This window comes from Acipenser ruthenus, chromosome 2, assembly GCF_902713425.1.
Source record: "Acipenser ruthenus chromosome 2, fAciRut3.2 maternal haplotype, whole genome shotgun sequence".
Lineage (NCBI taxonomy): Eukaryota > Metazoa > Chordata > Actinopteri > Acipenseriformes > Acipenseridae > Acipenser > Acipenser ruthenus.
Genome location: NC_081190.1, coordinates 5,703,965 through 5,775,784, shown reverse-complemented (window position 1 = coordinate 5,775,784; position 71,820 = coordinate 5,703,965). Strand labels below are relative to the sequence as shown.

General features: G+C 37.9%; 5 protein-coding genes and 1 long non-coding RNA gene across 12 annotated transcripts in view; 3 read left to right on the top strand and 3 right to left on the bottom strand.

Moving 5' to 3' along the window:
• The window catches only part of LOC117403690 (adhesion G-protein coupled receptor V1-like), a 184,882-nt gene extending 161,116 nt beyond the window's left edge, over window positions 1-23,766 (bottom strand). For 2 of the 3 annotated variants that reach the window (XM_058987310.1, XM_058987321.1), the window contains exons 1-5: window positions 23,223-23,690; window positions 4,753-4,937; window positions 3,457-3,606; window positions 680-775; window positions 48-152 (exon numbers count right to left, since the gene is read on the bottom strand). In XM_058987310.1, coding sequence (XP_058843293.1) covers window positions 48-152; window positions 680-775; window positions 3,457-3,606; window positions 4,753-4,935 — 534 coding nt within the window. In that variant the 5' untranslated portion in view covers window positions 4,936-4,937; window positions 23,223-23,690. Of the gene's footprint in view, window positions 1-47; window positions 153-679; window positions 776-3,456; window positions 3,607-4,752; window positions 4,938-23,222 lie in introns of all 3 variants that reach the window. The other variant, XM_058987341.1, reaches the window with a different exon arrangement.
• Window positions 23,767-26,028: 2,262 nt separating this feature from the next.
• On the top strand, window positions 26,029-31,548 carry LOC117403937 (lysM and putative peptidoglycan-binding domain-containing protein 3-like). 3 transcript variants are annotated; one of them, XM_058987295.1, is made up of 3 exons: window positions 26,029-26,146; window positions 27,999-28,273; window positions 29,553-31,548. In XM_058987295.1, exons 2-3 carry the CDS (start codon window positions 28,004-28,006, stop codon window positions 30,195-30,197), a joined length of 915 nt encoding a protein of 304 aa, XP_058843278.1. In that variant the 5' UTR covers window positions 26,029-26,146; window positions 27,999-28,003; the 3' UTR covers window positions 30,198-31,548. The 3 variants fall into 3 exon arrangements, with proteins under 3 accessions (XP_058843278.1, XP_058843282.1, XP_058843285.1); XM_058987299.1 differs by lacking the exon at window positions 26,029-26,146 and adding an exon at window positions 26,174-26,358; XM_058987302.1 differs by lacking the exon at window positions 26,029-26,146 and adding an exon at window positions 27,278-27,301.
• Window positions 31,549-32,558: 1,010 nt separating this feature from the next.
• Window positions 32,559-36,362, bottom strand: LOC117403789 (DNA-directed RNA polymerase III subunit RPC7-like). The gene is made up of 5 exons (XM_034911920.2): window positions 36,251-36,362; window positions 35,520-35,576; window positions 35,011-35,075; window positions 34,622-34,747; window positions 32,559-33,800 (listed from the first exon to the last, which is right to left on the bottom strand). The coding sequence occupies exons 1-5, from the start codon at window positions 36,270-36,272 to the stop codon at window positions 33,714-33,716; spliced, it is 357 nt and encodes a 118-aa protein (XP_034767811.2). The 5' UTR covers window positions 36,273-36,362; the 3' UTR covers window positions 32,559-33,713.
• A 575-nt stretch (window positions 36,363-36,937) lies between these two features.
• LOC131697555 (uncharacterized) lies at window positions 36,938-39,700 on the bottom strand. 2 transcript variants are annotated; one of them, XR_009307374.1, is made up of 3 exons: window positions 39,592-39,700; window positions 38,074-38,227; window positions 36,938-37,195 (listed from the first exon to the last, which is right to left on the bottom strand). It is a non-coding gene; the product is annotated as an uncharacterized LOC131697555 (long non-coding RNA). The 2 variants fall into 2 exon arrangements; XR_009307376.1 differs by lacking the exon at window positions 39,592-39,700 and adding an exon at window positions 39,294-39,585.
• Window positions 39,701-42,680: 2,980 nt separating this feature from the next.
• Window positions 42,681-47,315, top strand: LOC117974060 (acyl-coenzyme A thioesterase MBLAC2-like). 2 transcript variants are annotated; one of them, XR_004664220.2, is made up of 3 exons: window positions 42,681-43,399; window positions 43,976-46,729; window positions 46,761-47,315. XR_004664220.2 is itself a non-coding variant. In XM_034005922.3 (2 exons), the coding sequence occupies exons 1-2, from the start codon at window positions 42,952-42,954 to the stop codon at window positions 44,359-44,361; spliced, it is 834 nt and encodes a 277-aa protein (XP_033861813.1). In that variant the 5' UTR covers window positions 42,681-42,951; the 3' UTR covers window positions 44,362-47,315. The 2 variants fall into 2 exon arrangements, 1 of the variants encoding a protein (XP_033861813.1); XM_034005922.3 differs by having other exon boundaries at window positions 43,976-47,315.
• A 7,499-nt stretch (window positions 47,316-54,814) lies between these two features.
• LOC117403610 (centrin-3) lies at window positions 54,815-60,520 on the top strand. Its single transcript, XM_034005841.3, has 5 exons — window positions 54,815-54,963; window positions 55,915-56,050; window positions 57,191-57,305; window positions 57,734-57,925; window positions 59,870-60,520. Exons 1-5 carry the CDS (start codon window positions 54,947-54,949, stop codon window positions 59,911-59,913), a joined length of 504 nt encoding a protein of 167 aa, XP_033861732.1. The 5' UTR covers window positions 54,815-54,946; the 3' UTR covers window positions 59,914-60,520.
• Window positions 60,521-71,820: the final 11,300 nt, after the last annotated feature.

The window sequence follows — 71,820 nt, the reverse complement described above, 5'->3', positions numbered from 1 at the left end:
AACACAAACCGTGTGATTAAGGGGTGAGATAACGCTGTGATACATACCTCAAAGTTCACGGTCACGGTGCCATAAGTCCCTTTCTCTCTGATTAGACTGAGAGGCACAAATTGGCTACTACCCCTGGGTTCATTCACCGTGATTAAGGAAGACTGCAAGAAAGGAGAAACCAAATACCAGCAACCAAGCAGCTCAGCATGGATATGGATTTGGGGTGTATGGTGTGTGGGGGGGGGGGGGGGGGGGATAGTGAAAACTGTTTCTGTGGAAACGCCCGACTCCCACAGACAAGTTAATCCAATCTGTAAACTGGTCCCATGATAGTATTACAGTTCCTGGCAACCAAGAAGTTGTTCTGCACTAAAACCTTTGAGTGGGCTCCTCAAGAGCATTTTACCTGCAAAGTCAAAGTTTAATTAAAATTCCTTCACTATTATTATTATTACTTTAATGAGACAATGTAATTCCAGAAGTCGCCCGTGGAAAAACAGAAAACAAAGGCTCAGTCATTAGCCATCTTTCCTACTGACTAAACCTGATTAAAATCGCTTTCAATATATTTTTAGCTTATAATGAACTGAACGTGGGGACATAACTGAGCTAATAAGTGGAATTATTTATGACATTTACAGTAGGCTGCTGGAAGTTTGCTGTAAGACAACTTCAAAAGTAAACTTACCATGTTGAATGAAATAATCCCAAAGGCATTGTCATTGGACAGTATTGTCACAGTGGCAGTATTGGGGGATCCTAATCTCACACCAGGTAAGGCACTCTGAAAAGATAAGATCAGGGAATGAAATGAGTGCAGGTGAATTAACCCCATCGTCAAGGGAACTTTACTGACCTCGTCTCCTCTTGAATCAGTGGCGTTTTAGCTGTGCTCAAATTGACACTTACCAATTGCAAAAATAAATACAATATATGTCAGCTTGTGCTGCTTGTTACTATTTGAGAACTTGTACTGTGAGAGGGCTTTTCAGGAATGTTTTTTTCCAATACCAGACTGGAATCAATCTAAGCTGTTTTAAAAAAATATGTAATTAGGGGGTCCTAAGTGGCGTATCCGGTAAGGATGCGTCCTATAGCCTAGAGGTCACTAGTTCGAGTCCAGGCTATTCCACTGCCGACCGTGGACAAGAGCTCCCAAGGGCGGGTGAACAATTGGCTGAGTGTCGCCCGGATGGGGAGGGTTTAGGTCAGCCAGGGTGTCCTCGGCTCACCGTGCACCAGCAACCCCTATAGACTGGCCAGGCGCCTGCGGGCTTGCCTGTAAGCTGCCAAGAGCTGCGTTGTCCTCCGACGCTGTAGCTCTGAGGTGGCTGCATGACGGGCCTGCAGAGTGAAAAAAAGCGGTCGGCTGACGGCACACGTTTCGGGGAACAGTGTGTGTTCATCTTCGCCGCTCCCGAGTCAGCACAGGGGTGGCAGCAGTGAGCTGAGTCTAAAATAATACAATTGGCTATTTCAAATTGGGAGAAAAATGGGGTAAAAATATTTTTAAACCACAATGTTGTTGTCAATTACTTGGTGCTTTTTTTCTTGTCTTTGTTATTTTCTTTCTCAAATTGGCTGTGCTAAAATTGCTTATTGCTGTCACATAAGACCATTATTATACAGTGCATATTAAAGAAAGAAATGAAAATGAAAAAAGGTAATGAAAAAGCAGTTCACCAGTCACAAAAGAAACCAAATTAAAGCCCATGTTTTTTCTCCTTCTGACACCTCAGTCTGGTATAGGAAAAAGACATCCCTGAAAAGCCCTTGCTTATCCATTAATCATGGTTTGACAACCTGTTAATGACACCATAGCAATCAGGAATTAGATATAAAGCATGCGGTCCTGTTGCAAAATTAAGTTCCCTTTCATTTCATTGTACAGAGAATTTAATTTTGAAAATCTGAATACAGTTTTGAGCCTTGGTATGTCAAAGGTTGCTGCCAAATGATGTCTTCGCATGTGGGAAGCTTTCTTCCTGTGATGCATATTTCTCTTTAAAAGAGTGCAAGGGAGTTCCTGCAAGGCAAACTCGTCTGTGAAACAGCTTTGTTGTATTGTATTTTACTCCTCTGTCAGCCTTTTGTTACTGGTGTGGTGTATTTTATGCACACTAAGTTGTCCTTTAACAACATTGCTTCCAGTAGCAGTGGCGTAGCCGCACAGTGAAATGATTTATGGGAGATGAAAGCACCATACATCAAGAGACCAGAAATGAAAGCAGAACAAGTCTCCGTCCATTCAGTCTGTGTTCTGCAGGCTTTCCATTTACTACTATTAACTTTAACAATGCCTGTATTCTCAGTGATACTTTATTGTTGGTCTGCTCCATGGTTGCCCTTGTCTAATGTTAGAAGCAGCAGACTTGGAGTGGAACTTTAACTCACAATGGGAATTATTATTATTATTTATTTATTAGCTATCACATTATTTTTACATACAATTACCCATTTATACAGTTGGGTTTTTACTGGAGCAATCTAGGTAAAGTACCTTGCTCAAGGGTACAGCAGCAGTGTCCCCACCGGGGATTGAACCCACGACCCTCTGGTCAAGAGTCCAGAGCCCTAACCACTACTTCACACTGCTGCCCATGTTGAGAATGTTGAGAATATCTCAGTCCTACACCTACCCAGCAGAATTGATAGGTGAGCTGCCTTTCTGGGGTTCTGGAGGAGCCCAAAAACGATATATCACTATTATTAAATACATCTGGCATTGTTTCTTTTGTGCTATTGTCTATAATCAGTTATAACAGATATAATCTGTCTGCCTGTCTTTTCAGGTCTGTTAGTCTTTATATGCCAGTCTGTCTGTCTGTCTGTCTTTACAGGTCTATCTCAACAATTGCATGAGGCTGCTTTGCTTTTGCAATGTAGTTATTATACAATGTTATACAAATTTGTTTTTAACAACATATAATGAATACATAAACTAAAGTGTTACTGATATTATTATGCTATTAACACTTTTAAAATATATATCTTTGTTTTTGAGAATGCTATAATAAACTAAATACCTAAAGTGTTACCATGATTACCTAAATGGTCTTCAATGCCAATGCAGTGAAAATAGAATGAAAACAGTAAAATGGTAATAACATTTCCATATTTCGACATACTAATGCTATCACTATACATAGCTAGTAATCTATTGCAACATTTATCTGTACAGGACTATACTGTACACTGTGGCACTGTATCAGGATCAATGTGCAATATCTGTTCCAAATAAACTGTACTGCCCTTGGCTGAAATGTCGTGGCCTGCTAATACACAGAAACCAATTAAACAGACTACGCTGTTATGTAATCATTGTTAATTTGCTATATCTTTTTGTATTTTTGTCCTGTTGTATTACTTTGTCAGTGGGGCCCCAATGGAAATGACAAATTCAGGTGGTAAGTACCCTAATATGTTGATAAAACCAGTGAAAATGCAAAAGAAATGGTAACTTGCCTGTAGTTTTAGCTGAAATACGAAAGTCTCATCCGCCTCGGGGAGCTCATCATCCTTGACTGCTATGTAAATGGTCCTGTTTGTTTCTGAAGCCAGCAGGAAAGCAGCAGCTGACGTGGCCTCAAAGTCGCTGGTCTCATCTCCCTGAAGCTGAAATAGAAGGTACAAGCTGACACATCTGTATTCATGATGTTTTACTTTATTTATCTGTATTATTTTACCTGCAGAACCCATAAAGTCTGAAGCCTTTTTCACAGTTAGATAATAAACTGCAGTTTAATAATGATTGACAACTAGTTAATAGAGCTGGCGCTGAAAAGGTTCAAAGAAATAAGCAACAACATTATTAAACAATTTTCGAGTTCAGCATAAGATATTTTTGTTTGTGACTTTTAAAAAAAATTGAATCTTCCACTTCCTGGTGTTTGGTCATTTCCTGTGCTGGCTGTAGGTGAGACTAACCTCCACAGTTATTGATAACAATAGATAACATACTGCATGTGCCCATATTTTTTTTTTAAAGCACCAAATGATGGAGTGGCAGGAAGCAATACACATGACAATAAGTAGTTTAGCTTTCATGCCACCCACACTATCCCACAAGGAATATAAAGGTTCATTTTATTTTCCCACCAACATGTGCATGCGTGGAATGATCCTGCCACTTGTGAAGATGGAATGGCAGCAGGACATCAGGACCGGAGCTTCTCTTTTGATCTCGGGAACGCTCCAGAGCAGGAATGGTGTGCAGATGGCTGCTTTAGTAAAACTATGAACAACAATCGATGAGCAGATGTGTGTTTGCTACGGTCAGATCTGGAAAGAGGTACTCCATTTCCAGAACACGTGTGGAAACAGAAGCAGTGCTTTGGATATCTTTCATATACATAAACAGCGGCTTGGGATGTCCATTTTCTGGCAGCTGTACTGTTTTGTCTTGTATTACATTGCTGGTGACAGTGGCCTCTCTGCAGGGCTGATCTTTAACGCAGAACAAAGAAGCTGGACACTCTGCAAGTCATTTCCCACACCTGTGTGGATCAATGCAACCGACTGTAACTCTGACCATGTGTGGAAACCATGAAAATTCCCCTGCTAACAGATGGGAAAGCCCATCCATCCTTTACAGTGCTTTGGTCAGATAGACAATATAAATGAACCAGACATCTCAAAAGCTGTACTTATTTAATGAGAATGGTGCTGACGTAATTTTGATTTAATCCCGACCCCTTTACCTTTTTCTGTTGAATTACAGATGGCAGTCAGTTGCATGAATTAGAATTAAAATGCACCTACCAGTATAAGTGCAGTGATGTTGACAGGATCTCCAGTTCTTTCAATGATGAGGCGGACCACCGTTGTGCTACTTTCATTCACCACAAACTCTGTCTGCCCCAAGAACCTCAATTCGGTATCTCCAAAGGCTTGCGAGATGCAAAGTGCTATTAGAAGCTCTGCTAGGATAAGGGCAGGGGGCATTCCTGGAACAGGGAGAGAAATACAAATTATTAGAAATCTATTGCAGCTTCTCATGGCGTGTTTGTGTACAATGGGGGGGTCTCATTGCCTTTTCTATTCATGTGCATCATAATTAAAAAATGGGAGTTTCTCCATTTTCCCCAGAAGGCAGGAGAAGAGTTGGATTCTCAAAGTTATTTATTCTTCACTGTTATTAGCGCAATTTGTATCTGACATGATAAAAAAAAAAATTAGAGTTACAATTCTTTAATGAGTAATAAACAGATCAGAACTACTTAAATCCCTAAATTAAATGTTGAAAAAATTGCATTAATGCCGATTTGGATTAAATGGCCCTGAGAATTTAGCCCAATGTGTTCACTGTCCTTTACATTTAGCCATTCCGGAAGAATTGTCACATTGTGTGAGCCAATCACTTGGTTGAATGTAAAGGTCCTTTAAAACTGGGTGAAACTAATTGACTGAACACAGACTTTCCAGGTGGTTAATGTATACTTGTGACAGAGGGAGCCCTGCTTGTGTAAGTAGTGTGGAGGTTGGCAGGGATGGTGTCAAATATGTCCCTGGCAACAAACAAGTCTGGCCATTCCCCAGTTAGGTAATTGAGTACTAATTGGGGAATGGCCACCTGTATAAAAGGAGAGAATTTATTTCTTTGTGAAGGAGTTTGGAGTGGTGTTGGTGTGTTGGTGTGTTGGTGTGTTGGTGTGTGTTGGTGTGTGTTGGTGTTGGTGTGGGTGTTGGGGTGTTGGTGTGTTGGTGTTGGTGTGTTGGTGTTGGTGTTGGTGTGGGTGTTGGTGTGGGTGTTGGTGTGGGTGTTGGTGTGTTGGTGTTGGTGTGGGTGTTGGTGTGTTGGTGTGGGTGTGTTGGTGTGGGTGTGTTGGTGTGGGTGTGTTGGTGTTGGTGTGTTGGTGTTGGTGTGTTGGTGTTGGTGTTGGTGTGGGTGTGTTGGTGTGTTGGTGTGGGTGTTGGTGTGTTGGTGTTGGTGTGTTGGTGTGGGTGTTGGTGTGGGTGTTGGTGTGTTGGTGTTGGTGTGGGTGTGTTGGTGTGCTGGTGTTGGTGTGTTGGTGTTGGTGTGTTGGTGTGTTGGTGTTGGTGTTGGTGTTGGTGTGTTGGTGTTGGTGTGGGTGTGTTGGTGTGTTGGTGTTGGTGTTGGTGTGTTGGTGTTGGTGTGTTGGTGTTGGTGTGTGTTGGTGTTGGTGTGTTGGTGTTGGTGTGTTGGTGTTGGTGTGTGTTGGTGTGTTGGTGTTGGTGTGGGTGTTGGTATGTTGGTGTTGGTGTGTTGGTGTGTTGGTGTTGGTGTGGGTGTTGGTGTGTTGGTGTTGGTGTGCTGGTGTTGGTGTGTTGGTGTTGGTGTGTTGGTGTGTGTTGGTGTTGGTGTGTTGGTGTTGGTGTTGGTGTGTTGGTGTTGGTGTGTTGGTGTGTGTTGGTGTTGGTGTGTTGGTGTTGGTGTGTTGGTGTTGGTGTTGGTGTGTTGGTGTTGGTGTGTTGGTGTTGGTGTGTTGGTGTTGGTATAGGTGTGTTGGTGTGTTGGTGTGTGTTGGTGTTGGTGTTGGGGTGCTGGTGTTGGTGTGTTGGTTTTGGTGTTGGTGTAATTTATACGGAAATATTAAATTATGAGTGGTTTAAAATTGATAAGCCATGTCTTGTTAATAGATTGGCAATGTCAAACAATTGGTAGATTGAAAAATGAAGAAAAGGCAGCCAATCTTGATTAACATATTTTTAACATTTTTTTTTCTATTTAATTATTACCAGTCTGCGTAAAACCTCTTAAAGGGAAGAAGTTAAAAACATTTATCTTACCTACATTTGTTATCTTTGGTTCTTTTTTTTAACTCAAATGTCCCTAGCCCTAAATACATTTTACTGTGCATAAATGTTAAGCATCTAGTCGGAAAGTAATACATTATAGTAAACCATTGTGGTGTTGTTCAGCGGTAATTTGAAGCTTCCCATAATTCAGAGCCAATGTACATTTCTATGGATTCCCTTAGGGGAAACCTCTACAAAAGCAGAGTTGCCTATGATTGGCCATGTTCTAGTGATTCAGCCGTATCCCCAAATAAGAATTTACAAAATGCTATAAAAACTGTATTAAGAGATGCTGACTGTGTGCAGACAGAGGGAGAGACAATGGCAAAGCTAAGCCCACCATTGCTACTGAACTCACTCATGTGCTGTTGCTTAGCAATGATGATGGGAACTTCCTGACTTCATGGTTCGTGCAGGGGTCTCAAACTCAGCTTATCTGAATTTCATTCTTCAAAAGTGCACATGTGGGCCATATCATATTTGTTTAATCTTCCAGATAAAATGATTCAACGACCACAATGCAAAAAAAAAATTCAAATCCTGCTTTGCAGTCATGAGTCAGTCTTTGCACAGATTGAAACTTATTAAATCTACAGTAGTGTCCTCCACTTGACGATGCTGGAAATGCTGTGAACAAGGCCCTACAGGTACAGAAGTACTAAAAAGTAAGCAGTAAAATCTCAGATTAGAGGTGTGCAGAAACTTGTACTCACATTCGTAATTACTCTTAAGACGTATTTATCGGCAGGTATTCAATAAATCCATTCATTAATGTGTTGATTTGAAAACAAGAAAAGCTGTCCTTTGCTCATGTTTACAACTGAGTACCAATCAATGGCAACTAACTTCCACAACTGAGTTTTCAAAGCAGATCTGAATATTATGTTCCTCTTAATTGAGTCCTTTTTTACAGCATGACGTGACAGAGAACAAAAAGTAAACTCCTGCGGCTGGCAATTACAAAGGCGATACAGTATTAACAACAGGATTCTCCTGCACAAAGAGCACTCTGGGCTCTGCTCTGTGAAGGGACAGTGTCAGAAGCTATGACGGCTGTCACTTCTAGCAACTGTGAATAGCCCCAACTCAATTTCTCTCAAAGGCTGCACCTCCCTTTAAGAACAAAACCACACAAGCCTGGCACACCAAGGGGGTACATTCCACAGAGGAGACTGCCAGGGTCTTATATAACCACCCCCCAATCCCCTATAGTGTGCTAACTAAAATTAAACTAGAACTTGCAGAGCCAAAGAAATGTGTTTTATTAGGCACATCATTTTCTTCTTTTCTTTTGAGCAACAGAAGCAAAAGCCATCTGCTGAATGCAGAACGTTACAAAAGCCACCCAAATGCTTCAGACAGCCTTGTCCACTATAGAAACCCTGCACTATTATGCATACACTTTAAGGAATTAAGGAATGTTTTTCAACATTTTTTTAAATAAATATTCTCAAAGATTAAACAGAAAACCGAGAATGATCTTCTAATCCTCTTTAAAGCAATTAAAAAAAATGTTTCATTGAATTGCATACTGCTCTGTAGTTTTCCATATACGTAACGAAAAACTGACACATTTTAAAATCTGACATTTCAAAATCTAACATGAAATATTGTCTAACTATTATGGCTTCTGGAAGACTTTTGCAATATAATTGTGTAGTTTCTTTGATTACATGATGTCAAATAAAATATCTAAATTATGTTCATATAGTTGTTTTTTTTAAATGATGTCTCAATCCTAAAATTCTAGGTGATGCAAAACATTTGGCCGTAGCTGTACAGTAAGCCCCATGCGCCTAATAAAGAGCAGCTCACTGTAAAGACTCCTCTAATCTCTGTCAATCCCTTTCCAATGAATCTGAATACCTCCCTCTATAAGACCCTCTCTCTATGGAGCTCAGACTAAAGGAATTCCACTGTATCTTTAAAGAAAAATCCATTACAACCACGTTTTGACAATGAGGACTAAGGACGTTTGACAGCATACAATCAACTCTCTTTGGGATTCTTAAAACAGCAAACTTGCAATCATCAAATACTGTAAGTGGGCAACCTCACAGTCAGTTACTGTCATGCAGTTGTAAGCATGTAGTTTTTAACAGGGCATATATTTTGCTCAAGTAGCTTCCAAAAAGCAGGAGGGGAGTGATACACTGTTCTACCTCTTTTGTCTTCAGTTAAGAAGTTCACTCCAATTCTAAATGGCTTTAGATTTGTAACCAGTGTGCACCACATGACACTTTATGCTTGGACAGATGTGTCTGAACACATGCTGATGAACTGCATACAATGAGTGTCACTATTCACACTGGACTCCCAGTCCCTTTTACTACCTTTGCTAATGTGTTGTAGCCATTAAAAAAGATTGGTGATTTATTTATTTTTTAACCAGTGATCAAGATCATTGTTGTAAGTAACGTTATATCCAAGTGTAACAAGTTGGCAATTGAGTGGAGATAGACTTCCGACACTGTAGGAGACACTTTTTCACACAGAGGGTGTATAGAATGGGTTACCAAGCCAGTTGTTGGTTTTGAGCATTGATAGCACGTAAAATATGTTCTTATGCAAATAAAAGATAATGTCATAACTATCAGAGCTGTATTCTGGATGTTATACTAGCTACCACTGCATGCTGGATGAAACAGGTTAATATATAAGACTACAGACATGCACATACAATAGATTGATGATCCAGTCACCAGTTATGCACTTGACTGTTTGATTAGCTCAATCCAGAGCTTTTATTCACAATGCCCCCTGATTGTCAACTTTAATTCGCAACTTTTTTATTTTTGCCAACTAGGGATTATCACTGATGTTCTGGTTTATGCAAAGCGGCTTGAGATGATTTCATGAAAGTTGCTCAAGAACTGGATTTTGTATTGTATGGTTCTTTATTAACAACTGCTTCCCAGCATCAAGCTGCTGGAGCTTTAAAAGAAAGAGTCAACCAAGCGAAGATAATTAGAAAGTTTTTGTTCTGTTCTTATTTTTTCATTATCCAGTGCATTAAAGAATGTTCCTGCTTTCTTGGACCTGTCACTTCATCCATGACTTTGCTAGTCTCTTGAAGAGCAGTGCAACTCCAGGTAACTGACACCCGCCAAGCTACACTTGATCCTTCCAAGCCAATGTGACAAAGTATAATGTTACCTGCATGAACTACGGGTCACTCCACGACTCTAGAGTTACCTCGGCTGGGAATGGAGCAGTTTCACAATATTATTATCAATTATTGAAAGGTGAACTCACAGCCAGTCTAATGAAGCTGTTAGTGTCTGTACTTAACACAATTTTGACATATAATTGGTCACTGAAGAATAAATTATGTCATGATGTCGCTGTTTCCCCTTTGTAATGGACACCCTTGGATGACTACTTCATCAAAGATAACTTTACTGCAGCATGCTCTTGCAAAAAGCTCAAAAAAGTGTTGTAAAGCATAGTACTAGAACAGGCAAGCGTGGTAAATCCCAGAACGGTGTGGTAAAGCCTATGGTGACTTTTACAAGGGTCAGAGCACTTTGTTAGGTACTGTTTGTTTGTATAATGTTACATTAATTAGGAATGTTTATCCAAGAAAACACATAAAAGGGATATCTGTGGAAGTTACAAGCAACTTTACACATTTTAAACCAAATGTCCTGTAGCAAGAAATGAAATATCTTGAGAAAATACAGACATGTTGCTTCTCCAATTATGTGGAGGTAACAGAGATCAAGCCAGCAGCCCTTCAGAATCTTACCAATAACCTAATATTCCTGTAGACAAGCTGCTAAGCTCGTCCAATACAGAGGACTACTGTATCACAGGCTCCCCTAAATTCACAATTTCACAGTAGGGAAGAAGATTGCTGAAAATTGTGCATAAGTAAATCAGTCATACCCATTACAGGCATGGTAATTCTATAAGATCATAACCTATGGATATGGAAAGTCTACAATTTTATGTCAACAACATACCATCTTTGACTCACTGAACAGAAAACAATTCTATTCACTTCCAACTTAAAAAGTACCCTATAAAGCTCTGATTGTGTATGTAAATTCTGACAAAACTGATGGATACTGAGCCCACCCCTAACTCAAGCCTCCAGAGGTAAAAGCTTAAAGGCTGTTGCATTATTGCACTACACCATATAGCTCTAATTTCTTTCTACAATGACCCAGTCTTTTTTTAAGGATTCTCAGAACTTGGAGGCAGGACTCCTGAGCCCTGGCAGACTGGTAAAGGCATGAGACTTCCATGCACCTACAGTACTACCTACTTGCACCAGCACACAAATGCAGCCTGAAATCAAGGTCTCAGCCCAAGAAAGGATGTCTGTCCTGGAGTAACTTTGGAAAACATATGGTTAACTAGTTTCAGTGTATGTCAAAATAAAAAAAAAACAGGTTGTAAATAATTCAGCAAATCCAGACACACATAAAAGTGAAAGCATATTAGTGTTACCAGTATAATGAATAAGAAGTTTGTTGTCCACAATCAGTTTTATCCTATTACATCAGTTTTAGCAATCGGTTTCACTACAAAGACTATTAATCTGCCTCCGGTTTCAAGTGCTCTAATCCTTAAAGGCACAGTGCACCTATTTTATTTGTTTTGGTTTTTTTCTAGGACAGAACAAACCAGTGCCGGAAGACATACTGTTGCTCAGGTACACTATATGGATCATGTATCCAGCATCTGAGGAAATCTATACAGTCAGCAGTGAACCTCAGTGAGAGAAGAATTAAAGGTTAGCATGGTTACAGTGATGCAAGGGTTGTATTTAGATCACAATGACGGGGTGCCCATTGCATTCAATAGGTTTATTATATACAGTCTAAAAGAAGAGATACATATTAAAGAGCAAGGCATGTGGTTAGGGTTGGGGTTGGGGTATTTATAGCACATACACCGTGAATAGAGTGCTGTAGTTTTTCCACAAATGAAAATAATTCACTCGATGGCATTGGATAAGAAAAGGTTATTTGATGCTAGATCTCTCAACACTTGTGCACATTTATTTATTTCACTTGAATTTATTTCAGTTCAATGTTCTCTTTGAGAGCGAACATGTTGTGTGTTCTTCTCCAGCAATCAAAAGTAGACAAGGAGGAAACCATAATTATCTTGGCATATACGACTTCAAGTGCTTTGTAGTAAAGGCTGCTGAATGATCAGGAGCAAATAAGAGGGCCAGGCCTACCCCCAGAGCTTTACAAACGTTTGATGTTCGATGCTAAATTTGGCCGCCTATATCAATGTCTGATGTAGATTTATGCAAGCACTTGTGTTAGCATGCCATAAAAAGAAGGACTTGCTATTCATCATGTTTAACCACCTGCATAATCACACAGGAACTCACAGAACTACAACACTACAATGTGGAGTTTTTACACCAAATTATCTAACAGCGTTAACTGCAGCACCTACAGCTTTGGGGTCTTGTTTATTGATATATTAATATTTGTGAGAGTTAGTATTAACTCTAATGCATTGTGGTATAGGAAGAACATGCATGTTGCGCTGATTGGTAAAACACACTGTAAAAATGTGGTAAAGTCTGCACTATAAGTACGCTGTAAACGTTTAAAACAAAAACTCAAGAGGTACCAGCTTCTAAATTCATGGCGAGCAGTTTCTGAATGTTCTGTTAAAATTTGTCAAACAAGTGTCTAATTAAAGGGCATCGTTTGGTTTGCTGCAGTTAGTTTAGTCCTGGTGGTTGTGGAATGCTTCATTCCTCTTAGGGGCGTCTTCTCCTGCAGGATACATGCAACAGGTCCTACCCACTCCTATGGAAGCGATCCTGTGGCATTTGTTACAGTGTCCTGATTGAGTCAAGCCCCCCACCTTCACTTCACTTCCTAACCCAAGCAGGGGGGAGTGTGATGGGGGGAATCCAATCAAAGTGCATTATAGCAAGCAGCCTTTAGTAATGCTGAATCAATAAGAAAGAACACGTTCCCCAACATGAGAAAAAAACATAACTATTTCACAGACTGTACTCTCTTAAAAAGCAGTTTAATCTCTTCTCCTGCATTCGAACTGCAGATACTCACAAACATTAAAACTGCAAAGTTGCTGTAGTATTGAACCTAGAAGCTCGTATTACTATTAAAAAATACAGGCTCTGTGCATGTTGCAGGTGGTTTAGAGTCCAAATGTAGCCTTTAAATGGTAAGAGAAAATCATTTATCCTTTTAAAAGAAAAAGATACCAAAAAGCACTTTAAGAGAAAAACTATTGCAAGACAGATGCTACTTTTGAAACCCAATTAACCTCCTGGGTAGCAAACGCCAATCAAATGTCTGTTTTCTACAGAAGTAACTCGAAAAACCCTTACAGGGGCATTGTCTCCAAACTCTCCTCTGTCGCTTTTAACTTGAGCCAATCGCATCTCACTTCCTTCTAACGAAAATCACAATGATCTATCCTTAAAAAAAGATCCATTGAATTCTGATGCGGTAAGTACTTGAGGACAGGCAGCTCTTTGCTTATTAGCCAGTCCTGCAACAATGACTGCACCAGAGAGAAAGGTACTTTCATGGGATTATACAAGGGCTGCTTCTCAGCAGCACCAAGCCTACAGAAGCAAATTATAAACCGTATTACTTCATTGCATATAACCAATTGGGGCTGGCTGAAATGCTAATTGCCTTTCAAAAGAGCTCAAGTAGACAAGGGGATCTTGTGATTCACAGACTAACATGCCTGTTTTTGTTCCATTTCTTTCTCATTGTTTTTTTTTTTTTTTTGGTCTTGTTTTATTATACAGACTCACAAAGTCCATTCAGACGTATAGTCTTTTTCCATAACTTTTTTAGAAAATGTGGGAAATTCCTCCATATCTGTCAAAATCTCACCGACTGTCTGGTTTGGCAGACTAGTAGATAGCAGATGGCTGGATTGAGGACACAGTAAATCCCTGACAAAGAACGGCCTCAGTTTAAAGACGCACAGGGACGGTCAGCCAGTGGATAAGAAACAAACAGGTGATGTAGCACCACTCCTGCTTAAAGGGATATATTTATATCATGTTCATTTCTCTAATATTTCATTTCTTACTCATTTCATATGCTAATGTGTAAGTTGTCTTTCATTCTCTATTGTGGTTTCTGCGTAGGTCAATACTTAACAGTATTGGGGAGGGGTGTGAACAAGTGGTTTGCAGCGCGCAGGTGAAGGAGTGAAGCGGTGATCAATAACAGACAGACAACGATAATCCAGGTGCAATGGTTGTTTATTTTTAATCCAAAGTCTCTTGACAACTGTAAATAATAATGAATGGTAGTACACAACAGTGTGTACTACTCAGTATAACTCAGTCCTGAAATAATATACATAGTATAAACACACATGAAACACAACACGGTCACAAGTCCAAAGTGAGTGCTTTAAGTGCAAGTGGTGAAATACAATTTATTTGTGAACAAAGGTGCAGTGTTGTCCAGGTTCGTTCTGGCTATTAGCGACAGCTCCTGGATCGTGTTTAGCCGTCTAATAATCACAAACAACCACAGTATTAGACACAACAAAAACAAACAAACACTCACAATATTTTTACACTCCTTTTCCGGTTAATCCGTAACCATAACAAAGGAACAGAACGCTCGACCACGTCCCCTTAAGTACCGTAAGTCACGCCCCCTTGATCGCCACATCGCTTCCGGTCTGGGACGATGACTTAGTGTACCATAGCTCCGCCCCCTTTCCATATGGTCGACTTCCAACTTTCCCTGGAATGAATTGTCAGACTGTCCAGTCCAAGGCATCCTGTTCCTTTTCCACAGCGCCCTCACAGGTCGGGAGGGAGATTTAGAACCAAGGTTCATTTTCTCTCTGTCACAAGTGGTCAAGGCTCTTATGATCTGATCAAAAATGTCATAAAAAATTGAAAAAGTATTTCAGTCAGGAAAACTCATGCAAGAGAACAATATTTAGCTTAGACAGTAAATACTACGTTATACATATTTTCATTACATCTTTGCCCTAGGCCCATCATTTCGTTTTCTGATAGTGGAGAGGCTGACTGTAGGAAAGCCATGGGCAGGGGGGCAGGATAGCTTCCCTACCCTTAGACGAAGCCAAAAAACAGGTGGCGCAGACCTCCGATGTACAGCGGGGATAATGGATTGAGGAAATATATAAAGCCTTTTATAGCTGATCATTGGACGTGTTGTTTATCAAATGACAAATGAGATACTGGCCATTTGACTGACAAATGCTGTGGTAATGAGGGTGCCTAATATGCTTGATGTTTAAGATTTGAATCTAACTTAAAAAATGAGTTCCCTGCCTGAACCACCACTTTGATAAATATATACTTGGAAAAACACCCGTGTAAGTGTAATCTCAAATAAAAAAGTGCTTTGGTATGCATGCACAGTATGCAGGTATGACTTGGTCCATCGTTTGCTCTGGTCACAGTCTTGACATGATGTGGCATAGGCTCCACAAGGTGCTGGAAGGTGTCTCCAGTGATGTTAATCCATCCAGTCATTAATAATTAAGCTGTGAGGAGATGATTGCATCGTTCAGGTTTATCCCAAACATGTTCAATAAACTTTCCCTTCATTTTGACATTGCTGATAAACTCTGCTGCAGCGATCATATGTATGTATGTATGTATGTATGTATGTATGTATGTATGTATGTATGTATGTATGTATGTATGTATTTTAATGTGAGTTATTGTTATTATTTGATTTATTATACAGTGGATCTAAGGAAGAAGTACAAAATGTTTATATCGCTCAAAGTTTGTTCACTGTTTGCAGCTCAGCTGCTCCGAGGTGAAGTTGGTGAAGACGTTTGTGTTGATTAACTGCAGTTCATGCAACAACTGTAACTAATAACAAAAATGCTGTAAATAACTGTAGTTTATACAGATGTAAACGTTTACTGGAAAGGGAGTCTTTCATCGGTATCAACGTGACCTTGAAATATTTTCTAGGAAAAAAGCACGAGACAGAATGAGTTTACCAACTGAAGAAAGCAAACTGACAAGGGAAAGATTAAGAGGCTATGTCGTCATTCAGAGAGGCAGTAAGCGTACAGACCCATATGGCTGTACTGACACATGAGCATGGAAAAGCCCTTTCATGCTGTCTGTCGGCCTTCAAGGCTGACAAAGACATTGATAAGGGGTGACTAATAGGGGGAGGGGAGAAGGCTATCTGGGAAGCAAGCTTATTTTCACTACTGACTCTTTCATGCAGTTCTGTAACACTCCTCACTTGCAACACAGTACAGATGCTCCATGCTCCTTCCAACTGGCAGCACTACATTAGGATTTAATAGGGAAACAAAAGAGCCTGTTTGTCAAGTGATTTATTTTCTGTTATTCCTCAGCTTTACAGCATCATGGTCAAATAGGACTGTCCTCTATTCTGGGGGTCATGATCCTCAATATGGAAGGGTATATAGGACTTCACTTGACTTTCGAGCATCTGAACAAAGCTATAGTATAGTAATTATTAGTACTATATGCATATATAAGGAATGAATATGTAATATATAAATAAATGTTTAACTGTCAAAAATAGGCATGTAAAATATTCATGTTAGTCATGTTTATACAGTAATAATTTTATAGTTTGAAGACTTCTAGTCAAAACATTAGTCATAGAATGTATTTAGTTTATTTTAGTATTACAATAACTGTACCCTACTTTTAGTCATATTCAAAATATACTGGAAGTCTTTTCCATATACAATAACTGCTGTACACATTGTTGGACTTATAAATACAAATCTAATTTATAAACAGGGCTTTCTGTAATGGGTTTCATAATGCTTACACAAATTCCAAATATGTTAAGGTTTAAACATTTAACAGGTTTAGTAGAATCATTATAACATAAACGTGTGTGGTACATATGGCGTGTTTTTCCTCTTTTTCTTTGTACTGTAATAATGCAACGCAATTGTTCATACAGAGGTGGATGAGTAACCAGCACTTAGCAATCTGCACTGGAGTAGCACTCAACACAACAGCCCTGCTGATGTTGAGTCAAACTGTGGAACTGCATTGATAGTCCCTCACCTTTCAGGGCATCCAAGCTTGGTTAGCAGCGTAGACAGTAAGGGAAACTAATCTGGACAGCATTGCACTGGTGAGTCATCAGATGAGGACAATGACTCATACCATCAGGCAATTACACAAACTTGAAAATTGCAAATAAAAAAACATAAACACATAAGTATAATAATTGTATTTTAAGCGGCCTACCACAGTGGTAAGTTGCTTGCAGACATGAAGGAGTGAGAAGACATAGCTATTATTTCAATAGTGTATTTAGAGGTTAGCTTTCAGAGCAGACTAGTTCTTCTTTTCCCATGGTTTGGGTGTATCTGAATTGTATTTTAGCGGGGGGGAGGGGGGGGGGGGGCGGTTCTACATGATTCTCTTCTTTTCCTTTTTAATTTTTTGTTAGTATTTATGTGGTGGAGATTTCAAGCACAAAACTTTTTATATTGGGACCTGAACATTTTTATACATGTTATGGTCATGTTACTGAACATTTTTATACAAACTTTAAACAGTGCCAATTCGTTTTTAACTGGCACTAAGGCTGGACTGTGTAGCTCCTGGATTATTATTATTATTATTTGTTTAGCAGACGCCTTTATCCGAGGCGACTTACAGAGACGAGGGTGTGTGAACTATGTATCAGCTGCAGAGTCACTTACAATTACGTCTCACCCGAAAGACAGAGCACAAGAGGGTTAAGTGACTTGCTCCGGGTCACACAATGAGTCAATGGCTGAGGTGGGATTTGAACCGGGCACTTCCTGGTTACAAGACCTTTTCTTTAACCACTAGACCACACAGCCTGGATATAAGATGATGAATGCCATGATCTTGCAGCACAAGCATTCAAAAAACATGGGCACACACAAAAGCATGACATGGATTCACCACATTACAGATAGATTTCTATAATCATATGGGCAGAACCGTGTAAAATAGGCACATACTCCTCTGAAACCCACTCCAAAATAACAGGAATACATGTAATAAACTGTATGCAGTAACACATTACAGATAGATTTCTATAATCATATGGGCAGAACCGTGTAAAATAGGCACATACTCCTCTGAAACCCACTCCAAAATAACAGGAATACATGTAATAAACTGTATGCAGTAACACATTACAGATAGATTTCTATAATCATATGGGCAGAACCGTGTAAAATAGGCACATACTCCTCTGAAACCCACTCCAAAATAACAGGAATACATGTAATAAACTGTATGCAGTAATCCCATGTAGTAAACGACACTCATACACATTCTTTCACGTTTCAAGATGTCTTTCTCAAAGCCTCTAAGAAGCATTCAGCTTTTCATTCACACTGGAACAAAAGCTTATTAAAAAAAGTTGGCTCAGATCATTCCATGCATGATTATGATTAATTTCTTTTTTTTTTTATTTTATTGAATTCAACATTTAACCAGGAAAGCGAATATAATGCTTTGCTTGAGGGGTGTTTGATAAGACACGTGAAACAGAGGGACATGTTTATAAAAGAGGTTAGAGGATGTTTTGAAACTAAAGAAAAAAATGATTTGGAGTTAACAAGACTAACACCGCTCTCCTCCTAAAGTTTCCTTCACCAGCCTCGTAATTAAATTTTCATATTATTTTATTTGATGTTATTCTTGTTTAACAACTTGTTTTTTTATTTATCCATCTGCTGCTTATCTTCTAGCACTAATTTACATTAATAAGTGCAGGAGCTGCAGCACAGCACATTAACTTTTTAATAAACCTGTTCACTTTTGAATGCTTGTGAGGCTTATAATTTCAGAACGCCTTGCTGGACTGATCTGAAAATGTGTACGCAGATTCATAACAGTGGAGGAAGGAAACAGGCACAATTACACAGTAATCACGTGTGAGTGCACATTTGGGTGATTTCTTTTACTTAGCTTATTTTGTTCCATTCAGTTGTGAAAGGATGAAGTTGTATGCTGGATACAAGAAGTCTCACATTTTTTCATGAAGAAAAAAGACTTAGCTTTTTCAACAAGAATATCAAAAACTCTCAACTTATAAGAAAGTAGACAAACACTTTAAATAGTTTGATTAAGACACTAGCCTAAACCTTTGAATAGTATATTAAAAGCCACTTGGATTTTAAGTATTATTAATAATTATCTGCAGAATTTTCAATATGATACAATATTACTGAGAAAAAAAACCTTGCGAGTAAAATTAAATCTGTACCTGATGCAGACACTAGCTTTAAATTAAAATGTTTCTCTTCTTAACTTAACTTAGTTTCTTACCATTTTTACTTTATAATCTAAAACATGGGTGAAATTTAAACATGACCGTGAATAGTTGTTCGCCCTAACAAGTAACACACCAGTGTCAGAAAGTTCAAATGCAGTGCAAAAACAACAACGGCAGGCTAGTCCTTCATTGAACTAGCAGAGCACCTGAACCCCAGCCTCTGAATCACACACCCTGCTGCGTCAAGCTTGCATTCCCACTTCACTGAGCTGCAGAGCCTGGACCCTTTTATTTATTACCTTCTACTTGGGTACTACTTGTGTGCTAAAGACTCGAGTCAGTTGGAAATGAAATGGGATTGTCAGATATGATGTTCCAAAGGGACAGAAACATAAAGTGTCAGATTAATGGTCATTTCCCCACTCTTTTCATATCCCATTATTTTAAAACAAAAACCTTTAAAAAATGCCATCCAGAACCATATGCATTTCATACCTTACATACCTTCCTCTGGAACTGAGCTGTCCAACTATTTTGTCTAAACGAGCCATACTAGGGAGTTCTTACACAACCATACAAAACATATCACTAAAACGTGTCAGTAGTTTTCTGTTCATTAAAGCATAACCTCAATGTGATACTAATAGCCATATTGTGGAGCTCAGTAAGCATTTATGGCTCAAGAGCCATCAGTTACATATTGTGTTTACAACCCAGCACCAAAGACCAGCCTATTCTGCATGTGCAGTACATTATCTATAATGTTGTGTTTGGTACAAGGATAGTGGTCTAGTTACATAAATATAATACTCAACGGATTGTCTCTAACATACAAATATATATGTTTGTATGTATGTATATAACATGTGTGCATTGGGGGGGGGGGGGGGTAATTACAGTTAAAAATAGTACAAGGCCTTTTACAGTTTAAACCATAATTACATTTTGTGGAATATAAAGGGTGTGTCTTTGTTAGGAACCACTAGAAAAAAATGCAGGATTGGCATTTCTGTGTATAAGAACTGATAGGGGAAGAGGATGGATAGAGAAGATTGTAAAATTTGAAATGGGGTCCTTTTTCTCAATCATAGCCGTCTTGAAAGAGGAACCACTAAGTTTGTGGCGAGATGCTAATAAAATTACCACACCCTGTTAATACCCAATTCACACAAATCAAGGATAAAACATATCTAAAAATATACCCCTAACATTTCATTTTTAGATGCAGATTATTATACTGGATAAGAAAAAAAATCAAGTTTTATTCCTCCTATTTTACTGTCTTAATGTTTATCAGTACATACTGAACCTGTCCAGACCAAGGAATAAAGTCCACTGTGATTCTATCTGGATAATCTTCTTGTGCCTATTTATTACCATAACACGCATGCACCTTGAGATGGGAATTTCTAATTAACTGGTCATCTGTCTAACAAGTGACCTTGCAAGGCATTGAAACTGGAAAATGTTTTGTGCAGATGGGTGTAATTAAATGTTAAATTTGTAAGGTGGGACTTCAATAGCCTCCATCAGATAAATACTGTATACAGGCTTCCTACTCTGTATCATACATCTGACATCTGTGAAGAAACACTGAAGACGAACAAAGCTCTGATTTTAATGATCACTTTTAAATATAATGAAGTCAATGCTCATGGCGGTAAGCACATGGGTGAAGCAGCTGCCACCTGGCTCTCGCATGCCCGCTTCACGCACAAGCACTCTTTAATAAAGAACAGGAGGGAAAGTTCATCACACTCAGTGCATCAATCAAAAAACAAACAAACAAACAAACAAACAGGGACAAGGATTTATAGCGCATTTTAGAAAGCGAACATTCAGTTATTGTTCACAAGTTAAACACATTCCACTGTGATTATCTATCTATTCAGGCGAACTTGCAATCCCTCCATTACAAGACCCAGGTGGCTAAGCCAAGTCCAAATACAGGGAGATCTTCATTGACTGACTACAGAGTAGGGATGATAATAGTTTAGGCTTTAAACATTTTCCAAATGGAACTATTGTTAAAGATATGCATGTTAAGGGTATCAGCTGTACTGTTTATACAGTAGGATGTGTACAGTTATTTTTTTATATGTATTGTCTTTTCCATATACACATTAATACTGTTCTGTATCATTAAATGTACAGGTTACAGGCATGTCCAATTCCCATGTGACCCTGTTTAAACGTATAGTAAATAAAAAATAATCTCACATCCCTACCAGAGTGCTCTGTTTATAAGGAGATGGGAACTATAAGGAAGTTTACTCTAGTAAGAAAGATATTGTCCAAGGTAAAGTAGGATCCATTATTATTATTATTATTATTATTATTTTTAAAGGCTTAGATTGTAACTATATTTAGGGCAAGAATAAATGGCAGACACTATAGTCTAGAAGCTAAAGCCATAAAAACACAACTTTGTGGTCAAATTTCCGATGGAGTAGTACACTGGTAATAGAAAAAACCTCAGCCGCAGTATAAAATCTAAAACTATTAATAAATAGGTCATTTGGGTAGCTTTAAACTGATATATAAAACAGTGGACAAAAAGGTGAACAGGGTGACTAACGAGATTGTTGGAAGAAACAGAAACTCTTCAACACTAACGCTCCTTTCAGGAATGGCTTCAAGACACTCATTTTCACTGGAAAAACTCATTCTCTCCTCAAAGCGCTCTTTATATAGCAATACACCCTCCAATAACATGTTAGTCACTGTATGTGTGGGACATTGTGTGATCCTAGTACAATAACTATTATAAGAATAGTGCATGAACATGTAAAGCTATCATATGTTGGGGTTTTTTGTTGCAAAGAACACGGCATGCTTGTGACTGAGAGTGTGGCCTTACGGCTCACCAATTGCATCTCAACAAACCAATCCCTAATAAATAACTTCCAATAAATATATAGCCTGGTTCTAGGCAAACATTTCGGTATCCAAAAAAGTCCTGAAAGAATGAATGGCTTGGTTCCAAATTTGCTGATACTGTAATGCATACATGAAAACAAATGTATAGTTTTGTTGTTGTATTTGGGGATATAACACTATTGACTCAAAAGTAGAAACAATAGATATTATGCAGTAAATACCTACAGTTAAAGAAAAAAAGGCTGAATACAATTATTTTAAACATATAATTTAGTTAATCAATTCATTATTACACAAGAAAACGTAAACAGATTAACACATATGAGTTGTCCCTTTGTGTATCCATAACTGCTGGATGTAATGTATAACCAACAAATGTTGCTTGTCAGCTTTTTTTAAGGCAGCCACATCTATCTTGGGAATATTGTTTGTAGCAGTGAAGATTACCAAAATCCCCAGGACTAGCTATTCCCTTTCATCAAATTCTACGTGAATAAAACGTCCTTCTAAAATTCCCTGGTGCCATCCTAACCTTGTTCTTCAAGCTTCAGAGGGTTAAAGCTAACTGCTGCGTAAATGGGAACCAAAATAGTAATATAATCCAATGTAAGACTGGTCAACATTGCCTTTTAAAGTTGATCCTAGTTCAGGCGCACCATGTGTGGCGGTTCCCCATGGATTGTTATTTTACTTCAATGGCAGGGGGGAGGAAACAGACAAAGCACAATAACCACAGTGAATATCAAAAAAGTAACCATGGTAGCGTTTGTCCACTTGTCAATGGGTACCCAGCCATTCATTTAATCATTTCACCGAATCAATATTTGAGCTTTTCAAATGTATTATTCCGGTTGTAAATCTGGGATATTTTTTGCAAAACAAACACAAAAAAAGACAAAATAAATATATATTTACTAGAGCTGTTTTTTTGTATTTATCCATGAAGCCTGAGCTGTCTAGCAAGTAGCATGAATAATATGACCAGCCGCGGGCATACCTGATATATCCAATTTAAAAAACATACAGAAAAATAGAATTATTCAAATATAAGAAATCAAATTGTATGAGTATATGTTAATCATTTTGATTAGATAACATGTTACAGCTATTGGTGAACTTGACAGCACAAAAAATAAATACATGTGTTTTGTAATATACCTTAATGTTTGTAAATAAAAAACATAGTTAGAAAATAAACGACGCGTGACAAAAAATAACATAGAAATTGAATATATATATATATTGGTGGGGGTTTTTTGTAGGTTTTTTTTTGTTTTGTTTTTTTTTGTTTTTTTTTTGTAGGTGCCCTGTCAGATGAATGATACCTGGTTCAAATCTATTTTAAGAGTCACTTACCTGACGTTTAACTTCTCAACAACCCAGGACGAATATAAAGTGCTCCAATATCGCAGAAGATATCATCTAAGAACAGTTGGCTTACAAAAAAACATCTCCAATGTTCTGTCAAAATAAACTGTTTCAGATGCTATTGTAAAGCCCAGCGTTGAAACTCGTATTCCCAAAACGATTTCCTCATGGGCTCCTTATTATTAAACCTGTTTGCATTTATACACAAAAGCCCATCGACCAGTAAACGCTGGAATAAAATAACTGGCAACTGTATTTCTTCTGCCTTGGTGTCTCTGGTTTTGGCGCCCCTTTGCTTCTTGCTCAGTTCAAGTGAGTGATAAAATGCTTTCTTGAGACGAGCTGCCCCGCACAGCCTTGATGCTCTCCAAACACAACTATTCAGTGCTATGCCCATTGCATTGACAAGTCATGCTTAGCTCATTCATTTCATCACTTCCAAAAGCGGCTCATCTGTCCAGCCCCGTTCAGTGGCGAGCAAACAGCTCCACCCAGCGAAGACTTTTCTTTACCCATTTATTTGAGACGCGAATCGAAATTAGGTTTCTAAAAATGGACTATGGTACTCCACAATAAAAAATACAGGGCCTATAGAAATATACATACCGTGTTGATTCAAGGCAAAGATATTACAATGGATATCTTTGCCTTGAATGAACACGTTATGTATATTTCCATCTTGATTCAACATGCTGGAGCAAAACAAAGAGCACCCCTACGCCCCCCCCCCCCCCCCCCCCCCCCCCGCAGCTCAAACTTTAATCCACCTTACAGGCTTTGACATTCCTTGGACTGGTAAGCTTAACTACTGTTATAATTGATTTCGACTTTAAAGCCTTGTATTGTGTGAACTGTAAGATGTTGTGAATTTTGAGTTATTTTACTTTGGCATAGCAAAATGTCTCAAACATTTGCTGTTCTTTACCTATCATTATGTACATCGTTAGTTTTTCATGAAGTACATTAGATTCCAGTGTGGTTGGCATAGAGCAGCTCCTTAACTGATATGTGGATAACTGAATGCGAGCTGCTACACAGGAAGTGGACCTATAGTGTGGTGCCAGGATATGTTGCTGTGCTAATATTAATAATAACTTTAGAGCCTTGCTATTAATTATGTTTCCACAATTGTAATTGCTCACCAGCACCAGTGCTACTGTCAGACCAGTTCAAGGCAACACATTATTTTATGAATAGGGTAGGCAGACTCAACGGCTCATTGGTCTGCATGGTTTTCACAGGCGTTCTTGTGTCAGCATGGAAGTTATGATATTTAGTGGCTGCATTGGGGAAGTAAGCATTGTGCATGGGGCGAGTCTCCCTCTAGTGGTTCACAGTAGTCACTGTGTGCAACTCTAGCTCTTGGTCAGCAGGATCTGGTTCTGATGCTACTTGGGATGTAAATGTAAAGAAAGCCTCTTAAATTCCAGTAAACCCTTACAGATGGCTTCCAAGAAATAACCATTCCACAGTTATGTACTGGAAGCTGGCAGCAGAGCATAGCTCATACTGGGGACACTGATCCCACAGCAGCATGCACAGCACAGCCAATGAGAAACAATGATTCACTCATGCCAAACACAATTTCTAAGTCAAGCTAGATGCATGATGGAAATAGGATGTAACACCAGTAGCTGGCAGCAATACCAGTCCTTTAGTTGGGATGGATTAAACAAATAACACTATTAAAGGCATTCCTTTAATGAGAAGTTATCAGTTGTCCAGCATATTAAAAAAAAGTCTAAATTCTACTTTTCTAACAGATTTGTAACAGTTGGGAATTAAGATAATTGAAGTCTTGTTTTTATTTGACAAATCCTACTTTTTTAAATGTCCATAGTGGCCCTATTAGCTTCAGTACCATGTTAGACACTTAGACAAGACTCTTGCAAATGTCTGAGTGTGTGATATCTGTGGAGATGATACTAAGTTTACAGCTATTAAAAAACACATTCAACTCCAGGGCCACTTCAATCAAGTGTATTAGTGATCTTAGACCCCCCCCCCCCCCCCCCAAAAAAAAGACACAAATAAGGAACCGAACGTTTCCATCACATTATTTAATGATTTTTTTCTCCCTAGTAACTGCTGGCACAAACAGACCATCTCCTTTGCAATAAAGTGTGTTTGCATTCAGGAAGAGTACATAGCAGATTCTTATCGTATCCAATGGAGAGCAGCATCTGTGAGTGACTGCCTCACACAAAGTAGCCTAGGAAACGTACTGTTGAATTGAATTGGGCACGCACATCTGGGCAAGTGTCAGAATTCCAGACTGCGAAGTGTAAATATACAATATATTGTGCAGTTCTACGAGCATGACTAATTTCACAACATTGTGATTTGCAGTAAACATTTTTGGAGGAGGCTTTCATACTTGTAGCCGGGAGGTCTTTCATAATTATTCATAACTCCTCCCCCAGTGTTGTGGGGGAAAATATTCTTTGTTTCTGCTGTAACTCCCGTTTTCAATTCCACTCGCTGGCACAGCTCGTCGCGTCTCTTTTGAATATTTGGTCCAAGATTTCTGGCAGAAGAGATTTAGATATGGGCTTTAAATGTAATACTGACACTTAAATAATTACAATGTTTGAATGCAAGAAAACACATTATGCATAACTGTCAACTTCGGACTCACTAGGAGAGAGGGAGATTAAAAAAAAAAAAAACAGTAGAAATGACTGCTCTTTATTCAAACTAGGGTCCAATTCAGCCTCCTGTCCTCTCATTCCCCTCTTCTGCTCCAGCACCACTGTGCAAATTCAGCCAAATATATTTGGTTCAGCAGAGGCCACTGAGATTGAGGGAAGTTACGTCAGTACGTCGCTCGGTCTGATGACGTGGCGTAGGCAAAACATAATATAGATGGTTGTCATTATCGCAGGTTGCTATTAAAGGCTGATACATTTAAGGTATGTGTTTTTTTCCCTTTAGACTTGTATCGTAATACAATAGCTACGTCTTCGTTGAGTTAAAAATAAATACATAAATAAGTTAAAGTAATTGGTGGCATGTTAACTGTCTTGTTGAGTTGAAAACACCGGGAAGCACGTCACTGCTGCACAGCGGCCGTGAGGGATTTGCAAATATTTTTTTATGCTCAGCGTTTCAGCAATGTGACGTGGTAAACTAGTTTTATTTTTATATTAATGTTGCAGTTCGCTAAGTTTGTGCTCAGATTTAGTCTAACAATATTTACTGGTGATAAACTTGCTTATTAATGCGCCATATGCTGGTGATAATGGAAAACTTACTCGGCATTGACACATCGATTCTAATGGGCAAATAGTTTAAAATGATTACGCAAATGAACAAAACGTTTTTATTTTAATTTTATCAGTTTTGTAGGTATTTAAATGTAATCACTGTTCGATCCGCAGTGAGGAGAGTTCACGCGTTTACAGCGGCTCACGAAAACAATAATACACCTGGTCATTCTTCCCCCCAACAGCGACTGCTTTTAGTTTTTTGCTGTTAATTTCTCATCACTTCCGCTAAGGCGTTCTAAAAAAAATAATTAAAAATAACAGTTAATTTCTCACCTGTTTAATATCCTATTGTGTGTGTGTGTTTTAAAATGATTATCAGCAGCTGTTTATGCTTTCCTCTGTATTTAGCAAGCTTACTAATGATTCAGGGGGAATGCTTTTGAAATACTGAGTGTGGAGAAGCATATTAATGTGCGGAGCACTGGTGCCTAGTACAGGTGAAGCAGTGTGCACTGATCCAGTGCTGAGAAATTAGCAGGACTGATATGTATCTTCACCTGACTTCCACACAAGTGTTAAAGCATATAAAGGAGTATTTTCAGAAGCAATGTTTGCTGGAATGCAATGATCTTAGCATTTAACAACAGGGCAAGCAATTATTCCCAGCATTCTTCAGGAGGCAACTTTTAATAGCAATATTGCTGGTAATATTATTGATCTTGAACAGCAATTTCATGGATCTTCAGCATGGTTGTGTCAGAGGTTCCTGCTGCTTCATGTCTGCTGTATTTGCAGTAGTGTAGTGAAACAGAAAACTAGTTCCAAAGGATGTACTCGATTAATAATAATAAAAAAAAGGTACTGGAAAATATATTTTTATGGCTACCTGCTGTGTTGAATTTTGTGGCAAGTTTAGAACATAAAATAGTCTATCCTTGCTTTTTAAAAACCATGCTGGAATAATGATGAAAATTACATCACAGGTGGAATAGTTGCCAGCAATAACGACCCTTCTCTAACTCGCATGGCTTGGTTGGTGGCAGGCTTACTCAGTATTTTGTGCATGGACGTTTCAAAGCTGTCAGTGATCACTTGCAATTGTGGTCATTTGTAACACCCATCGTAGGACATTAACAGTTTGGAAATTAAATATTAGGAAAATGTAGATCTGTGGTAAAGATGATTACAAATCAATTGTACCCCCCCCCCCCCCCCAAAATACATACAGTATATATTATATTTTGTTTTACTGTATTAGGCTACATTCAAACAAAGGTGTATCGGTGTACCCAACTTTACATTCTGTAACAATTGTGTACGCATAACATTTCTACATTGAGTACTGTAGTGTCTGACATTCAAGAACAATGTATTTGAAACGCTACCAACAGTAACCAGGATGGAAACAATACCTCCTCACCATTGGAAGTTTGAACCATACAAATTGAGATGCTGATCTAATTGTCTCTTGCTTAAAACACAAGGTGTACACAGCTGTGCTACCCTAAGTTGCAATGCTATTAACTTATAGTTTTCTTTTTCGTCCCACACAAAGCAAGAATGACGGGTAAAAGCCAGCAGAGTGGTTACCAACCAGCCACGGGAGTTCAGCCAGCTAATGGAGGACGTGCCTATGTTTTTGCAAACAATCTGAATTTGGAAAATGAGTTTTCTGAAGATGATGGGGATTGCTATGAGCTGCGATCAAGAGGAAAGGAAAAAGTTCGCAGAAGCACATCCAGAGACAGATCAAATGACATTGTGTATTTGGTGAGAGACATTAAGGAGGGAGACACCTTAAATGCCATTGCTCTTCAGTATTTCTGCTCGGTAAGCCATATTTATTTTCTGTTTTGATATGTTTTTTTGTCGACATGACACTGCACCATTTCCTTACTTGCATAAAAATACTTTATGTATTTATTTTCTGTTATGATTGCATCTGGTTGCTTGGTTTTACTCTTTAAACAATAGAGTATACTACATAGGATTTTAATGAATACAAGTTACAGTTCAGAATGAGTTCTGTGTTGTATCGTTGCAACGGAAAAGTTATTCAATTAGATATCTTTCAATACTAGTATAAAACTAAATAGTTTAATAATAACATATGTGATTATATTTTGAAATATTCTCATTCTGTGAATATTTCATTAAAGAAATAATGCATGAAAAAATGCAATACAGTATTAGCATGCAAACAAGCATCCACCATGTTTAAACACAATAGCATTAAGATTTAGTACATTATTTCCAAGACCTTTTTGACCATGGGATTGCCTTGCATGTTTGAAGCTTGTCAATAGGTTACATCAGACCTAATAATTGAATACATATCGCAGAAAGTAACTATTATTTGAAAATAATTAAATACAGATTGCAGAAAGTAATTATTTGAACATATTTAAATATGGTTTATGGAAAGCAGTTATTTGAAAATAATTAAATGAGTAGTTGAAATACATTTAAATACTTTAAACTCTTCATAAATATGTAACTGTAACATACAGCAGCCTAATTGTTATCCTGCATTCTAAGCAGGTTAAGCCTTTTTAACCACTCTATTATCTTTTGGAAACTGCTGTATTTCAATTAGATTTAATTTGATCAATTCATTGAAATATTTGAATATTTTATTTCAATGGGTAAATATCTGAAAACAATGAAGTATCTTTAACCACTGGTTTATGGCCTGTTTTGAAGTTATTGAATTGAACATGTTTAGCATTTTCCTCATCAGAACGTGGTAATTGCAAGACTTGGTACATAATTCTACATTTAGAGTAATAATTAGGTTTTAGTTTTTGATTATTCATTAACTATTTGGGAATAGTTGGACATATATATATATATAATTTTTTATTTATTTTTTTCAAGTAGTGTATATATATAATATACATATTTTCAAATAGTATTTGTTTTCTGCAAAAAAAAAAAAACTAAATACTTTCAAATAATATTTGACTTTGTGAAATTAATATTTGAATATTTAAAAACTCAATTGATTTATTCAAGAATAGATGGTGTTTGCAAATAAAATATCAAATACAACTGTATTTGTCCCAGGTCTGGGTTAAATACACAATTCCTGTTGTATTTCACATTACAGGTTGCAGATATCAAGAGGGCCAACAACCTTCTTAATGAACAGGACTTTTTTGCCCTGAGGTCTTTAAAAATGCCTGTGAAAAAGTTCAGTGTCTTGACGGAGACCCACAGCCCCTCCGTGCTGAAGCAGCTCTCACCAGCTGATCACAGCACCCCAGAAGCACAGGAAGCCGAAGCCGCCTTGGACTCTTCTTCCTCGACGGAGAGCGTGGGAAACTACCTGCAGGAGGTGGACAAGGACATTGAGCAGCTGGTGAAGTCCAGTGACTCCTCCAGAGGAAGCTTGAACGAGGTGGTCTCCTCCCTTTCACCACCGCGGCAGCTCGGGGAAGCTGAACGCAGAGTATCTGTCCGCAAAGATCCTTACTATGGGGCAGATTGGGGTATGAGGTGGTGGATGGCTGTGACAATCATGCTTGTTGTTGGGATTATTACTCCTGTGTTTTACCTTCTTTACTATGAGGTTTTGATGAAAGCGGACATCAGCCATCATTTGACGTCTGAGTCGCTTGGTTCAGTTTCCGTGATCCCCACACAGCACCCGGAACTGTTAAACGTAAAATCGGGGGAAGCAGTACCTAGGGAGGTTCATGAACATTTCAACCTGAATAATCCTGTTCCTTCTCTGCACAGGGATGACACGTAGTCGGTGCTTGAAAACAGTCTCCATAAACAATTCCCTTGGACCACGTCCAGTAATGGTAGTTGTTTCTTTATAAAGGTGCAATCTTAAACATAATGGACAACAGAAAACATTTTAAATAAAAAATAAAAAATCTCTTTCAATGCATAAAATATGTACTTTACGTAGAGATATTATGGTGGGCACACCTGTGTTTTACTTTTTTTAAAACAGTTGGTATATGTATTGTAGTTGAGACTACTCTGAAGCTGCCACTATGTTATGCTCAGGAATATACCAGTACTAAACTATTCAGGGCATTAACTTACGATCAATGAAGAGGATACTTCGTAACTTAAGTTTACTTCTTGCAATCTGCAACATTAATATTCATTGCTTTGCAGAACCCAACCATATTATAGTGCAAGCAGACATATATACTGTATTCCTTTGACTTAAGACATACTTTTTGAACAATTTTTTGCATCTCAAAAATAGCCTGCCTTAAATTTGAGTACAGTATAGTGATGCATGTATTAAAAGACACACAAAAGACATGACTACCCGAATACACAAACAGCAACGTAACTGACTGCCAAGAAAAGACGAACAAAACGTCAGTGCCTAAATAGACAAGCAGCAACATGACTTACTGCCGAGAAAAGACGAACCAAAACGTTACTGACCGATTGCCAATCATCCATGACATAGAGGCAGCCATTTTCAAAAAAAGTTATTAGCTTCTAACAAGCAGTACCAGCTTGGACAGATCGGAAATGCTGATCACACCCCCGTATCCCAAGCAATACCACAGTTCACAAATTGGGAGAAAAACAGGTGTGAGTAATGAGAAGTAGCACATAACTAATACTCTGTGTGATAGCAGACTGCCTCCATATGCGTAATTGAGGTTGTAAATGCATATTTATTTGATGTTTTATTTTTTCCTCATTGAGGGTGGGAAATTTGGGCTGTGTCTTAAATTCAAAGGAATGCGGGGTGTGTGTAATATATAATATATATATATGGATAGGAACTTTTGGTAAGTTCTTGAGCACTTGCAGCAATCTACACAAGTTAATGCCCTATTTTAATAAAAGCATTGACTGCTTTTCATATATGTGAAATAATTATTATGTTAACTGCATGGTCATTAATTTTAATACATTTACAGTATGTGTGATGTTGAAATGTTCCACTAAATTAATATTTTAAAGTTTACATTTTCTGATTGAATTGTATATAGAACTGTTGAAGACTGGCTTATCTGATGGTTACAAGCAGTCATCTGTATAGGTATGTGCTTTCTCCATATGGATAAATGGGCAAGAAAAGCATTGTTAAACACAAAGAATAAATATATTTTGGTACAGTAGTATATTGATTTGGTTTCATTCTTTGTTTATATGTTACTACTTTGTGTAAAGGTTGTCTCTTTTTGTGTCTCAGTTTGGGTAAGGTGACCACAATGCGAAGTTGAGCAGTTCTGGCTGCTCAAACTGTACAACATAATTTACTGTTATAGGAGACAACTAACCCACAGTGTATTTAACTTATTTTGAATCACAAAAACAAAGATTGTACTTAAGCACTGATATTAAACAGTGTTGTGTCATAGATTAGGAGGCAGTGTGGTCCAGTGGTTAAAGTCCAGGGCTTGTAACCAGAAGGTCATCGGTTCAAATCCCACCCACTGACTGACTCAGTGTGTGACCCTGAGCAAGTCACTTAACCTCCTTGTGCTCCGTCCTGTGGATGAGATGTTAAATCAATGTCCTATTGTAAGTGACTGCATATAAAGCACAGTTCACAGCCTACCTCTGTAAAGCACTTTGTGATGGTGGTCCACTATGAAAGGCGCTATATAAAATAAAGATATTATAAGTTCTATACATGAGAAAAGATTTTAACAAATCATTAACAGTGATTAGCTAATTTTTTCATGGTTTGTCAGCTGGTAGATGTCCATGAAATATTGGTGTGTAATAGAGAATGTATTAAACGTAATATGGCAATTATATCACTTAAGATCACTAGCTTTCACTTGTTCGTCCAGCTATGAATCAGATGACATCATCACGTTGTCTCATTCTCAGTACAGTAACTACTACAAGTGGGATCCTGTCAAGGTCAAGCATACGATTGTAAGTCGCCCTGGATAAGGGCGTCTGCTAAGAAATAAATAATAATAATAATAATAAGCAAAAACAATTACTTTTTTTCAGGCAGTGGAAATGTTTTTTTTTACAACTGAAAGGCAAATGATCAGTGCCAGCTCTCATTGTTCACCCATGTCATAATAGGGACGGTCGCAAGACCTTTTGAAAGAGAACCAACACAATCCAAACACCATGTTAGATATTAGAAAGGAAAGCAAGACACCGCTTCAATCTGTAGCATTTTATTCTGCCTATTTGCAAACATATAAAAACTCAAATTGTGTTTTCCAAATTGACACCACTGGCTTCAGCAAAACTCAAGTTTTCAAAAAATGCCATTTATATTAAAATAAAAATTGCATAGTTTATTTCAATCAGATATAAAGTATCCATAGCCAGACTGCCACATTTATGTCTATGGATCCCATGTGTGGGGTACCAGTCCACCTCTGTAAGTGCATTAAGTAACATATTTACACAGCAGGTACTGCCATAGAATACTATTTGAGTTTAAAGTGAAGGTCCATTGAGTGGCTATACCACAAAGCACACCATTTTGCAAAGACATTACCTGCAAAGTTCATATACCTGCAGAGTGTTCAGAGAGATCTAATGCACCCTGGCTGTCTATTAAGAGTATCAATTTAAAGATAACCACGCAAAAGCAGGGAGTTCCAATGAATCCTCACACCTCTTATACAGAGATATACAAATATGCACAGATGTTAACAATAAGTGTTTTTAAATATCTATAATATGCTATTAAATTATTAGAGGTAGAATGTTTGAAAACTGACTTGTGGGCTGAGCTTGCTAGACAACACAAGTTACAGTAATTGTATTAACCTGTTTTACTTAGTGAGCATGGCCTATTCATATTTCAAGTACTGTAGGATATGAATTTTTTCCCAAAATTACTCTGAAGATTTACATGATTTTTATAACAGATACATAATCTGGAGAAATGAACCATACCTTTCAATCCGTGCAAATGTAGTTTTAAATAAACAGGAATATCATGACGTGGACATTTTTTCATTAGCAATTGTAAACGAAGCCATTTTGTACAGGGTCACAATTTGCATTGTGTACAAACATGCAAAACTCCCTAGTTAAACATACCCAGAACCCTACTTCATGGAAATGGAATTCTAGAAAGCAGGCTTTTCACTGGTGCTGCGTGGCTGATTGTATGGGTTGCAGTGGGGCTCATTTGTACAGAAATGCTTCTTATTGAATGACACCAGTCATACTCTCAATAGCAAAACCGCACAGGTTGTTTTTTATGTTGATATTTATCATCATATCATAAAATAACCATTCATTCACTGAGAAGTGCCTGCAGCTGTTGTATGCAATCAGATGTAAATGCACAGTACAGTTAGTAAGTTGCTTCATCAACGTTGTCATCACTGCCCCCGCCAAAGTCATCCCCATCTTCAAAGTATGAAGCAATGTAGTCATTTTCCTATGCATAGAAAAAAAAACTGAATCAGTATATTTGTATATTCTGTTCTGTTCCAGCAGCAAGAGAAATGGCAAAATAGAGTAGGCTTCAACTCCCAGCAGTGTTTACTTTGGTTTAATTTTTATTCACACATCCAGCTCAGGAATCAAAAAACAATACACTTCACAACTTTCACTAGGAAGTGTCTGCCTAAAGAAGCATTATACTGTATACACATGCTCCCTTCTGGAATAACAATGCTAGCTCCCTGCTCATTGCAATCAGAATGATCTGGAATATTTGTTTTATTTAATTTTTCTTATGGCAGATGAGTGAAAATGGAACTCTTTCAGTTTTATTCCCCTGTTGATTTATGACCAAAACAATAAGGATTATATTGCTGCGACACATACAACACAACATACAATAAAGGCAAAGTAACATGTTTATTGTAAACCATGCAGTGTGTTCTGTAAGCCTTAAATACAGTGGGAGAAGAGTTTGAGTGAACTGAACTTCTGTTACATAGCTTTTTTATTCCTTTGAACCATTTTTGCCGCATGCCCAAGCCCTCACACCCCCAATAGGTTAAACATTCTTATTCCTGTCTTGTGTTTGCTGACCAACTGTATATGAGACATCAATGGGAACCTGTACCACACTGTCGTTATTAGAAATACAATTAAAAGGCTGGTGAGAAAGTAGATGGGGGGGAAAAAAACAACCTAAAAGCTAACATTACAGGCTTCTTGCACTGTGGTTACTTTATAACACACAAACATTTCCGTTAGTAGTGTATCTGTTTTAAATTGCAATACAATATTGAAAGGGAAGACAATTACCTCCTCAAACTCCTCCTCATCATACTCCTCCTCTGCTGCTTCTTCCTCCTCCTCCTCCTCTTCTGGTTTCTTCTTCTCTTCTCCTTCACCATCAGACTTCCCTTCTTCATCCTTCTTTTCCAGCTCCTAGAACAGATTTAGACCAGTATATTTGATCTCGATCCTTTAGAGTGATAATCAATTCACACCTAAAAAACTTTATTTTTCAAAATCATTACACCCCCAAGATACTGTAGGCTTTGTGCACCCCATTTATAGAACTTAACAGAGGTTGTGGTCAATTGTCAGTAGGTCTTGATTCGAAAAATTTTGTGAAGTGCAATTCATGTTTTAACAGATCACAACAAAAGTAACAATATCTATGCACACATTTATACCATGGCACTTACCTCCAATTTACTAACAATGTCCACTTTTTCTTTACTTGGTGCAATTTTTGGTTTTGTTTTAACATCTGTAAAGGAGAGATCAGAGTTTCATGTTCCATGAGGTAAAATAAATGGAACTATAATGGAACACTGAAATACAGTTCAGATTGCCAGTATGTAGGGAGAGGGACTGCCAATACAGTGTGTATCTTTCAATATCTGTGTCTCTCTCTCTCTCTCCCTCTCTCTCTCTCTATAGATAGTCTCTCTCGCTCTCTCTCTCTCTAATATATATATATATATATATATATATATATATATATATATATATATATATATATATATATATATATATATTATATAGAATAAAGATACATTTAGTTAAGGGAATTCCAGCAAAATACCAGTTTTATAATCGGTCATTACTAGTGTGTTTTAATTGATATAGAAATTCTAATATGCTACGTTCACCTCAGGTTTATGTTTTCTGTAAAATTATTAGTATTGTTTTGTTCTATTTTTTTACTTACTGGATATCTTTTTCTTTTTTCTTATGGGCATCAGCTCTCTTGGGAGTCGTCTCCAATCTGCACGACATGAGTGACAAAATGGCGTGAAAGTTTTTTGTTCTTCTTTAATATAATGTTAAGGCACTATCTCAAGGCCTGTTGCCTGTATTGTTGATGGTCAGAGGATTCTGTGCCACTGAAACGGTCAACTTTAACACGGAAACACCTACAATGGAACTTGACTGCAATATAAGGCTGTGAGAGTGTGGAGGCAGCAGATTTGTAAAATTGGTGCCATAAATGGGTTAGTGTTTCTTTTACAATATACACAATAACTTAATCAATAGAAACATCGAATAAAGATGTGTACTAACTGTGAAGCCAATATGTCAGTGTTAAGTCTTTATCACCTGAACGATACCAATATACAGTCAGCACTCACATATCCGACTCTATATAATGTTAACTTCAGTGACCGTTAAAAAAGAGTGCCACGCATATCTGATTATTTCATTTTGGCCCGTTTCAACCCTTGTCCATTTTTCAGGGAACACAAAAAAGATACAATGTCAAATACACAGCTAACAGGACTGTGTTTCCAAATAAATAGGCTTCCATTTAGATGTACTGTAGTTGGTTACAGTATTTTAATTCAGAACGATATGATTCTGAAAATATCAGATCAGTTTCAAACCAGATGTTCAGATCAGAAAAACAGCTCATCCAATGAGTCATGGTCAGCTCTGATTTACCTGGTGTCCATGTGCTGGCCATCTCTTTATTATATTCCTGCAAATACTTTTCTTTGTATCTTGCAACATCTATGGGAAACAAAAAAGGGTACAGCAGAAGATAATTTTGTTTATTCATAATTTACAGATACAGTAGGTAATAACCATGGTCAAAATTTAAAAATGGAGTGCCTTCTGCAATCTTTGTTAAACATATTGAAACTTGATACTTGCTAAATGAAAAACGTTTTCTAATCCACTGATGTACTGCTGCTTTGTTCTGTTAGTGCTCTCAGGTGTTTAGGCTTGAGTGGTAGCTAGTTTTGTGAGACCCTCAAGTTTCAAGGCTTCAGTGCAGTGTGACCGTTACATACTGTAATAGACAAAACAATCATATATTTGGTATTTAATGTGTTGGTTTGCCTGGAGTATTTATGAATAGACAGATAGCAGTGCATTAAGTATTGTAGTGTGTTGTTTGAACGCCTCCAGCCTGGGATGATTGCAAATTGTTTAGGAGTTGCTAAATGATTCAGTGTTTTGTAATGTGAGAATGAACCCTGGTGTGGAGGAGAGGTTCATTTCAACTCATAATACAAGTACAGTCGCTTATAGAAAACTGCCATTCCTATGCAATTTCTTTGACCGACTGAATCTTCGTGATATGTAAAACTATGAAATTATTCCTTGCATTTTGTGGAATACACTTCAAGATAGACAGACAGCACCCATTAATGAAAACCAAGTTTAGTTTTTGCTTGCATGGCAAAACTAACAGAGCTAAAACATAATGATGCATCTTACAGATACAGTCTTCAGATGCAATTTACACTTGCCTTTCTTCACACTCGGAAAATCCATATGGTAAGGTAACGATTGCATAGTTTCTTTTAACTCATGTTTTAAGGCCAGCATATAATCTTCATCCTCTCCTGTTTTCAAGGGCAATGGTTTGTAATCTGTTGGCTGTAACAAAAACTGACTTTAATTTGTGGTTTGCATTCAGTAAAAATACAGGTTAATAAAACAAGGGGTCCCCTGAGTGGCTCATCCAGTTAAAGCGCTGCCTCTGGGAGTGCAGGATGAGTCACACAGCTTGGACGGCACCAGTTCACATCCAGGTTGTGCAAAGAGGCAGAGCTTTGCCGGGGACCCCGAAGGGGGCGTCACATTGGCTCTGACGCTCCCGGGGTGGGGGGTGGGAAACTGGCAGGGATTGCTTCTCCTCTTCACGCACAGCAAACCCTACTGGCCAGACACTGAGCACATTCAGAGTGGATAAAAAGCAGGGCTGATCTCTGTTCTCCAGGATCGGTAGCCCGCCCACCTCTGCTCTGACTTTAGGCTTGTGAGATCGGAGGATCTCACATGCCCTAAGAACATCTGTGCTATGATGGGAATCGCTGCAGTGAGGAGAAAAAACACAATTGGACATTGCAAATTGGGGGAAAATAAATAAAAAATGTATGTTACCTCTTTTTATTAGCAGTTTGGAATATATGTTCTTTGCTTGTTTATTTTTCTATTACACCAACATTAAATATATTTTGCTTCCTTACATCACATTACAACCTATGCTGTAGAAGGACGTAGTGGCCCTCTCATTTATAGTGGTCTCATTCAAGCTAGATTGCTCCTTCGAAAATGTTTGCGACTGGTTTTCATTAACCTAAAACTAAGAACTGTACCTTAATAAAGCAGAACCAGTATTATACAATATTTACCAACTTTAACTGTAATCTATGGAAATGCATAGAGCAGAGCCTTTGGGCCTACAGATATCGAGAGGGTAACCTGGAAAGGAATAAGCAACAGTCCCCACAAGGTAATAGTTCAGTACTCACAGGGTATACCTGCCGTGGCTGATACGCAACATCTGGTAGAGCTTCACCCCTGCCCAGGCCAAGCGCCTCGATGTTAAAGGTAAATGAGGCACGTCCCCGACCTCTTCCTGCCATCACGGCTCTGGAACAAACCCCTCGCTTGTGCTGTGGGTCGCTTTATTGGCAGGTTATAATGGCAAAGACTTTTTCTTGCAATGGTCATCAAAATGGGCAATTCTTTACAACTTTCAAGACACATTCTCACCATGTTGGGGATGAGTTACAAAGGTATCCTTCTCAAATCACATGTGGGCAAAATATCATATCACCCATAACTACTAAACATGCAGTAGTGCTGAATTGAAAAACACTAAAAGAAACTACAATTCAATGAGTTTTCCGACTAGTGAAATGTGATATTACACACACATTTAAAAAATAATCAACTCTGGAACCAAATACTATATTCATGAGTAATATGTACTACAACACAATAGAACTTCACCACCACCACCACTTTTGAAATGGTAAAGGTGTTTGGGGGTATTCAGCCCCCTCACTATACAAAAGTGGAGCTACTCCTCTCCAAACTGTTGTTCACACTAAAACTTAAGTATTGAATTAACATATAATAAAACCAATGTCAGATGCCATAACAAAACTATAAAGCCCTGCAGCCTATGTGCATCTTTTGACAAGTTCCATCTTTGAACATCAATGTGAACAGGAGTATACAGGCTGCAGTAGTGCACAAGATTCATGCTGAACTTCAGGTAACATGTTATGTGGGAAGTGCACTTTATGCAGTCCGACAAATCATCATAACCGGTCACTGTTGACCGTCCAACTCTTGATTTTGTGATGGCTGACTCAGGAAATCAGAGGGGACATTTAATCTGCCAATAGGATGCAATAGTCCCACCTCGGTCAACTTTGTTAAGCAGAGGACGGTAAACTGCTCAGTAAACCAAAAACTTTAGTTCTGTACTTTGGTTACAACAAACCTTTTTTTAGGGTGACCATACAAAAATAATTAATTAACAAATAGCATAGACCATCCTCTACTTAGCATCTCTATTTTATCATATGCCCCATTGATTGTTACAGCTCAGATACGTGTTTACTAAAACACATGTTTGTAAACACATGAGACTAGTAAAACAGAACTACTGGTGACGCTGACAGAACGTTACCAGCACACCGAAGTCCAAATTATGACACTACAAAATATCAATACTTACAGTATGGCCGCACGGCTTGGGGAATCTGAGAATGTTTTATTCAAGACTATTAGGCTACAATGAACGTGAATAAGTATTAACTAAAACTTTGGAAAAAATACATCAGCAACGGTTGCAGTACATTCCTGAATAACATTGAAGAGCTAATCAGGCGTCAGCGTTTTGAGTTTCATTTTTTCAATGTAACTCGTGTCAACATATACAAAAATAAACATACAAACCAAACGCCAGTGTATTCATTTTAATCTGCAATAATAACAATGTAAATAAATCTCACATGAAAGAGACTTATCCTAACCTGGTTGACACAGTATTACTTGAAAACGCTGGTTCACGGCTACACTGCTACTGCACTCGGGTACACTCGTAACCACGCTGCCTCCGCTTGCTTGCTTGCTAGCAGGAGATTCCACAGCGCACGCGCAGTAGCAAAGGGCGTGATATTCTAGTCACCGGCTGTTTCCCTGATGACGTCGGTATGAAACTAAATTGTACTCAACACTTAACCATATTCAGAAAAATACGATGAAACATTCATTATTTATGTGTTGTCACGGGGAAGTTAATAGATGAGCCTTTAATCAAATTGGGACTCAAAAATGGATTCTGGAATTTCCAGTCAATAGAAATTGTATTGGTTTTAAGATGAACCTTTTCAGCCTTGTCATCATTTTATTTCTCTGAATCTAATTAATCTGTATCCACAGTTCAAAGCAATATTTGATCCTCTTTCCCTACATTGCTGACTGCCAATGTGACATGTGTGGTGCCTGTTTTAGAAGTTACCATTGCAGAAACCCATTTTTGGTCAGCTAATGATTCTTTTATTCAGAGTAATAGGCTTGTATTGTATATATTAACATCAAAGATGCAATACAATAACTTGTATTTTAAATTATTTCTGAATATGCTGGGAGTATCATGTGCTCAATGGTTCATAAAAGCAAAAACATATTTTTCCCATTAATTTAATATCTTGTTATACTTGGCCTGCAAAATGTCTAAAATGTTAACATTCATGAGTCTCATAACAATGGAGACCTCAAGGATGAAGGCAGACAGAAGATTATTCATTTGTACCCAGCTGCAGAACAAGATGACCTGACATCACCCACAATAGGTTCTGTCAGTAATGTATGGAATTATGATAGATTTCTAAAATGAGACACATGTCACGGAAATAATCCCTGACAAAGCATATACTGAAAAAGAGGCTCACCTTTCTATTTTTAACCAGCAAAATGTAACATTTGTGACATATAATACAAATGTTGCTTGAGTGAATGTGTGTGCACATGTGACATGGTCACTCATTGCAGTAGTATTATATAAGATAAGGTGGGTTACTATCATTATAAAAGGAGAGATTTCCACTGGTATGTGTTGCTCTACAGTTATATACAGGGTAAACTACTTAACCCGAATGCACACATTGATTAAAAAAAGGAACCTGCTTTTCTTTTTTTATAACTATCTAAGCTAGAAATGAAACTAAATAAACTCAATGACAAATGTTTTGACATTTTTTTTCAATGTCTTCTCCTCATATAACATTAGGTAGTCCAAGATTAGTACTAATCAGGGTCTGTTTTACATTTGTTGAATGGTAGTGAAATAACCAAGGCTTTATTTTCGACTTAAACTCTGGGGAAGCCAATTGTAACCACAAAAATATGTCCTTTCACGTAACGTTGGTTACAGATTATAGACCCCAACCTGAGCCTTAAACTTTTCTGATGCAGTTCTCATCAGAAACTATGTGAAGGTCCGGTGGGGTCATGCCACCTGTAGGAGGTGAATGGGGAGAGGAAACCAAGCACTTCCATCAGTGTTGTGGAATGTTCTCATTGCTAGATATGTTTCTAAAGCCTTGATGAAGACCCTCAAATACTCATGTGTGTTAAAATGGGCAGCAGTGTGGAGTAGTGGTTAGGGCTCTGGACTCTTGACTGGAGGGTCGTGGGTTCAATCCCCGGTGGGGACACTGCTGCTGTACCCTTGAGCAAGGTACTTTACCTAGATTGCTCCAGTAAAAACCCAACTCTATAAATGGGTAATTGTGTGTAAAAAAAAAAAAAAAAAAAAAAATGTAATTGTATGTAAAAAAAAAAAGTGTTATCTTGTAACAATTGTAAGTCGCCCTGGATAAGGGCGTCTGCTAAGAAATAAATAATAAAATGGCGGAACATATCAATACATTTTTTTAAATACGTGCAGTGTGGTCCTGATCAGAAAACTGGGAACCAATCCATCAGCGAGTTTGAAAAATTTGCCACCTGGCCTCAATATATTTAGTATATGTTAAAAACAAGGATATCAGATGACCAGATATCACTATTGGTCCCTTAACTGGAAGTACCTCCATCTGCAGAGTGCCCCTGCCTGTTACTTTGAGAGCCTAGCTGCTATTAATAACAGCATTCAGAACTTATTTTCTACCAGCTGTTACTGTTTAGGTTCAAAACAGCATATTTTTGTATAGGGTGTTTTCATTAGGCATGTTGTTTATAGGTTGTTTTTCATTAGGCATGTTTTTTATAGGTTGTTTTTCATTAGGAATGTTTTTGTATAGGTTGTTTTTCATTAGGCATGTTTTTTATAGGTTGTTTTTCATTAGGCATGTTTTTTATAGGTTGTTTTTCATTAGGAATGTTTTTTTTTTTCAGGCTGTTTTCAACAGGTGTGTTTTGATAAGCAGACACTTTTGGAACCCAGCTTTGTAACTCGCCACACATTCTCAGATGGGAACTACTCTGTATCCTCATCACATCACAACCATGACTGCAGTCTGCCCAGGGGGACTCTTCCAGCTAGGCTCCAGGGGGACTACTTTAGCTGGTCTGTACAGTAGCTGCTATTGTTTAATAAGCTCATATCAGTATATGTTCAATGCCTCAATAAAGTATTGTAACTGTACCTGTTTGGTTTCTTACTAATTTAGCATTTCAGAAAATAATAATAATAATAATAATAATAATAATAATAATAATAATAATAATAATAATAATAATAATAATAATAATAATATATTGTTTTAAAATTGGAAACTGCACATGAATAAAAGTTTGGAAGAATATCTAAAATGTATTTGACCAAAATAGTATAGAAAACCATTACTGTCTAATACAGATATCCATGGAATACAAGCTGCACTGATAACAATTTTTAGGAGTGAAATCTTTTTACTTCATCATTAAGAAAGTACAGTAATCAGCTGTAGTAATTATCCACCATATCTTTGAGGCTTGGGTTCTTATTTCATAATTATGATATTAAAAAGAAAGATACAATTTGACTGTATATATTGTGTTTTAAAATGACTGTAGACAGAGGATATTGGGTGACGATGAGTGAAAATGTTTGGTGTAAGTTTAGGAACCTTTGCCTTTAAGTGGGCGTGGTTGAAACCCTGACAACGAAGCTAGTGACAGGTAATTGGCCAATCAGGTTCCCTTTCACAGCAATGCCCATTTGTCCGTGTTTTAATGTAAACAGCTTCTCTCGGGACTGTGTAGGAGTATCGTGCAGTTAATCTTCTCTTCATTTAAATTTCACTCCGTTGCTATTCATTCTTTTAACGCCTCTGTGAATATCCCTGCGTCCCGAGCCTTTTTGTTTTGTATGCTCTTGTCTTTTCACGGGTGTAGCAGCGGTTGGGATGTCTGCAGCTGAATGGTACGCACATAAATCCCTCGGAGACGGGGTGTTCTGGATACAGGAGAGGTTTTATGAGTCTGGAAACCGAGCCAACATCTGGCTCGTCCGCGGGTCGCACCAGGACGTGGTGATCGACACCGGGTTGGGTCTGAGGAGTCTACCGGAGTACCTGCAAGCAAAGGGGCTGCTTGGAGACGCGTCAGAGTCCGGCCGCAAGAACCCCCTGTTAGCGGTCGGCACCCATGTCCATTTTGACCACTCGGGCGGCTTGCATCAGTTTCGGCAAGTGGCGGTGCACGGGGCGGAGGCAGACGCTTTGGCAAACGGGGATAATTTCGAGACGGTGACTTGGCTCTATGACAGCGAGATTGTGAGGGCTCCGACCCCCGGATGGAGGGCCAGTCAGTACCGAGTACAAGCGGTAAAACCAACGCATATACTGCAGGAAGGTTAATATGTTCTACTCATTTTTGAGCGTCGTAATAATAATTTAAAAAATCTATATAAAAAAAAAAATGCACATATACATGTGGCTATGTATAATATAAAGTAACCAGGTTGGCATTCAACAGGTAACGTAGTGAAAACAGCTGATATACGATGTATTACCTTGCCTAGGCCACATCATGTGTTATCCCTTACATAGTAATTCTGGCCAATAGGCTGAACTATGGAGTTTACTACAAGCATGTGTTCTGATATGGAGGTCAAGGAGCAGTCTTTCTTAGCACTTACTCTTTAGTACTTACTGACTATGTATATCATAGTTGGTATCATCTAATTATATATCTTCTGTATTATAAAGCATATATATATATATATATATATATATATATATATATATATATTGTTTATATTCAGAAGTCAGTATTAATATAGAGTTCAGTGTCATTTTAAATTGGCTCTGCAGTATAATGGCAACACTTCTTTATCCATTGAAGGTGAGTATGGTATGCTTGTGGTTGAGTAGGCTGCCCCTTAAAGGACGTTTAAAAAAGCGTTTCCTTTGTATCTTCCTTATTTAGGTGATGTAATTAACCTTGGAGATAAACAGTTGACTGTAATGCACATGCCTGGCCACTCCAGAGGAAGCATCTGCCTTCATGACAAAGAGCACAAGATGCTTTTCAGTGGGGATGTTGCCTACGATGGGTCAATGATCGACTGGCTCCCTTACAGCAGGATCAGTGACTATGTCAACACCTGCGAACGCCTGCTTGAACTCGTTGATGGAGGGCTTGTGGAAAGGGTGTTGCCGGGCCATTTTAACACATTTGGGGCGGAAAGGCTGTTCAGAATAGCCTCCAATTACATTTCGAATGCTGGCGCTTGCCATAGGTTTTCCTCGTGTGCCTTGAAGTCGGTTGCAAATCTAGCTCTCCGTGCGTCAAATTCCAGAAGCGCATCTTGATGCCAAGGTTTAGCAAAAAGGGATGCTGGTTATGTTATGTTACATATTTCCACCCTGTCAACTTTTGAAACTATAGTAGGCTAAATATTGCTCAGAATTGTAAAGGCATAAGTTGCCTGCACCAAATTACAAAGCGTGCATAAAAAGATTACATACACATCGTGTGGGTTTTTTTTGTTTTGCTTTTTTAAAATCTATAATTAAAAAAAAAAAGGTTAGAGTCATGCATGGTGCCAGCAGGCATCATGAGAGCTTCCCCTCACTGCTCTGTGAGCACACTTCAATTCTCACCTAGACACCCTTTGACGTTAACCAGAGACTAACAGATTGTGTGGTGGCTTTGTGAACCTTAGCCAGACTTGAATCCAGGCCACCAGGGATGAAAATCATGAAAGGCTAGTGAATTAGCCTGCTGCCAAGACTTTATTCACACATTACCAGCATGGTTTTCAAATAACGCAAATAGGAGCTGGGTGCAAAATTATTATTATTATTATTATTATTATTATTATTATTATTATTATTATTATTATTATTATTATTATTTAATTCTTAGCAGATGCCCTTATCCAGAGCGACTTACAATTGTTACAAGATATCACATTATACATATATCACATTATTTTACATATAATTACCCATTTATACAGTTGGGTTTTTACTGGAGCAATCTAGGCAAAGTACCTTGCTCAAGGGTACAACAGCAGTGCCCCACCGGGGATTGAACCCACGACCCTCCGGTCAAGAGTCCAGAGCCCTAACCACTACTCCACACTGCTGCCAAAATTAATTATCTTGCAATCTTGATTCAGTATACTAAGTCACTGCAGGCGCATTTTCAAAATATACTCAGAAATCATTCAAGTTTTAATGAGTCTTTCACACCTTAATCAGTTTGCAATCCTATTTGCTTTGCACCATCTCAAAGTTTCACAAAGCAACATTTGAGAGGGAATCTGCAGTTGGAACCAAGTCAAAGTTTAGGGCCAGTCTTTAATTCCTGTGAGGCCCTTTCCAACATTGATCCTATTTCTCAAGTTTGGAATGCAGTGCTTGAATTTTACTTAAAAATCTGGTAAAGACAATTAATGAGACAAGGTTGAGGCTGACCTAACTTTTCCTATAAAGTAACCTATAAAACAGACACAATGGGGTGACTTTGAATGATATTTTTTTTTTGTTATAGTTTTGAAAAGGTGTAGTTTATTTAAGACAACAATTCTTTGAAAATACAGTAATAGGCTATGTTTTAGTTGAAATATCTCTCTCTCTTGCTATATATATATAAATATATATATATATATATATATATATATATATATATATATATATATATATATATATATATATAAGCCTTCATTGAATTATTAATAAAGAAGATACAGTCTATGAATCAAACCATTTTAACCTGTCTGAATCTAAAACATGCATATGATTGACTTTGGTTTGGTTTGCTAAATTATGACGCAAATGGTAAAGAAGCAATTCCCATAAGCAAATACTCTGTCTTCTTCATTAATACAGCAGTTTAATTACAACAAAGCAACCCCTTAAAAAAGAGAGGCTTCATCATGGTGAGATGATGAACACTTTTAGTAAACCAGACTACCAGTATATGTATTCTGTGTCATAAACCATTGAACATCCCTAGTATTTGAAGCAGTGACAGGAGAAGCTATATTTAGGAAGATATTAAGCCAAACTAAGGGATGATTAAGCAAACATTTGCATGCACTACTTAAATATGAAGAAAGTGACAACATGCATGTCAGTTTTATATGCATTTATGAATATATTTAATACTGTATATGAATATATATTTTTTATGTTGCAAGCTTATTTTTGTGTTTTTGAAGATTGTAACAAAATGAGAGGTTACAGACTATTATTCTCTTTGTTAATAAATTGTCATATGTTCTAATGTTACAGGGACAAATCTATTTTTAATGATTGCTGAAGTATTTCATTATTTTGCAGCTTGGTATAAGTAAGTGTTAATAGTTTGTGTTAACCTCTTAACTAAATAGAATGCTCATTAATAGAATGTATATGGAATTGGAGTATGGTTATTGTACATTGTATGGATATGCATGTTATAGCTTCTGTACGATTCTCAAGTGTCTTAACTACTGTATTAAGCATTGCTTTGTCAAATGTCTGTGGTAGGTGCAGTCCATCGATTCAATTGAGAAGGGACATTTCAATATGATGACAGAAACTGATGTCTATCTCTTTTAACCAAAAAAAAACCTGACAGTAGCAATTGTAAAACTTGTGAAAAGAACAGCAAGTGGCTTTTGATTTGCAGTCAAACATTTATGGAAAATGGAAGATTTTCTTAACAAAGCCCCTTAGATTGACTTTGAAGGTTTAATTGTGTATGATTTAACAGATCAAAGGCAGTACCTCTAAGCATACTTTGAAAACTACCCACATTAAACTGTAATGCTGACAGCTTATGCACATACAGTATTACCCGATAAACAGCACTTTGTTATAAAATAATTGCACTTTAAATAAAGGCTGGATTTGAAACTATCGTTCAAAATAACATTTACGTTTACAAGCCTAAAGTGAACAATGAGAAGGGATATTGTTCTGACTTTTATTATTGCTGTCTGATATGTTAACTTTATAATTTCTGACTTTGTTTGTAATGTTACGAACTGTAAAAGAAGACATGGTGTAGTTTTAGCAGCATGTCTGACATAGTTAAAACAGTGTTGCTTTGATTCACCTGTAATAAAAGCAGTGGACAAAAACATTGCCTGTTGTACTTACCGCCTTGAATATAACCACACACACACACACACAAAACAAAAGAAAGTGTGCTTGTTCAGTTAGTTAGTTTATTTTCATGTCAGCCTGGTAAATGTCTCATGAACTCACTAGATAAGCAGTGTTGTTATATTCTAATTGTATTTCATTTCAATTAAAAGCTTATTTAATTGTAATGTTTTTTTTTTTTTTTTTTTAATATATTTTATGATAGCGAAAGCACCGGTATCATCTGCCTCATAAATTTCCATTGGAACCAGCATATACAGCACTGTATTTAACAGTCTATAAACGGGCTATGCTTAAATACATGTGGCCAAGTTAAGTTGGCAATCAGTTTATCAATTTAAGCGGACCACATTTAGCACCCATTCAAACACACATTTGAACATGTTTGGCTGGATTGCCCAAGTGGAGAGGAAGTGCTCTGTCACAATATGATACATGTTTTGTGTTAATTGAAAATGTTGCTTGTTCCGTTTAATCCTGAATACACCAAGGAGGTGCTGCTTTTATGGTGGCAGTGGAAGTTGGAAAATTCAAGGGGGCTGACCCTGATTTTGTTTAGCAAGCACTTTAGTATGTTTACCCCCTGATAGCACCCTGGGTTTACACTTCAATCAGACTGCAGCTCCTCCAAAAGCTGAACTCTCACAAACTGTGCCTGAAAATGGATGGATAGAGGACGCCCAGGTTTTATTTAGCAGAATTTGAGCCTCTGTTCTGGACCTCATGCTATTGACTTACATAATCGATATACATTTTGCAAGACCCCTTGTATAACTGCACTTGCTATCTGATATATTGTGGCACATGGTATTCTGTCCTACAGCTATTCAATTTCAGTTATTTTATTATTTGTTTATTTAGCAGACACCTTTATCCAAGGCGACTTACAGAGACTAGGGTGTGTGAACTATGCATCAGCTGCAGAGTCACTTACAACTACGTCTCACCCGAAAGACGGAGCACAAGGAGGTTAAGTGACTTGCTCAGGGTCAGACAATGAGTCAGTGACTGAGGTGGGATTTGAACCGGGGACCTCCTGGTTACAAGCCCATTCCTTTAACCACTGGACCACGCAGCCTTTATTGTTTAACTAGTTTAACTAGGATGAGGACGAAGACAAACAGCAGTCCCAATCTCACTCGCACATAAATAGAGTGTCTGTTAATACATTACACTATAATACAACCTCAATTAAGACCTAAAACTACAATTACCATACAATAGAGTTTTAGCAGGCTCCTTGTTTAAAACTGGTCGATGCTGGCCATTGTGACCTATCAAGAAAGCAAACTGCTCCCAATAGAAGAGACTTGACATTGGTGGCCTGATTTTTCCATCATGTCTCTTGAGTTTATGAACCCGAAGAATGCACAATTTTCTTGAAACTGACAAAAGTAATTGGCATCCACCATTGTTTATTCCATATTTAATAGAAATCAGACTTTGCTTTTGATTTTTTATTCCACATAATATTGTAAATAATAAAACAAATGAAAATGGCATGGACAAAAATGATGGGACCGCTAACCTAATATTTTATTGCACAACCTTTAGAGGCAAACACTGCAATCAAACATTTTCTGTAGTTCTCAGTGAGACTTCTGCACCTGTTAACAGGTAGTGTGGCCCACTCTTCCTGAGCAAACTGCTCCAGCTGTCTCAGGTTTGATGGGTGCCTTCTCCAGACTGCAAGTTTCAGCTCTTTCCATAGATGTTCGATAGGATTCAGATCAGGACTCATAGAAGGCCTCTTCAGAATAGTCCAATGTTTTGTTCTTATCCATTCTTGAGTGCTTTTAGCTGTGTGTTTTGGGTCATTATCCTGTTGGAGGACCCATGACCTGCGACTGAGACAGAGCTTTCTGACACTGGGCAGTACGTTTCGCTCCAGAATGCCTTGATAGTCTTGAGATTTCATTGTGCCCTGCACAGATTCAAGGCACCCTGTGCCAGGCGCAGCAAAGCAGCCCCAAAACATAACCGAGCCTTCTCCATGTTTCACTGTAGGTATGGTGTTCTTTTCTTTGAAAGCTTCATTTTTTCGTCTGTGAACATAGAGCTGATGTGACTTGCCAAAAAGCTCCAGTTTTGACTCATCTGTCCAAAGGACATTCTCCCAGAAGGATTGTGGCTTGTCAATATGCATTTTAGCAAATTCCAGTCTGGCTTTTTTATGTTTTTCTTTCAAAAGTGGAGTCCTCCTGGGTCTTCTTCCATGGAGCCCACTTTCGCTCAAAAAGCAACGGATGGTGTGATCAGAAACTGACGTACCTTCACCTTGGAGTTCAGCTTGTATCTCTTTGGCAGTTATCCTTGGTTCTTTTTCTACCATTCGCACTATCCTTCTGTTCAATCTGGGGTCGATTTTCCTCTTGCGGCCGCGCCCAGGGAGGTTGGCTACAGTTCCATGGACCTTCTTAATAATATTTGCAACTGTTGTCACAGGAACATCAAGCTGCTTGGAGATGGTCTTGTAGCCTTTACCTTTACCATGCTTGTCTATTATTTTCTTTCTGATCTCCTCAGACAACTCCCTCCTTTGCTTTCTCTGGTCCATGTTCAGTGTGGTGCACACAATGATACCAAACAGCACAGTGACTACTTTTCTCCATTTAAATAGGCTGAATGACTGATTACAAGATTGGAGCCATGTGTGATACTAATTAAAGAAACTAATCTGTTTGAAATATCATTATAATCCAATTATTTATTATCTTTTCTAAGGGGTACCAACAAATGTGTCCAGGCCATTTTAGAATATCTTTGTAGAATAAGCAATAATTCATTTCTTTTCACAGCTTCTTTGCTTTATTCTATGACATACCAAAGGCATGCAAGTATACATGATAAAATAGCTTTTAATTTCATCACTTTTCAGGAGGAATTAAGCATTATTTCAATGAGCTGTAAGGGTACCAACAAATTTGAGCACGTCTGTATGAACAAGGATGACCTAAATACAGAGCATCCAGTTGGCTGCAAACACAATCAGAATCATAAACTGATTTTTCATTTACTTTGGATGTTACTGGGTTACCCATAGTTTTAGATTAGGATTTTTTTTTTCTAGAAAATTGTATTAACCAGATTTCAGCCATCCATCAGATGCAGACAGTCAGGGCTACATTCTATGGCTACAACACAGAAACCTGTCATAGCAAAATGCTGTAAGTAAATATGGTTTTAAGGATATTAGGAAGCACATGCAGAACTTCTTATTCTTACACTGCTTCATCCTACATTATGCAGAGATAATAAGATTATGCAAAATATAATGATAATGGGATTGGACAACTGCAATCTGCATGCACAAAAATATAATACATAAAGCATCAGATCATTATTAACAGAATGCAGTACATTGGATACATGCTGCCAGGTCACTTTATTAGGACATGTACCTTATATTGCATTGTGCCACTGTTCAGCCTGGTCACAGTCTTGATATGATGTGGCTCCACAAGGTGCTGAAATGTGTCTCAGCGGATGTTAATCTATTCAGATAACAATATTTCATACCATTCGCACAGGATCGTGATGACAAGTGTGTCATTCAAGTTCATCCCAAGCATGTTCAAGTGGATTGAGAACTGGGCATTGTGATGCCTGGAGTCTCTGTGGCGGCCGAGCCACGCTGTGTTCTTCTATAGCGTGTGTTTGTCTTTCTCACCGTGCCCTGGGCTGCTCTAGAGACGTCTTTAGATTTATCAAACAAACTTCACTCACAATATAGTAATTGCTAAAGCGCATGATTAATATTTGAAAGTGCATAATCTTCACAACTAAATACCTTGTGTAGCTATTCAATGGCAGATATTAAAATGTAACCATGATTTTAAGAGAGAATTTTAATGTTTCTTTAAAAGAATAAGTTCAACATAATATACAGTACAGGTTCTGATTTAAATTCCTCAAATAGAGCATTCAACATAGATTACTTATATAAACACCAATGTAACCTGTAACCTTTAAACAGTTCCAGATGGATGCCCCAGGGCTGTTATGATGCCACAGCTTTAGTTTTCCACATGAGGCACTAGTGGTTGTGGCAGCTCTGGTCTTAAGGGAAGGATCCCACTGGGGGAAATAATGCTGCCAGCATAGATTCCTGACCATGACTAGAGACTTGAAGCAAATATGTACTGTTGGTGCTGCCAGCATCACTTATAGTAAACACAAATATCACAAGAAGACAGTCATTATTATCATGCTAACCTAATATATATATATATATATATATATATATATATATATATATATATATATATATATAATATATATATGAGAAATATGTCACTTGTTTTGAGTACTAACTAAACTTTGAACAGTCCTTGAACTAACAAACTGGACAGCTAAGCTGTTTACCAGTCACAAAACATTTCTTTTTAACATTACAACCCAAACAAAAAGGTTTACACACTACCTTTTGTTTAAACCACACAGGTCTCTCCACACTGCCAGACTCCTTCCTTCCTTCCTTCCTTCCTTCCTTCCTTCCTTCCTTATTATTTTATTATTATTTATTTCTTAGCAGACACCCTTATCCAGGGCGACACACAGTCGTAAACAAAAATACATTTCAAGAATCACAGTACAAGTAATAATACAATTAGGAGCAAGATAAAAATACAATGACTTTGATTCTAGCAAGTACAAGTATAACAAAATACCATTCAATAACGGAGCAGATAACAGTGTCAGTGATAGTTACATCAGGATATAATTATATACAAACTACTACAGATGAAATAACACTTGTGACAGAATACAGTACTCTAAAGTACAGGATTAAATGCAGTAAAATAGGGGGCAGATAAGAGCAAGTAAAGCGCATTTAAGGAAGAGTGATAAGTGTCCAGAGGGAAAAAAAGAGGAGTTCTACACGTGCTGTCTGAAGAGTTGTGTCTTCAGGAGGCGCCGGTAGGTGGTCAGGGACTGGGCAGTCCTGCCATCTGTAGGAAGGTCATTCAACCACTGCGGGGCAAGGGTGGAGAAGAAGCGGGCTCTGGAGGCAGGGGGGCGTAGAGGAGGTAGAGCCAGTCTTCTTGTGCAGGAGGAGCGGAGAGGTCGAGTGGGGGTGTAGGGAGAGATGAGGGTCTGGAGGTAGCTGGGTGCAGCCTGGTCAAGGCATCTGTAGGCTAGTACAAGAGTCTTGAACTGGATGCGAGTGGTGATCGGGAGCCAGTGGAGTGAGCGGAGCATGGAGTTGTGCATCAGAAGCAACTCCTTCCTTCCTTCCTTCCTTCCTTCCTTCCTTCCTTCCTTCCTTCCTTCCTTCCTTCAAACTGCAGACTACAGTCTGCCCTGAAGAAACATTGTACCCAGTTTTTATATACCTTCCTGCTAATCACAGACAGGAGACACTAATTACATTATAAAACAATTAAAACAGGTAATCAAATCAAATTAAATAAACACAGCCACACACACATTTATCTGGCAGGGACAGAAATTAACCCTATCCCTGCCAACCACCAACACATTTTATTCCAGACAGGAAATCACCCTGCCATATATATATATATATATATATATATATATTGGTGCTTCAATTTTTTTTTGTTTTTTAATGTTCTAAGGATATACAACTATTTCCAATACACTGCTGTAGATAAACTGCTACATCATGGTACCTGTTCTGCAGGTCACATGGTCCGATTGCCACTGGACCACTGGAGAGAGTTTGAACTAAAACGCATGAAGTGACATAGCAGCAACTTTTCATCTCAGTGTTGCTTTTCAAATACCAGCATACTGTAAACTGAAGCATACAATACAAGCAAAGCACCAAAAGATCTTAAACAGAAGACAATACGGTAATAATATTGCTGACGCTGACGGTAAATCTAGGCTTTAAAACCTCGGTTGGCAAGCCTTCAAAGTTTAACATAAGACTTCAGACAGACAAATGATTGATGAAACATGATCCGTACATCCTAATTCTGTGAGGCTGCAGTGATGTCTTTCCTTATAAAACACTTTACATTATCAAGTAGACGCCGAGTGAGTGAAGCCAGTATATACTATCATGGGAATTAATCCTTGCCTAGCCACTTCCACTAGCGTATGTGACCCCGGGGGCAAATTATTTCCTTTCTCAGTGCCTCACTCTCAATCTGTATAAAGCTGTAAAACCAGGTTACAGCAATGCAAGCCAAACAAGATCTGACATCACAGCTGAGCTTTCTTGCATTCATAACAACAAAACAAACTAGCTAGACTAGGCAGCTCAATAGTGAACCTCATCTACATTTACTGCCACAGGTACTAAGGAACAGAGAATTCCCAACATGTAAGTTATAATGTGGAGGACATACATAGAATTTGACAGAACCCAAAACAATGCTAGGTAGTTATGACCAGATTGCTCCAGTTATTTAAAAAATAAAATAAAACCATACATTGTATTACTATTTTCCACTTTTTTTTTTGCTGTCACTGAATTATTACTATTATGTAAGCGAATAAAAAATGAACTTGAATTTGAATGTGGTTCTTCTAGCCCTATGTCTAATGGCCTCAGATTGTATAGCTATGCTCTTTGTTAAAATCTCATCAGAGGGGCCTCTCGAGTGGTGCATCCAGTAAAGGCTCTCTGCCCAGAGTGCAGGATACACCCTACAGCATGGAGATCGCTAGTTAAAATCCAGGCTATGCCACAGCTGACTGTGGAAGGAAGTTCCCAGGGGCGGCGCACAATTGAACAAGTGTTGCATGGGCAGGGAGGGTTAGGTCGGCTGGGGTATCATTGGCTCACCGCACACCAGCGACCCCTGTGGCTGGCCTGTGTGCAGTTCAGAACTGCGTGGTCCGCCGACGCTGTAGTTCTGTAATTGTTTCACAGCAGGCTTGCATTGTGAAAAAAAGTGGATGGCTGACGGCACACTTTCCGGAGGACGCAAGTGCTCATCTTCGTCTCTCCTGCAGCGGTGAGCCAGGTTGAATAATTGGGCATTCCAAATTGGGAGAAAATTGGGGGTAAAATAAATAAATAAAAAATCTCATTAGAATAAAAACCAAACTAAAGCTTACCCAAAGCACAGAACCTTTTTGCGTATGACCTCCCCCCAGGTAAGAATGTTGATTAATTATTACATCTTTCTACACAGTAACATATTTTTGAGGCAGTCCGACACACTACATGTTATTTATTTGTGTGATGTGCACACTGTGGGTAAGTTTTGACTCAAAATTGTTATTTGTAATATAATAATAATAATAATAATAATAATAATAATAATAATAATAATAATAATAATAATAATACAAAACCTACAAATTAAATTAAGGAGCCTCTAAGTAGTTTTAATATTTATTTAGAAGGAAAAAAATATTCGACCAATTTTTAAACCAATTTCGACTAAAACGCTTTGTGAATGTTCTCTAATGTGTCAAAAGGTAGCATATTTTTCCACAGAATTACTGTGTCGACTATTAAAATATTTCACAGATTCCGCAGTATCATATCTGTGTGTTCCCTTGTGCCCACACAACAGAACATCACCAGCCGTCACCGTCATCGACCGCAATGGCTGCTGGGTAAAACCGTTACCAGTCTGCTTAACCTTTCAGTGGACAAACTTAGTGACAGCAAACTTGTCCAATCATAGCTAGCAGTTCAGCTGAATCCGCCCACAAAAGTGTAGCTGTAACCAATCAAACACCATCCCGGGGAGGAGCTTGTTTGTTTTGTGTCTGTTTGGGAAGCTTGTTGGAGATATTAAACCGGCAAAGTAGTTTCAGTTTACAGTTGGTGTTTTCGTTTATTTCGGTTTATCGTACAGCAGCAACTACAACAATGAGTTTATCATTAAGGTTGGTGTAGTGTTTTTAGAAAATGTACAAGTATATGTATGTACCAGTACGCTAGATAGATACATTATTGATGTGTCGTCTTTTGTAACTATTGTGTTCTGTGCATGGTTACACATCTGGCGGGTTTAATTACAGAATGTTATATCAACTTAAACACGCTTCTTATGCAGGGTAATGTGTAACCCTCAATTTGATTGTAAAACGAAATGTAATCTGCAACTGATATAATCGCACTAGGTTACATGCACAACAAAAGCCTTTAACAACACTAAAGAAAGCGTGCATCCGATGACATGTTGTTAATAAGATCGTGCTTGTCTGGTTATAGTACTGTCATCGGTAGATGTGTTTTTTATTTATTTTTTTACTGGCAGTGGCAGCTGATTTTGCTCCTGTCAGTAGCAGCACAAAACATTTTTGTAATGTAACTGACCATCTCAAAACTTAAAGCCAATATTACAAATATTTATTTGTCTTCAACACCGATATGTAGGCACCGCTGTTGATCCCACCATTTACTAAAGAAATAGTGATAGGACGTTTTTGATCCAGTATAGTGTCTTATAAATAACCAGCATAAATTAGTTGTATCCAAAAGCCTTGCCATTGAGTGCTAGTAATTAATGTATACTTATTGATTTATAATGGATACACAGTCAAGTATAATCTGGTAAACAGTCCAAATGACTGATTACTCAAGTCATACAATTTACGTGAAACATTTGGTAGTTTCAAAACTATTACATAATATTGTATCTATGCTGTTTGCTTTTAAAATGTAGCTTGATAGTTATTGTATATATATTGTAGAAATAAAGTTGTAAGTGCAGGTACTGGTTCTTTTACATTCAAATTTCCGACACCCCGACAACTTCATCCAAAAAGGGTTACATAAAAAGCTTGATGTTTCAAGTCTATTGTGATTTGTAACCATTTGATACTTTTTTTCAGGACTGAGCTTGCAGTGGATAAAACCAAGAGAAAAAAGAGAAAGGAGCTAACAGAAGAACAGAAGCAAGAAATAAAAGAGGCCTTTGAATTGTTTGATACTGATAAAGATAAAGAAATAGACTATCATGAACTAAAGGTAGGTTTTACAACACTGGAGCGTTAAGACAAACACAAAAGCACAAATCCATGGTCGTTTTTACTTGGCCATCTACCTCCTTGGAACCCTGAGATCCTAGGAAAGTTATCTACTATTTTGAGCTAATCCCTAAGTCTTGGAAACTCAAAAAATGATATAATTGCTGTTATAAGGCAGGCTTTCCATAGCCTTGATCGATTAAGAACTGTGGAGCAGATAACACTATATATATATATATATATATATATATATATATATATATATATATATATATACAAAACATTGGTGACCTGTTGGGCAGAGTTATGTACACCAAATGTATGAACTGAGTGGTCAACCGAACACCCCACTTTTAGCTGGAAGTATGCAATCACTCAACCCTGCCTACAATGCAACCAGAATCCAGTTTTTAAAAGTGTGAGGTTAACCCACTGACATGGTAAGAACTGGGACAGTACTGGGAAATTGTCAGCGCTATTAAAACAAGCCAAAAAAACCAAATCCAGCAGCAGAGCAGTAAAAACGATGGATTGTACAGAAAGCTGCTGATGATCATTTTGATAAAGCACCGCATAAGCGGCATGCTGGTCATGGAGAAGGCATGAGGAACGTTTTAGTCTTAAACAAAGCAATGTTTTTCCAAGCCAGAGGGGTCTGAATGACTGAGCAAGCTCCAAGAATGCATTTTGTTTACAATAAAATAAAAACAAGGTCTACATTAACCCAGGTTTCCCTGGACGTTTTTGCTAGAGTAACAATTTGACTAGTAAGTTAAGTAGTGTTTTCCCATAACAATATAGGTGTTGCATTACTGTGATGTGATATATTATTCGCCAAATTAAGGCTGTAAATAGCAGGTGTACACATTTATTAAAACCATTGAAAACTCAATTTCAGAGTTACAGACATGTCAGCATTACGAACAACCATCATTCCCAAGCTGTTCATAACTCCGAGATACTACTCTGCAGAATTGTTTAAAGCATTTCTCTGAAATCACCCTTTGTAATTCCAGCTGACTTCTATGTACAGCAAACTGACAACAAATTCACAGTAGCCAGTTCAGACAGACAAACAATTTGAATGAGTTATACGCAGGCTGTTATTTTGGTGAGTTTGACCATTGCTTTAATCTGACAGGTTGCAATGAGAGCTTTAGGCTTTGATGTAAAGAAAGCTGATGTGTTGAAGATCCTAAAAGATTACGATCGTGAAGGAAGTGGCAAAATTGCATTTGATGATTTCAATGAAGTGGGTGAGTATTATCACTGAAATAAAATGTTCACATCATGCATTATTATGTACGCAGGGTTCATAATGGTGGGGGAACTAAACAGGCACAGTTACAGATTTTTAAACTAAAATGTTTATCCAAAACACCCCAAATAAAATACCGACTGACTATTAATTCATCTACAGTATAAGCATTATGGTTTGTGAGTGCATATTGGTGTGATTTGCAGTGTTATGCAAATACCCTTCTCCATTGGTATTTTGATTGAAACTTTGATACAAAATTATGTTTTAATATTTCAAATAAAATTCATGACTTTGTGTACCTGTCTGGAAGTGTTTTTTAGATGGATCTTCACAATAAGGGAATGTGTGGAGTTTTATGGGTGTTTTATATTTTTAGTTCAAAAGTGCATACTGAAAGGTGAAGGTTTAAACTCGCTGTTTCAGTGACTGACTGGATGTTGGATCGAGACCCACAAGAAGAGATGATCAAGGCATTTAAGCTGTTCGATGATGACGACTCTGGAAAAATAAGTCTAAGAAACCTTAGGCGGGTTGCTAGAGAACTAGGCGAAAATATGACAGATGAGGAACTCCGTGCTATGATTGATGAATTTGATAACGATGGAGATGGAGAAAGTAAGTCAACAACAGTAATCAGTCTGAAACATGGCAGTTGAGCCCTTTTAATACCACTTCACAACATGTGAAAATAAGCAGAATTGACTTTATCACAGGTTCAACAACAACCTGGCAAAAAAAACTGTTGAAATATCAAATGTGTTTGCTTTGCTGTGGAACCTGAAATATAGTATTACATTACAAAAAATACCAATAGTGTTTGTTAAAGAAAATATTTTTAGTGCACACTACTATACTGTACATGAACAACACATTGTAATATTTAAAAACATCAAAGCTGTAAACAGCACTCCAATGCTGAATATACTGAGAGAATATGCAGCTTGGATTATATGTCAAACAGGTCCAAAAATTATTTTTAAACTGTTCACAAGAGGGAGCCAGAGCATCACTTTGTTTAATTGAACAGCCTTAATTAACAGCTGGAAACCCTATTTTTGCTATTAAAGGTGTATTTGAATAAAGTAAGATGCAGTGGTATAAATCACTTTTACAATAACTGTCTATTAATTGTATATACCCTATTCCTTCAAATGTAAGATGCACTTTAACCTTTTTTTGCTTCTCAAAAATAGCCTGCGTAGTTGTACAGTAGTAATGTGTGTATTAAAATCTCCAACAAAAGACGTGACTACCTGAGTACACAAGCAGCAACGTGACTGACTCCCAAGAAAAGATGAACCAGAACATGTACTGCCTATTCTCAAATCATCCATGACATGCAGGCAGCCATTTTCAAAGAAGAGTCATTAGCTTCCTGAGGAATTGTGATTAGGATGGCTTTAGGGGTGACGTCAGGCCAGGAAATGAATGCAACAACACAGGCAATTTCGCTGCAAAGCTGCAGGTCTTTATAGTGGTGACCAAGGGATTAACTAGCTATTAATTATCTTATTATCCCTCGGTCACATTTTGCACAGGTTTATTAATTCTGCGTGACCATCAGCAGTAGCTGACAGTCACGCATTCTCACAAGGTATTTTTAAAACAAAACAAATAATGGCAGGCAGCCCCTCTCTCATCTTGCCAAACAATAAATCAAAACAATGGCTTTTCACCATCATATAAAATACATAAATCATAATAAAAAGTGCACAAATATACATGGGGGCGGGGCTCCTCGTCACAGGAACTCATAGAGAACTTTTACAATTTCAGCATTTCTAACAAACAGTACTAGCTTGGACAGATCAGAAATGCTGATCAGACCCCTGTATTTTTCGACATGCCAAGCAATACTACAGTTCACAAATTGGGCGAAAAACAGTTTGAGTAATCACTACTGGAAATGAGAAGCAGCGCATGTCCAGTAAAGGCACTCCGCATGGAGTGCAGGATGCTCCCTATAGCCTGGAGAACGCAGTTTCGAATCCAGGTTCTGTCACTGCCGACTGTGACCGGGGTTCCTAAGGGGCGGTGCACAACTGGCCAAGCGCCGCCCGGGTAGGGAGGGCTTAGGTCAGCAGGGGAATCCACGGTTCACTGCGCACCAACGACCCCTGTGGCCGATAGGGCGCCTGCGGTTTTGCAGTGGAGCCATCAGATCTGTGTTGTCCTCCGGCACTATAGGTCTGGTGGCCTCGCTGTAGATCCGCAGTGCGAAAAATGATGGATTGGCAGGAGTACATTTCGGAGGACGTGTGTTGCAGCCTCCGTTTCCCGAGTCGCCAGGGGGTTGCAGCGGTGAACCGGGATTCAACAATTGGGCATTCCAAACTGGGGAGAAAAGTGGGTTAAAAAAAACAACAGGCGACAACTAAACAAAAAAAAAAAAAAGAGGCTGCACATAACTAATGCTTCGTGTGATGGCCACAATTATATTTATAAGCAAAATTGCATCCCCTTTATCTTGATCATTTCTCTAAATGCAGGTTTGTCAACATAGTAAATAACAGCAACACAAAAAAAATGAAATAACAAAGTTTTCCTTTTTTTTTTCAGTAAACCAAGAGGAGTTCTTTTCCATCATGACTGGAGACACTTAAAGGAATTGCACTGAAATAAATCTTGTGTTTAACTGGAGGTGTTTATCTGATCCTGCTGTTGCTTTTTTATATACACTACCCACATGGATTGAAAGATTAATACTGACCAGGCTTTGTGTAATGTGAATCCAACATAAAGGGATCAAATATACAACTTCTCTGGCAGTGTTTTGTAAACATGTTTAAAAGCGTGCACTGGTTTTTAAACTCAAACCGTTGTCTTTTTTTTTCAAGACAAAGCCAGAAATTAAGGAAACGATTATTTTATAGAAGTTCAAATTGCAGAGATACTGATTTCATAAATGAAAATATTTCATAAATCAAACTGTAAAATTTGAAATAATCTTGACTGTGTAAGGTATGCTTATACACCATTTCCACAAATTCTTTGCATATAGGTAATTATTGGCCTAATATGGATATATGGACTATGAGTACATTGTTGCATTGTACTTTTATTTAAGTATATTAAAGTAGTGTGCTTTTGGGGTTTGAAATATTTTTTTTACAGTCCATTTACAAGAATTTCATATTTTTTCTAGCTGATTATTTATGTATAGTACAAAAGTGTTACACAATAAAATTGTAGTATTACCTTTGCATTCAATTCATATGCCTTTATTTCATTTCTTAGCAATTGTCAAAATGTGGTCATTGAAATCAGCAACGGCATGTTAGTAAATAGGATTATTACGATAGGGAGTTAAGACAGGTAGAATATTTGAGTAACTAGTTTTCTGCTGTATTTTGCTAACTACTTCAAAAATCAAGCTTGAAACCTTATTTTAAACTTCTTATCTCCAGCTGAAGATATAATGCAGATGTTTCTTAGTTTTCTACAACCCCTGTATTTTGGAACAGGAGACTGTAATCAAGGTGAATAAATTGTGAGACTAAAAGAAAAGCAGGTACTTCAGGTGGCCTACATAAAAAGAACGGATGTTCAGTGGTTGCTAAAGGAACATTTGTTGCAGGTGCACTGAATTTCAGTGGTAGATTTCAATACAAATCTTGATCTAAAAATAAACTAGTCGAACTGTCAAGTTTTCTAATTCATAATTGTATAGTCAGTGTAAGAGTTGTAGGATGTCAGTATAGATTGTACATAAGGAATGTGTCATTGCTGTTGAAGGTACAGCAGGATACATCAGATTAGTATGTATAATGTGCAACTTCTGTTTTATATCCTAAAGCTGGATTTATTTTAGGCTGACTCAAAACTATTTTGTTTCAACCACCCTAATCAACAGCACTGAATCCTTTCAGAAAACTCATAACCACACAGAATGCCAGTAGGAGGTTTGCCTATTAACATGTAGAATGCATTATTCTGCCTCAAATGTCTTGATATTTATTCTAGTACAATGATTTAAACCCCCTAATAATTACAATGAGACAGAAAACAAATCTCTATTGGTCTCTAATAAAGTTCTTAAAACAAACAAACAAACACAGATTTGTGATTAAAAGACATTTACCAAGTTGGAAGAGGAATGAGAGACTTGTATTTACATTAGGTTCACAGAGGACAGGATGGAGGGTAGCGAAATTACTTTGAGATCAATCTCCTAGTTGATAAATGATAGAAAATATTTAATCTGTTTCATCTGGTAAAGCCCAGTCAATGTGGGTAGTGCAGCCCTTCGTATGAGGGCATTAGTGTTGTACTATTGAATTCTTAGAGGAACATGAGAAACATTAGAACATGCCAACATACAATTAATTACCTACTTGATCCACTAGAGGTAGATGTTACTCATCCATTCTGTATTACTTATATATATATATATATGTAATCATTTTTTACCATATAAATGGGGGTTCATCACAGTGATTGTGAATAAGACACTATGCTGTGTATCCCACTGGAACAGAACATTTAAACACAGCTTTATTTGTCACCAGAAAACAGATTTTAATCAAATACCATTAACAGTGCAAGCCTAAATATCAAATGAAATGTTGAGTGAATCAATGGAGTCTGTATTTTTGGAATCACTGTTCTGTAGCAGAGTAATGGGACTCTATCCTAGGCTATCGCTGCTCTGTAGAGTACTATCTTTGATTTAAACCAGTACAGGTTACCTTGAGGTGCTGACACATGATGCAGTGTTATCTCTGCATGGATAACAAGGTATTTTAATCTACCAGATACACTGAAACCTTCCTCGTAAAATATACTGAATGAAATAAATAATTTCCACTGAACTGCCTTTGTTATTTCCCCTCCAATTCATTACATATTCTGTTGTTACACTGTAAAGCACTCATTTCTGAAATGAAACCTCTCTTGTTACAGCCTTGCAGGTGTAATGTTTAAACATGAATCCAACAGCTGATCCACTCCATTGTGAGAGGCAGACAAAATTACAGGTACATTTATAAGTGAAAAACCTAATTACAAATGAAGAACCATTTAGAAATAAACCAGCTTTGTCTGTATTTGAGAACAGAAACACAACGTATTTTGAAACACGGTCGTGTGCAAACCCTGCACCCCTTTTCAGTGTCCTTAACCCTTTTCTATTGCCATTGTGTACATTGCCTCTGATTTGTATGCAATTGAATCTTTGTCGTGTCAAAATAATTACAGATTAGAAAGTAGCATTGTCTTTATATAATAAAGGGTTTGATCAGCTGCTAAGGGCTGCAGTTACATTTTCAGCATGTCAACCAAAACTATAACTCAACAGTAATTCAAAGTAATCTACAGTACCTGTACACTGAATGTTGTTTAATTACTACACTTCCCTAATGTATGCCCAGGAATGTCCTTATGCAATGTATATACAGTACTTTCAACTTGATGTGAAAGGTCTGACTACCAAGTAAGTTCACACATTTATATCTGCATTCATAAATTACAGAAATGTACTAGAGACTAGAAAAGGGAGAGTAAAGCAAAGCAGTGAGGCTAGAGTGCGCTAGTGGGATGTACAGGTTGACAGTAAACGATGCTGTGCTGTCCTTCATTTCAGGTTTAATACAGTAGGTATGGGGGTTCATTGATGACCTGTAACGTGAAATATTTACTATGGAAGTTGTTTCATTTTTAATAGGCTATATTTATAGAAATGAACTTGTCTATTGCAGCATGTCATTGGTATTGTACCATCTGTATGCTGGTGACGCTGCTTTTAGTGCAGCTAAGCTTTATTTAAGCTGAAATAAAGTAAATATTGCTCCACGTCCGCTTTAATTACTGCACAATCATTTAATTTCCAGCTTGAAAGGTAATTGAAATGGCTGTTTGTCTTCTCAATAAAGTTTAAGCCATGTTAGCCACTAATCCCTTATAAATGTTTCCCACAGTAAAGCATAGCAAAGTGTAATAAAGAATCATGAAAGCATGGTAAAGCATTGTAAAGCACAGCGAGGTATGGTAAAGCATATCAAAAACCTGGTAAACCATGGTAAATACATAATATAACCATGGGAAAACTGCAAAATCACTGTGCAAAACATTACTGTGATAAATGTTTAGAAGGGATAGTCTGGACTCTGGAACAGTCAGCTATTTAGTGTTATAATTGCTAGTGAATTAAAAGTGGCTGAATAATGAGGTGGCTAGGTCTCCTGAATAATTGTGACTGTCAAAAGAGGACCATTGAACACTTCTCTCCCTCAAAGTCCTCTCTCCTGCTTGTGAATTCACTCTCTTAAACAGCTCTTTTCTTGTCCAAACAGCTGTTTTCTCAGTTGTGATTTGTGGGAAATAAACTCCTCATAATTCCAGAGAGGCCGTGTGCAAGCAGTAAATGATGTCAATACACATCTTTAATGTTTCAAAAAAAAAGCAGAGTGGCATGGAGTCGCCTGCAGAGCACAGCCCCCTGAATGATGCACACAGGGGTACTTGGGGAGAACAAGTTTGGGTTTTGATCAAAGTATGACCAGTGACCATGTGGAGGTAACGTTGAATAATTCAAACAAATTCAGTGTAACAATACAAATGATAGACTTGTGGCAGCTTGTCATACAGAACCTATACAAGAAAAGTAATAGGACTTGACACCATAAGACAGTGTTGGCAGCTAACCTTTCAGGCACATCAGGAGAGACCCAGACTGGCTGGAAGGTTTTTAGCTGAGATTTGTCGCTCACCTGCTTGGTACACAACTCTGCAGACTCCCTGCTTCAATCTAATTCTGTGTTTCACCTGCAAAACCAATACAAAGTGGGGCTAACCCAGTAAATGCTTCTCTTCTGTTGGAACACCTTTGTTATTATTCCCCATAAGGGATGAGATTCCAGAGACAGGGCTATAGTGCATGCAGCCTGTATGTCAAATTTACACTGCTGAGAGCTCAGGAACATACTGGAAATCATTTTAAAATATTTAACTTTAGCGCGACACTAACACCTCATGTGTTATTCTTAAATACCACTTATCCAATTCTCATTGCCATTTCTTATTCTATACTATTCTGCACATGCTGTGGATGTATGTCACGGCCATCGGCTTTCTCGTGATACTGATTTCAAATTTACAGCAGTGGAGGGGGATGTGTGTTACTGAGATGTATTATATATTAAATGAATTATATATTTATGAATTAGCTTCTTTGTACTATGGTCTGTAATTCTAAAAACTGTGGTGCATTTTTATTTATTAATAAATTATAAGTTTGTGGGAAGAGAAAAACACCTGTTTATTTTACAAAGGTGGAACCAAACAAATAATACTGTAAGAACTTTCAATTAGTTTGTTTCTCATTTTGTAACATCCAGCACATACACTAAATAAAGAAATAAAGAAATAAAAATAAGATGTTTTTTCAGCGCCTTTTTTGTTTTGTTTTGTTTTTACAGTTATAACTGTGCTGAGACTGTATTCCCCCGCAGGCCACAACACAACCTTAGTCTTCAGAGTGTGTGTCAGTAAGTAGGTTATTAAGAAAATGTATTTATCCATTATCAAGGCATTCTGTTATACCAATTGAAGCCTGAACCGTGCTATTAAGTCCTATTCATTAGGGGCAGAGAGAATGATATTTCTTTATGTCTGTAATCATTTCTTGTACAGTAACCAGTAGCTTTTTTTCTTTTTTTTTGGCATCGGACATTTTTCACAAACCCAATATCCTTTCACATCACAGAAATTTGACTACAGTCAGGCGTTTACAGGTCACACCAACAATGAAGCAGAAGCTTAAAAAGGCCTTTCTTCTGCGTAAATATATGTGAAAGGATCTGAAGAAATTAGCCATTGTGTCGTTTTGCATTAGGAAGCGAGAAGTGGCTTGAAGTAATGCTCAGGCATTTCCCAAGTCCCATTCCCACGGGATACGTTTTCTTTTTTAAAGGCATCACAGCCTTGGGAATAAAGTAGGGCATTCGATGTATTTCCACATGGATAACGGTACTTTGTGACATCTCTGCAAACGTTACACTATCTGTGAATTGACAGCACATATCTGCCTGGTGGAGGAGGAAGCTGACAAGTGCAGGAGGAACGAGGTGAGGTTAAAGGGTAAAATATCAGTCAGATCTAGATTATACCGAGGCCAACAAAACACAAGCAATCTCACCTCGGTTCAGCATGCTTGTGCTTCACATGGTTTCTGTTACAACTGCCCTTTCTCTTAACAGTCCCACATTTCTAGTTCTTTGATTTTTGTTAATGATTTGTGACAACTTTCTTAATTAAGTGCTTAAAGAGAAGTCAGATGCAGAGCTCTGGAGACTTGAATGTTCAGCCACTATCACACATGATCTTCCAAAACCAACTGCCCCATTAACCCTGCCTGGAGGAACCACCCTCTAGGGGGACAAATCACTGGGTTTGTTTGGAAAATCAAGGAGACATAATCTAGTCAAAAGTGTTTCAAACAACTAATGCAGGCCGGTCATTTAACCTGAAGGGGTTACAGGTAATATAATAATTCCATATACCGTACTTCCCTTGCACTTGTGGTTACTGTATCGCAGCTGCTGCTCCAAACATAGTTCCTTCAGGTTCATTTGTTACTCTACTTGCTTAGCTCAACCTAAGCAGATAGACTGAATGCAGGACAGGTCATCTCACCTCAGCAATGTCTTTGAGGTCAAAGCATTTCAGTCATTATCCGACACTACTGGTTGGTTCATCACAGTAAAGAAGGTTTTGAAGGGGTGAAGAGAATTTCGCTATCCAGGTGAAATGCAAGGGTATAGATAGTCTATGGCATTATGACCCTTTGAAGGTCTTTAGAGTTTTTATTTTATTTTATATAAGTCAAAGGCATTTACGGTGGCTTTAAAATAACAACACATTTTTAAAAACTGGATTTTTTTTTTTTGCACTTTAAAGTTCCTTCCTGACATTTAATAAAATACTGATCTGAGACATGCTGGCATGCTGGCTTCCAATGCAGAGCATATACGTTAACATTGCCCTACCTAGTATGACAGCCATTACAGGATGTCTTTTGCCTTTTGAAACTCAGCATGGAAACCCTGATGAGCGCTTTTGCTCGGGGACAGGGTACTTTTGGAACAGTAGCAGTCGTGAACTTTACAGAGACTGCCTTAAATTAGAATTGCATTTTCAAAACCCTTAGTTCATACAAGACATAAAGCAGCTTTAAAGAAGAGGAAATTATTGCTAGAAGCCTCGATTAAAGGTTTGAAAATGACTCATAAGAGCTTAACAATTTCATCAAATGACATTTATTTTTTTCTCTTTAAACATGATTAATCTTAAATGCAGTGTGAAATTGACATCAGAAAATGTTCCCCGCACAGTCTCTGAGTGTACTGTACTCTGTCAACATTTAATTCAGAACATTCACTTTTCAAGCTTTCACAGGCAAAGGACACTACACATCAAAAATACATTTCCCATACGAAGCTAGACTGTTGGACAATCAAATGAAAGGGTTATAGTTTATTGCTCTCTCTCTCTCTGGCTTTTAAGAGCAGAACTAAAAAGGATTCAAAGAGTTTTGAAGGGAATTGTTACATAAAAAATAAATGTGCCTTTAGGGATTGCACCACCACTTTTAGTTATATTTCTTGTAATTTAGCTCATCTTATTATGAGGGTCTACAGATTATTTCATTCCAGATGTTTGTGGGAAGTTTAGTGGTTGCCCTTATAAATTAATGTTTACTGCAGTGCACCATGGAAAAGTACAGCAAAGAAAAGTTCAAACACGTTGTGAGGGATTGTGACATCTGGCTTTAGCGTCCACATGAAAAGAACTGAGTCACACCAATTCCTAATATATTGTATTTGTATACATAATTGTATCTATATTTACGAATATCTACCAGTCTGTATACACCCACACTAAAACAGTAATTGGTTTCTGTTCCTTTAAGTAACAGAGCTATTTCTTTAGCATCTTCTACTGTCCAAAATACTGCAGTGCATTTTTGAAAGGTTTATACAAGCTAGCGTTATTATTTTATTTATTTTAAAGATACTGTCTAAACAGTTTCAAAACCGTTTCCCAACTGTTCCCAGGCTTTAACACCTGCACTGATTTATAAGGATGTTTACCAGTCAGATTTCTTGCACTATCGACACACATGCTAACTCTTTGACAGCATTTGGCCCTGTACACAGTAACAGGAGAAATAATAAAGAGAAATCAGCAGATCATTACTACTGTGATTACATGGCAGGAAAACAAAAGCCATGACCTTGTGGAAAAGGCAGTAGCTGACAGCAACTGATAATAGCATTGTAAGACAGATAATAGAAAACTTCCCACTTCCAAATACATTTTGAGAAAGTTGCAAGTCACTGCAAATGACGGGGCTAATAAATAACAGTAATTTATAGCCAGGCTGCCACCAACCACCCACCCACCCCCTGTCTTATCTGCTATCATATCATAATGGGATATCTCTTTTAACAGCACAGAGAGCTGTTCAGCTACACAACTGGCTGAGAATGTGTAAGAGTTGTTTTGTTTTTGATTGGCAGCACTGCAGTCCTGTCTCTTTGCAGTTCTGTATTGACAGAGAACAGAATTCCATGCCCATATAATCAGCCTGCAGAGGCTGGCCAGTGCAACTGTGCCAGATGACAGGGTTGAAAAAGCTAGGCCATAGGTACAGTATAATTGTTTCCATGTGAAAGGAGGCTAGTCAGTCATAAACAGAAAGGTATACATTTTAAAGTCTACTAAAACAAATGTCAAACACCTTCAAGATTTTAAGTCAAAACTAATATCAATGAGTTTACTTTAGTCATTTCCAAATTCACCACTATTGTATGAATTCAAGGAACTGTACATTACCAATACTGGTATAATTCTCTATTGTACATTTACTTCACAATTCTCAGTATATTTAATATACCTGTGTTATTAAAAAAGCAGTGCTGTCGATCAAGCAAGTGAAATGCTTTCTTCCTGGTGGTATCTAATCAATACCTGTACTGTATGTGATATGGCCTGATTTCATTTAAAACCCTGGAGCAAAAGCACAGGATGGGATTTGGCAGCAGGAAGCAGCTGCAGCTGTTACCTGTATTAGGTTATCTTTGAAATATAAAGTGTATAAAATACAAGCAAGGAACCAGAACAAAGTAACTTCAACGGAGGGAAAATGGGTGCTGTAATAATAATGTGTGTGCCGAGATTGTATTTATTTTAAAAGCCTTGGTTGTGCTCTTTTAAAGCTAGTATAGATGCTGTCTAAAATCAATAAGATACTGAAACTGAGAGGCATGGTTGGCAGACCTGCTGTGGTCCTTTTTATTCAAACAAACCAAACTGCAAGGGACTCCTAACAGTCTGGGTTGTTTGAAAAGGAAACATCTAAGGTTTGTTTCAGATTGCCCACAGCCAACCTCCCAACAACAGCAGTTTAAGGAACTGTAGCAGCTCTTGCACAAAGAGGCTCAACATGATAAGAAGTCTTCTTTTAAATGACCCTTTCATTTTCAGATGCTGTATCGTACACAGTGCATTGAGGCTGAAAATAGCCTGTTACACCTGTTGGTACATTTTGATGGGAAAAGACATTTAAGAGTTCATAACTGAACAGCATTTTTACGACACAGGCTTCAAAGATACTATTGTCCTGTAAAGAGAGAAACCATCTCAGTAAACCTTACCAAGCAATACTTGCTAAGTGTGTTAGATAGAGGTGTCTTGAGAGTGGGTGCTCGACAAGTCAGAGCATCTATCCCAGACTGCAACTGCAACCGGAAAATGAAGCGCCACCTCTAAGAAATGGCAGGCATCCCAAAAAAAAACAAAAAAAAAAACATACGCCATATCCGACTGGAGACTGACACGGGAACATCTAAAAACAATCAGCCCCTAATAGGCCAGACACTGAACTGACCAGAACTGCTGGATGGGCTTTCACTTCCTGTTTATTATGTGCGTGAGCTGCAAGCACTGCGAACATACTGAGTTTATACTTTTGCAAGGCACTGTATATATATATATATATATATATATATATATATATATATATATATATTCGCATACTGCTCCACAGCGGCCCCTGTTGGTCAGGATACCCGTCAGGGTGAACTCTCACCTCGAAGGTTATGCAAGTCGGCAACATCTCTTGGTTCAGTTCCCAGAGAGTACAAGAGATGGTTGGCTAGACAGCAGGAATAGAGGTTTCCTGTTGACCTCCAGTCCTTATGAGTCGATATGTGGGTTGCAGCAGTGATGTGATATTCAAATTGGGGAGAAAATTGAGGAAGGAGGTACATTATTTAAATAAAAACATTTAAAATATATTATAAACAAAACTGTGTTACTTGTTAGCTTTATACCATTTCATTTTTTTTCTTAAAATTGTTGTTGCTATCGCATTTGCTATTGCATCTGAATATGTATTTTAATATAATATTATTAAGGTTTGAAATAAAACAGTATTTCTTGATTCAATTTGTATGGCGGGTCAGATTGTAAATTAGCCCCATCCAAGGACCTGCTACTGGACTAAAACCTCTTTTTAGACCTGGTTTACTGGAGGTGCACATGCATTGTGTTAGTAGACTAGAGAAAGTGGCTGTCTGAATTTCTAAAAGAGTACTCTGTCGACACTGATGGGTTTAATTTGTTGTTGTATTGTTGTTGTCTGTAGAGTGTATTTTGAGAAGTGAAAGCATGTTTAGCATGCAGGTGGTACAGCAGACTAGATGCACTTCTGTGATACTGGAACTCACTTTGACAGTAGATACATGTAACCCTCTTTCTATCCAATGAACCGTCAGAAAGTTTTTAAAAAATAAAGTCCCATTCACAAGTCCTTCAGTTTGAATGCTTTGCTACATAATGCGGTCTATGACTAATTTTATATTCAAACGATAACTACACTCACTCAATCCTGGCATGCACTAAAATTGTGCCGCAGGAAATTAATTACAGTATGCTAAGAAGGACAAGACAGGAGTGTGATTAATGTGTGTTAAAATGTATCTCCCAAAAAATGTACGTTAACTGCGATTAATTGACAGCCCGAATATATATATATATATATATATATATATATATATATATATATATATATATATATATATAGTGATCACTCATGAGTTAGAAATACATTTTTATTGAATCGTTTTAGTCATATACAGTACTGTATATAATTTCACATGTTGGTAATAATACTATACAATTCTTTCGATAAGCACCATATGGCTATGCAGTTCATTCTTTGCCCATTTGTCAGAGTTGATAAGGAAAATGGATGGTGAAAGTGCATGCCAGGCTTTGCTTGAAACTTCGCTGTTAACCGCAGTATATCTGTGACATACAGACAGCAGATTTCCACTTCTAAACCTTAGAGAAAGACTTTAAAATAGTCATTTACACTTCAGGTTGTGGTCTGGACAGATATAGGTCAGTGATGTCCAAAACTGAGGTTGGTTAGAAGAGGACAGGTATGTGGGGCTTACTTTCAGGTATTGTACTAAGTACAGTACAGTCACAAATTCAAAGCTATATCAAAGCTACAAATGTAGAACCTCTATTCTCCACACTATGTGGTATCAAGGTGTAATTAAATGACCATGTCGTTTGGATAATCCAATTACAACCTTGAAATTGTTTGTATGAATTTCCCAATCAAGAGGCCTCCTAAAAATATATTATACAACCCCTTTACCCTTAAATACATAACATACAGTAGTGCCCTGTACTCCAAATACCAGAGGCTGAGGGCTGAGTAACGCATTTTCCATAACAACAGGACAGAAGAGCACTGCACACAAGAACACAGGTTAACAAGGGGCTGTTCGGATAGTTGAGCTTTTCCTGTATATACAATTCTTATACATGTTCACAAGTCATATTAAATACATAAAACATTGCAACCTGAGATTCAATTTTTTTTTTTAATCCTTTACAATCAAAGCCCTAAATATGCTGTATGCTTTATTACTGTGTATAAATTGCAACACCTCCTTTGGCCATTAGAGGGCACCCCAAGCCTTTCCCAGGCTCTTTGACAGACACAGTTTTGCACAAGGGCACATGACAAAAAACACCCCTGCTGGCCTGAAAGTATAAAGTAAAGGAAACACACTTGCTCTATAGCTGCGCTAACTCATGTGGCCATTCTGTTTGATAGTACAGCCTAATAAGAGAAGAAGAATTCATATAAATACCATCACCTTACATGCATGACTCATTTGTTTACGGCCTCACCTCACAAGTGTTCGTTCCTGTGGCAGCGCACACTGCTACCCGACCACGAGCACTTTACCCTCTGCTAATTAACGTGTCTCTGAATAGCAGGGAGCATTTGTCATTTGAATTTATGCTAATGCTCAGGAAAAGTTCTCCTGGTGGGCCACTGCAGCTGCTCCAAGCACACAATCCTCAGACATGTTTTCTTTCTTGCTTGCTTGCTTGCTCCTTGTCTTATCACAGCTTCGTCTTCCAGTGGACTGTGTGACCTGTCACTGGAGAGACCCACGCGGTGCCCCACACTGATAGGGCAGCTC

Bases quoted from the DNA above. Each gene is read 5' to 3' on its own strand.
- LOC117974060 (XM_034005922.3), top strand. From the start codon at position 42,952: ATGTCTGCAGCTGAATGGTACGCACATAAATCCCTCGGAGACGGGGTG. The intron at 43,400-43,975 runs GTTAATATGTTC...TTCCTTATTTAG, and splicing joins AACGCATATACTGCAGGAAG to GTGATGTAATTAACCTTGGA.
- LOC117403789 (XM_034911920.2), bottom strand. From the start codon at position 36,272: ATGGCCAGCACATGGACACCAG. The intron at 35,577-36,250 runs GTAAATCAGAGC...CATGTCGTGCAG, and splicing joins GGCCAGCACATGGACACCAG to ATTGGAGACGACTCCCAAGA. The intron at 33,801-34,621 runs GTAATTGTCTTC...TTCTATGCATAG, and splicing joins ATGAGGAGGAGTTTGAGGAG to GAAAATGACTACATTGCTTC.
- LOC117403937 (XM_058987295.1), top strand. From the start codon at position 28,004: ATGACGGGTAAAAGCCAGCAGAGTGGTTACCAACCAGCCACGGGAGTT. The intron at 28,274-29,552 runs GTAAGCCATATT...TTCACATTACAG, and splicing joins CTCTTCAGTATTTCTGCTCG to GTTGCAGATATCAAGAGGGC.
- LOC117403610 (XM_034005841.3), top strand. The intron at 56,051-57,190 runs GTAGGTTTTACA...TTAATCTGACAG, and splicing joins TAGACTATCATGAACTAAAG to GTTGCAATGAGAGCTTTAGG. The intron at 57,926-59,869 runs GTAAGTCAACAA...TTTTTTTTTCAG, and splicing joins TAACGATGGAGATGGAGAAA to TAAACCAAGAGGAGTTCTTT.